The sequence below is a fragment of the Salmo trutta genome, chromosome 13, assembly GCF_901001165.1.
Source record: "Salmo trutta chromosome 13, fSalTru1.1, whole genome shotgun sequence".
Taxonomy (NCBI): domain Eukaryota; kingdom Metazoa; phylum Chordata; class Actinopteri; order Salmoniformes; family Salmonidae; genus Salmo; species Salmo trutta.
In genome coordinates, this window is record NC_042969.1 from 10,370,349 (window position 1) to 10,435,246 (window position 64,898).

General features: G+C 42.1%; 4 protein-coding genes across 5 annotated transcripts; 2 read left to right on the forward strand and 2 right to left on the reverse strand.

Annotated features, from left to right (window-relative positions):
• Positions 1–27,905: 27,905 nt before the first annotated feature.
• On the reverse strand, positions 27,906–31,650 carry LOC115205157 (leptin receptor overlapping transcript-like 1). Its single transcript, XM_029770854.1, has 4 exons — positions 31,240–31,650; positions 30,333–30,408; positions 30,030–30,216; positions 27,906–29,693 (listed from the first exon to the last, which is right to left on the reverse strand). The coding sequence occupies exons 1-4, from the start codon at positions 31,253–31,255 to the stop codon at positions 29,577–29,579; spliced, it is 396 nt and encodes a 131-aa protein (XP_029626714.1). The 5' UTR covers positions 31,256–31,650; the 3' UTR covers positions 27,906–29,576.
• Positions 31,651–31,687: 37 nt separating this feature from the next.
• On the forward strand, positions 31,688–42,109 carry LOC115205156 (signal recognition particle subunit SRP72). Of its 2 annotated transcripts, none has more exons than XR_003880555.1 (19): positions 31,688–31,825; positions 32,542–32,662; positions 33,015–33,138; positions 35,084–35,227; positions 35,348–35,459; positions 35,571–35,602; positions 35,730–35,854; positions 35,962–36,019; positions 36,172–36,303; positions 36,438–36,566; positions 37,091–37,163; positions 37,395–37,459; positions 37,567–37,662; positions 38,324–38,427; positions 38,532–38,609; positions 38,812–38,949; positions 39,057–39,117; positions 39,234–39,393; positions 41,301–41,462. XR_003880555.1 is itself a non-coding variant. In XM_029770852.1 (19 exons), the coding sequence occupies exons 1-19, from the start codon at positions 31,714–31,716 to the stop codon at positions 41,491–41,493; spliced, it is 2,040 nt and encodes a 679-aa protein (XP_029626712.1). In that variant the 5' UTR covers positions 31,688–31,713; the 3' UTR covers positions 41,494–42,109. The 2 variants fall into 2 exon arrangements, 1 of the variants encoding a protein (XP_029626712.1); XM_029770852.1 differs by having other exon boundaries at positions 39,057–39,100; positions 41,301–42,109.
• Positions 42,110–44,595: 2,486 nt separating this feature from the next.
• On the forward strand, positions 44,596–50,545 carry LOC115205158 (ADP-ribosylation factor-like protein 9). Its single transcript, XM_029770855.1, has 4 exons — positions 44,596–45,085; positions 48,534–48,702; positions 48,909–49,084; positions 49,410–50,545. The coding sequence occupies exons 1-4, from the start codon at positions 44,888–44,890 to the stop codon at positions 49,587–49,589; spliced, it is 723 nt and encodes a 240-aa protein (XP_029626715.1). The 5' UTR covers positions 44,596–44,887; the 3' UTR covers positions 49,590–50,545.
• Positions 50,546–57,107: 6,562 nt separating this feature from the next.
• LOC115205159 (homeodomain-only protein) lies at positions 57,108–60,528 on the reverse strand. The gene is made up of 2 exons (XM_029770856.1): positions 60,041–60,528; positions 57,108–57,415 (listed from the first exon to the last, which is right to left on the reverse strand). The coding sequence occupies exons 1-2, from the start codon at positions 60,188–60,190 to the stop codon at positions 57,338–57,340; spliced, it is 228 nt and encodes a 75-aa protein (XP_029626716.1). The 5' UTR covers positions 60,191–60,528; the 3' UTR covers positions 57,108–57,337.
• Between the last annotated feature and the right edge of the window lie 4,370 nt (positions 60,529–64,898).

Genomic DNA, 64,898 nt, shown 5'->3' on the forward strand with positions numbered 1-64,898 from the left:
TAAGAGGTAGAATCTGTGTGCACAGACTGCAGAGAGAAAAATGAAACCTGTATAGATGCTTAGAGAGCCAGTCCAAATCAAACAGACACTATGCCAATATTTTGGCCTCGGCCAACATCCATCATCCTGCCAGGACTTTATTATGAACATGTTTTGGACATCTGATGATTCCAGAGAGGTGCAAGGAAGTTGGGTTTTTGGGATGTAATTGCAGTCAGGGCCAGACCAGACGGTGAGAGAGGATATTAAAAGGGGTTGTCCTTTAAGGGTGGAGGGTTGGTTGGACTATGTCGTGTTTGCAGACAAGGGATTTTGCCCTCAGTCCAACTGATCCACAGCCAGTTCTGAGGAAAGGGATTTTCTGTTCCAACCTAGGTCGTTAGCTGGTACGCTCACAGGGTTGGGGAGTAACTGATCGCATGTAATCGGTTACATGTAATCTGATTGCAAAAAACTGTAACTGTAGTCAGTACGTTACCAGCTAATATATTGTAATCAGATTACAGATACTTTTGAAGAACTAGATTACTTCTTGGATTACTTTTAAATTGTTGTTTAAATTCATTAAATTCAGCATTTAAAATAGGCCCAAGTTTAAGTTTGTTCGACCTGAGCGAGTCTGACCACAAGTCAGAGACCATTATCATGACACACCAAATGCATTTGATGGATCCTTTTTGTCTTCTTCTAATGCCTCTTAAGGGGAAAGTAATTCAAAAGTAACAAAAAGTAATTTGATTAAGTTAGTGAGTTTGGGTAATCCAAAAGTTACGTTACTGATTACAATTTTGGACAGGTAACTAACGGATTACATTTAGAAAGTAACCTGCCCAACCCTGTACGCTATTAACGTGTAAGTGCCTTATTCGTGAACTAAGGGAAACGGGAAGTTCACACAATGGAAGTTATGGCAAATACTGTATCTCACAGTCCAATATTTTAATTCAATCTGGTCTTTACTATCAATAGACGCAACAATATCCAAATATTATTCCAAAGGATCAATCTGGAGAGCAATACTTGAAGCCAGAGAGATGAACTCGGGACTTACTGGATGATCATCATATGTGGATTCATTTTCTCTCTAGTCCCTGGGCTCCGCCCCAGACCAACTTGTTGCAGTGCCAAAAGCCTCTCCGCTTGTGGAAATCAGGCCTAGAGGCAGAGTCATTAACAGCTGCACACATCACAAACGCACAGTACAGTCAATCTCAACAGAGCTGTGGATTCCATGTGTGAATGAGGTAATTACACCAATGCCTACCCTATGATAATGCTATGGCTCATTTAGCTCTTCCTACAAACAATTCCCAGTCAAAATGTATAGTCGGAGAGGAATTTTCCCCAAAGAATCAGGGAAGTTTGTGCTTCTCTGGGCAGTGAGCGGAGGGGGAGGAAAAACATCGGATAACACCAGCTGCAACGGATCAGATTTCCCCTCCTCACTGCTATAAGAAACCCCTTATTCTTTTTGTTTTATTGCCTCAGAAGAGTTTGCCTATACGAACGGCTTGCGGGATTCCTTGCTTGCCTCCATTCAAACGGGACATGAACCAGGGAAACCGAAAGAAGATCCCTGGCAATGTTTGCCATCACTCTACAGAGAATAACCTAACTCTCAAGCCTTTTGGACAAGACTAAAAGGGTGTTTTAAATGCCAAATACCAATTGTTCTGGCAGTCAAAGGACCTCACAGGATGACTTGTGATAACCTTCTGGTAGCATCATGCTAAGTGCACTACACTGCCTTGTAACCAGAATGGATGGATACAGTCTCAGCCCCGCAGTCATTAAACTCATTCCCCAGCCCTCACATCTTTGCCATATGGGATGCATTGAGCTATGACAGCAGCTCCGCTCTCATCCTGAACCAGGAACAGAGAAATCAGCCTCTTTCCAGGTTTTTTTTGCCCACACAACAGGAGCAGAGGTCCTGATTTGGCAGCAAGGATCATTTTGAGGCCAGAATGTGTAAAAATGTGTCTCTTTCATAATCCTAGTGTATATCATCATTGTGTTTATTATTGTTACCGCTATTATCAATCATTTTCTATCTCTATTCAGACAGGATGCAGGTATATACACATGTACTGTAGTTTGAAAATGACCCCCAATTGCAGCTGCAGTTTAGTTCTCTCTCACTCCGGACCTCGAGTTGGTTCAAGTCCCTGGGATAGATTCTTTATTGTACTGATGGAAGAGCACCTGCGTTGCATCCTCATAGCAAACAATGGCAAGATTGAGTGGCCGTCAATAGGCCCCACGGTAATAACCCCAGCTCCCTGACTGCAGCTGCACTGCTTCACCATAAGTACATGTTCAAAGTTATTGAGCTATTTGTTATATCTAAGAGCAGCTTCCCACCAAAAACTCCCCATGCTATACTATGCTATCTCGTGCTTTGAGAAAGCCAAGATTTCTCCCCAATAACTTTCCAATCCAAGTGTAGTACATCAGTGTTGATAGCAAGCAGCGGAGTAATGACATCACCAATCACTATTAGGAAGCCTCCTCAGAGCATTTATTTCCTTGCATACTCTAACACGTCGCTGTGGTTCAACTCCTCCTCTAAACATTTCACATAAATTCATGACTCACACTTTTTCCATGGACTACCGCTGCTCTCCCACACACATTACAGGGGCCTTTTGCCATAGTCTGTACACTATGGCATTAATGATGTCGTAAATGAGGACTGTATTTGCCTGGGTTACGACATGTCATGGAATAGGGCCACACTTAACATAATATAGGCCTTATACCAGTGTAATAACCAGTGTAATTGTCATGAGGTGGAAAAGTGACAGGTTCGTTTGGATCTGGATCGAGCAGGCAGAGTGAAGAAGCAGACAACAAAAGCCATTTTCAAAGATTTAATAAATACATATAAGGCATGGTTTCCAACAGTTTCAAAATGTACTTTTGCTCATGTCAGTTACTGGCCATTCTCTGGCTGAAGAAAACATTAGAAAAATAATACAATTGAAAATGAATACACAAACAAACCAAAAAGACAAACCAAGAGGGGCACAGGAAGAGGTGCAGCCCAGGAGGCCATTTTCTTCAAACAGTCCAAAGATTTTTATAACTAAACCAAGATAAACCACAGCTTGTCATTTCCAATAGGAACAAATTAATCATAGTGGGCAGAGCCAAGCACGTGCTAGTGATATCCTATTGGTGCATTCTAGTATACGTTTACATATTTCCGTTAGGGAACGCTTACTCTGTGAAGTGCGCGTATGCAATAACTCAATTCGCCTTTGCACTCCTTCTAAACTGCTCGATTTTTTAAAACTTTTACAAAGGGTAAAGTCTACAAAACGTAGTCCACTCTGTTCATAACAGATTATAGTTTTGGGAACAAAAAACTGTATTGAGATCAAATGTTTAATCGATGAGAAAATGTGCAGAATGTCGGCAAAAATCCGTCACATATCATCTTCTCCCACTGCCCGGCAGTAGGCTTCCTCTCACTACCATATCTGGTAGTGAGTGAAAACTCCAACCGGATGCTTCACATTTATACATCCAGTGAAATATCTGTCTCATGGTTCTATCTGTGTCACAACCATCAGTAGCCACCAAACACTTGCCACATGTTCTCTGCAAAACAGGGCTCCACCGTGCCTCTGGACTGAATCCCTTCCTGTGGGCGGCTGCCTGGAACACAACCACAAAGGGGTTTAAATACAAGTAGGGAACATAAAATGAACCAATCAGATTGCTTCCTGCATTAACAAAGTAATTAGTCACACCTGTAAGGCTGTGACATAATTACCCTGTAACAAACTAGTAATAAGTAAATACACAGTCATTCAAGTCCACCATATTTGAGGACTTATGACTTAAATTGGTCTAAAAAAAATTGTATTTAGTACAGATGTACTATGTAAAAACGTATGTAGGTAGTGCTTTTCGTCTCAAACGGAAGACCATAATAGGCAAGAGTCCATGGATCATGGCAATTTAAAATGAACACATTACCGTAAAAGTAAATGTAATTGAGAACTAAATAGGCTAAATGACACTGTATGTTTCATGTTGTCACCCTCTGAAATGACCTCCAAGGTTAACCCCTAGAGCAAAAGGCTCTACAAAAACGACAAATGTGAAACTATAGATCACGATCCACAATAAGAGCGGGGTTAACCTTGGAGGTCTGGGGAGCAGTCCGGTTCAAAGAACATGGGTCTTGAGCTATTTGTTTTGGGAGGCTGTGCTGAACAGGACCTACTGAGTTTCCAAAGCTATATGTCAGCCATGGCTCTTTTCCTGCCCTGGTTCAAAGGTCACTGTTGTCTGTTGCCCTAGACACAACATAGGGAAATGATCTTGCCTTCCAGCTAATGTGAATATTTGCACACACAACATTTTGCACACACAACAGATTTTTAAAGGGAGCGTTTATGCTTAATAATAGGTGCAAGGGGTAATGATGGTTGTTGGTGGTCAAAATAAAACATTAACAGAACAAGACAATGGTGTTTTTATTCAACCACCAAAGCCAATTTTGACAAGAAAACAGAGGACTTATGCCTTTTTATTGCACTACTGTTTATGTTATCTTAGGTGGCCTCTACCATACAGAATCCCAAACCATCCATTAAACAAATACACATCATAAACTATGCATGGTAGGCATATCCGAAACGCTTTTCCAAGCCCAAATCCTCTGGCAACTGTTTTTCTCTGAATGGTCTACCTACAAAATTACATGTTGGATGAGAGAGTGCCTATTCTTCCTTCTTCTTCCAGTTCTCATGCCTCCCACGTGTCATCCAAAATGAGAGGTTTTGATTAGACTTTTTTTCCCGTTTTGAAGTACTGATAAACGTCTGAAAGCCGGTCTTGAAGATGGACATTGAATTTGATGTTTCGTAGTCCAGAGCAGTGCCACATGTATGAAACAGGAGAGACCATTCACGAATTACTTCGCTTAATGTGTCCATTCCTCAATGACCAAGTGTCTGAGTTTGAACTCGAAGAGGCCTGATTCTAATATGCTGTACACTGTTTGACAAAAGGCTTCAAGGTGTGACATCAATCTATCTTGGATATTCTGTAGCACAGATGTGTCTGATCGAACAACGATCAGACACATCTGTGCTTTTTTGAACAGCATGGACTGGGACGAGCCTATTGGCTTTGGGTATTGTGTTATATAGGATTTGATACTTTTATTGCTCACACTTCAGGCCAATATTGCATTGAGAGTATAGACATCTTTTCTCTACAATAATTGTTTCCATATTCTTGGTTCTGGTTAATATTGAGCTGTGTTGTTTATTGTCTTAGAAGCTCAAGAAAATGTTTCCTGGTAAGAAAACAGCAGCTGTTGGTCCAAATCCAGATTCTGCTGCCATAAATAATTTAGGACTATAAGGGCGAGTGCAGGTTTATGTCAGATAAACACAGGTTGTGTGGGGACAATGTATGCACATTATTACGGCCATGTTGTTCTTTCCCCTTCAACTGCCATGGCTAAGCCAGCATTAGCACAGCCAATGGTGTTTGCCCTCACATTAGGACTGCAACTCTGCAGTCTTCCCAAAGTAAGAGTCCGCCAAGAATCCTACGACCAAATTGTAGTTTCCAGCATCAGTCCGTTCCAATGGACAAATAAAGCCATTTGCCTCCAAGGAGGAGGGCGGAAAATGTATGCGGCAGTCCATTTCAAAGGTTTCTGTTTCTATTTTTCAAAAAATCGTACTGAAAGCTGGGGTATTGGTTGTCTTTCTTTCTTCAGAACTTATGGCCCGATATATCCGTTGGGTCGTTCCAGATCTTCCAACCTCCAGTTTATACTATAATAACACTGAAATTCATATGTTCTCAGAGTTCCTAGTGTTATACAAAAGTAGGACTTTTCCCTTGGATTCACATGTTGTCTCCGATGGAAAAGTTTAAGAGGGGAAAGGCCCACCCAGGATTTGCAAACGCACCTCTCACTTTTACCTGGCGCCCAAAAACACAGCCGTCGTGCTGATTACAGGTTTACAGCAGATCTCAATTAGTGTTATTATTGGGTATAAGGCAGTTTTTCTCATTACAGCCTTCTGTGTGATAATTTCATTATTTCCACACTCAGGTCTTTGTCCAGGGAGACTTTTATTAACAGGCTTTTTGATTACATCACTGAGAGGATTTTTAATTGCACACTCCAGAATGTCCAGAGGTGTTTTGCCGGCCAAGTGTGTATGTAATTATGATGGAGTATTGTGAGTTGTCAGAGCATGTGTGTGTGTGTGTGTGTGTGTGTGTGTGCATGCATGCATATTTGCTAGATAACCGATTTTCCTGTCATGTCAAACACATTCTCGGCAGGACAATTGACAGCTGATGGGGGGGAAGTGAGGTTGGGTTCTTGTGAGTGAGGGGTCCACTGCCTCCCAAATGGAGGACAGACAGACGCTGGAAGGACAGACAGTGGAGCGCTGTGAGAGCTCTGGATCCACCTGAAACTTGCACCTTCACAGAGGTCACAGCTTACAGTGGGAACGCAGCCACCTTAGTCCATTCCAATACATGCGACTTCAAAGCCTCCTCTGTCTATGTTCTCCATTCTTCTCCAGCTCTCAATATGTTACATTCTGGCCCTCACTCAAATCGTGATTGTTTCCATAGTCAAGAATTAGATTTTGAGGAGTGTGATTGTTTTTGGGGAAAACACTTGTTTCTTTGGTAACTATTTCGATGTGCACCATGACAATAAAATAAAGGAGTTACTGTTTTCACTAAATGGATAAGAGTGCTCAGATTTGGAACGGCGTGACTCCATACATGTTTCTATGCAACCTGGATACTGTCACTTTATTGCAGTCTATTAGAAATGAATAATATTTTATCCATGTAAACCAAGTTAACAATTCTACTACTTAGTTAAAGTTGTACTATGCAGAAATCGCTCTGCCATTTCCTGGTTGCTAAAATTCTAATACTTCGTCTAATTTCAGTTTATGTGACAAAACAAGCTGGTATAGTGTAGAGAATCAATGTATCATCTAAACCGCTGTGAAATATATTTTCCATAACCAAAAATATTGTATTTTCAGCCGTTTGAGGCTGGTGTACAAAACCGAAAGTAAAAGACGCAAAAACGAAAGTTAAGAACTGGAAGCATAGAAATAGAGCACATAGAATATATATACAGCTTCTTAGACTGGCTTTCAATGAGAATTACATATCTATAACTCACATTTCGATATGAATTTGATTGGTTCGCCCAAAAACATACATATTGCCACTTTAACAGCATAAAGGCTACAGTTAACCACAGATTGACACACATTAGCTACACAGCAGAGACATCGTTAACGTTATTTTTTTCATTTTTAGTCATTTAGCTTTAGCAGACACTCTTATCCAGAGCGACTTAAGGGGTCTACACAGTCTACACAAACTGAGCAGACGGAGGTCCGTTTGCGTCGCTCTCTACATTTGTGCCGCTGAAGTTTTAGAATAAGACACAAACATAAGTAAGCATTTCGCTATTAGTCTACACCTGTTGTTTACAAAGCATTTTTTATTTTATTTATTTAACTAGGCAAGTCAGTTAAGAACAAATTCTTATTTACAATGAAGGCCTACCCCGGCCAAACTCTAACCCGGACGACGCAGGGCCAATTGTGCGCCACCCTATGTGAACCAGGGTCTGTAGTGATGCCTCAAGCACCGAGATGCAGTGCCTTAGACTGCTGCGCCACTCGTGAGCCCTGTGACAAATAAAATCTGCTTTGATTTGAAACAGACCTCCGTTTTTTCCGATTGCTCCTTTACAGGAGCAATTATAGTTGGGTTAACTGCACATCGGCAGATTTTTCACGTAGTCGGTTCGGGGATTCGAACCAGCGACCTTTTGGTTACTGACCCAAAACTCTTACGCGCTAGGCTACCTGCAACCCTAATCACCTCCAGTTTGTTACACCAGGGCCATTCCACCTGAAAAAGCACAAGAAAGAGGTGTTCGACATCCACTACAGTGGGGGAAAAAAGTATTTGATCCCCTGCTGATTTTGTACGTTTGCCCACTGACAAAGAAAGGATCAGTCTATAATTTTAATGGTACGTTTATTTGAACAGTGAGAGACAGAATAACAACAAAAATATCCAGAAAAACGCATGTCAAAAATGTTATAAATTGATTTGCATTTTAATGAGGGAAATAAGTATTGACCCCCTCTCAATCAAAAGGATTTCTGGCTCCCAGGTGTCTTTTATACAGGTAACGAGCTGAGATTAGGAGCACACTCTTAAAGGGAGTGCTCCTAACCGCAGCTTGTTACCTGTAAAAAAGACACCTGTCCACAGAAGCAATCAATCAATCAGATTCCAAACTCTCCACCATGGCCAAGACCAAAGAGCTCTCCAAGGATGTCAGGGACAAGATTGTAGACCTACACAAGGCTGGAATGGGCTACAAGACCATCGCCAAGCAGCTTGGTGAGAAGGTGACAACATTTGGTGCGATTATTCGCAAATGGAAGAAACACAAAAGAACTGTCAATATCCCTCGGCCTGGGGCTCCATGCAAGATCTCACCTCGTGGAGTTGCAATGATCATGAGAACGGTGAGGAATCAGCCCAGAACTACACGGGAGGATCTTGTCAATGATCTCAAGGCAGCTGGGACCATAGTCACCAAGAAAACAATTGGTAACACACTACGCCGTGAAGGACTGAAATCCTGCAGCGCCCGTAAGATCCCCCTGCTCAAGAATACATATACATGCCCGTCTGAAGTTTGCCAATGAACATCTGAATGACTCAGAGGACAACTGGTGAAAGTGTTGTGGTCAGATGAGACCAAAATGGAGCTTTTTGACATCAACTCAACTCGCTGTGTTTGGAGGAGGAGGAATGCTGCCTATGACCCCAAGAACACCATCTCCACCGTCAAACATGGAGGTGGAAACATTATGCTTTGGGGGTGGTTTTTTTTTCAGGACAACTGCACCGCATCAAAGGACGGGGCCATGTACTGTCAAATCTTGTGTGAGAACCTCCTTCCCTCAGCCAGGGCATTGAAAATGGGTCGTGGATGGGTATTCCAGCATGACAATGACCCAAAACACACGGCCAAGGCAACAAAGGAGTGGCTCAAGAAGAAGCACATTAAGGTCCTGGAGTGGCCTAGCCAGTCTCCAGACCTTAATCCCATAGAAAATAGAGGGAGCTGAAGGTTCGAGTTGCCAAACGTCAGCCTCGAAACCTTAATGACTTGGAGAAGATCTGCAAAGAGGAGTGGGACAAAATCCCTCCTGAGATGTGTGCAAACCTGATGGCCAACTACAAGAAATGTCTGACCTCTGTGATTGCCAACAAGGGTTTTGCCACCAAGTACTAAGTCATGTTTTGCAGAGGGGTCAAATACTTATTTCCCTCATTAAAAGGCAAATAATTTTATAACCTTTTTGACATGCGTTTTTCTGGATTTTTTTGTTGTTATTCTGTCTCTCACTGTTCAAATAAACCTACTATTAAAATTATAGACTGATAATTTCTTTGTAAGTGGGCAAACGTACAAAATCAGCAGGGGATCAAATACTTTTTTCCCCCACTGTATCTCAGATCTGTTAGTAACAGATACGATTAGCATTGCAGAAACATTATTTAGTTTAAATATAATTTGGTCTCTGAGATATTTAGCTAATTGATTGCACTCAAATTTGTAACGTTCATTTATAGGATTCAGATAATATTTAATAACTATAGTACCCAACATCCAACTTGGACCAAACTTACCAATTGTCAAAATCCACCCACAGACCCCCCCCCCCAAAAATCCCATGCCAATCCCACCCTAACAACCAGTATACAGTATAAATTATCTTGGTTTGACAAGTAGTATGAAGCTGTGGCTTGAGAGTATTGCTGCTCCATACTATGTAATGTATACCCCTGTGAATCTGGTGATGTTTTTTCCCCTGTTAAGAGAAGTTAGTAAACTGATTTGCTTTTATGGAGGACTAGCTTGAATTGTGAGGATGACCACACAATTTATTTTCTTCATTAGCCAAATCTATTGGTTTTCTACCCAAAGTTGCAAAGAAAATGCTGTGATCTATTTAATAAGCACAATAGACCAGCAAAATCGAAAAGAGTGTGACGGTATAGCAGGAACAGCGGCATCTAGTGGACAAAACCTGGTAATTTCACACTCCTTTCTGGTAAATAATGCAAACGACTTCAATTAATAATTTCTCTGAACATGGGGAAAAAACCTAACCAGATTCACAGGGAATACATTACATAGTATGGAGAAGCAATACTCCAAACCACAGCTTCATTCTACGAAAACATAGAAAACTGCTACTGTATGATGGTTGTTGGGGTGGGATTGGAATGGGGTGTGGGAGGTCCGTGGATGGCTTTGGACAATTTCTTTGGACCCCATGTCTTACTCATTGGTAGGAAAACATTTGGTCCAAATTGGATGTTGGGTACTATATTTATTGAAATAATCTGAATCCTGTAAATTAAAATGGCCAATTTAGGTGTAATAAATGACCTTCATTTCTCAGAGATAAGATTTTATGTATACAAAATAATGTTCCGGGAATGCCAATCGTACTTATTTCTAACTACAGAACAACTTCAGAACAATCTGAGATGACGGGTGTCATGGCTTGCTGAAATGTCATGGAACGACTCACTAGTCTTCTCGTGGAAAGCGCATGGATGGTCTTGTTCTGACAGATTTCCTAGCGTTGACCCTCCCCAGCAGCATGCCCAATTTCTCTGTCTGTGTATAGAAGCAGAAGGTTTGAAGTCATCATGGTTGGACCTTGGAATAATATATGTTGATCTACCCCAGAGTCCAGAGCCAACTACATCCCTCTGTTCAAAATCCAGTGGACTCTTCCCCCTTTTAACTGCCAGAAAGTCTCCGCAATGTCTGTTACTCAGGGGGTGGCAAACGTCAACCACTACCCCTTGACTCCAATCCATAAAGTTTAATTGATAATGAAAATACCTGAACAGAAAATGCCCTTTTATAAATAAAATTGTAAGCCTAAACAGGGAGGATTTAAAAATCAGGGTATGCCACAAAGAAAACACACAAGCCTTTGGAGGAATGGATATTCTTTATACACAGTTCTATAATGGTTGTTTCTCTTTGGGAAGCTTGTGGGCTTTGTCGAGTTGGGCCTTAGCTCTGTGACAGAACCATATAGGATTTACAGTAGCAAGGTAGTCCCTTTCTAGTGTCCATGTATTCAATGTGTTTTCAGTGTCTGACACATTTCTATATTGTATATCAGTGTTTCTGAAACCCCACCCCCATCCCTCCACAAACTGGCACCAGTTGCCTATCCATCAGTTACTTCGCTGACACCAATTAAATTATTTCTCAAATGCTATTTTTAGGAATCTAGGCCCTCAAAGTAGGTACATTAGCTAGCCAACTCCCTAATACAAAACACTGTTTAGAAGCAAGTGGGGAAGGGTTTATGTTTTTTTATGTTCTTCAGCTACTAACGACCTGGTAAGTGTCAACAATTAGGTGTCAACACGTCGAAGACAAAAGCGGACGGAAAAGATGATGGAAAGATCCAGCCAGAGTTAAGATGGTAGCTTAAAGAAAGTAACATCTGCATTTGCCTTGACTCATTTTTTTTTCTTCTTACTTATCTTTCTTCTTTTGTACCTCTCTTGCCATTTGTATGGAGCATCTTTTCCATCCCAGACAGCTGGGCTGGGTTACAGACTGCTTGACCACAGGCCGGCAGACAGACCGGGAGATGCAGATGGTTCAATTCTCATGTCACCCGTCTGCGTGGCAGAGACACAGGGGCAACAGGAAAATAATTAATGCCTACCGCCCCCACTTCTCTGCCCCTGTAATGCCTTGGATATTTTTCACATTGCTACTATGGTCACTGTGCCAAGCACCATATTTTGCGCCCCTAATTTGCTATATTCAAAACATACTCCTTGAAAACCGTGTGAAGGCATGGGAGTGAGGTTTTCTTAATCCCGTTTTCTGGAGACCAAAAAAAGCAATGTGCTCCCTTGCCTTCCCTTGAAGGCCTTTCTGGGAGAGGATGGGCTGTGTCGTGTTAGTATGCAGGGACTCAGGGAGGCTCAAGTTTTCCGATTGTTTTGCAAATGTTTTAGAGTTTGTTGTCATACCTAATTTTGGGCAAAAGGGGAGGCTGCATTCCTGTGGTGGAGGAGATGGTCATCGGAATAGTCGAGGCCCATTCTTCTGCTGGGGAGTAGACTACTGTGTGTGTTGAGCAGAGCAGCAGAGCAGACAGACAAGGTATCCATAGAGAGAAAACCCTGCTGACGGGGGTAGACAGGTGGGAAACATTGTAATAACATTGGAGATGGGGGTTTGAGGTGTGTGTGTGTGTCCATTTGTGTGTGCGCACGTGCGGGAGCGTGCACACGTCCATGTTTGTGTGTGTGTGTCCGCGTGTGCATGTGGGCGTGCACACTTCCCTGTTTGTGTGTTCTGGCATACCCTTCTTTCATCTGAGCTCCCTGCTGCTGAAGAATCTCACTCAAAGTACTGAGTTCATTTTCTCTTCAACGTCATTAAGAGGTTATCAGGCAGCTGGTTGTGCACAAGGAAGAGAAGGTTCTCTATTCTGTCACAGCATATTTATATATAGGAAATAACTCGTATGTTTTACTTCAGTAAACTGAAGTGAAAAGTGTTTTTAAGTGCCTTTATCTATAGGTTTGAATCTGCTTTACCAAATATGTCAAGATGTCCAAATAGAATATGCGCCTGTTGAATTTTTATGAGGGAGAAGGGAAAAAAGAGAGGGGGGTTATCTTGAATTCAACTGATATTCTGATTCCGTGGATGGTGTGGAGTGGAGCTCTATAATTGAAGACACATTTGAGAGATGTCTCAACAGCTGCCAAAGAGCTCCACAGACAGGAACACTGGTGCAAGAGGGACCTCTACTGGCTTGGGCGTTTTATTATTTTTTTGTACAGCCCCTCATGTTGTTTTTGATAGCTAGATTGAGTTTATGCCAGATACAATGAACCCCTTTAAAGGTTTACGACCTGGCTGACCCTATTCTCATTATGACAACTATTGTCATGGCTCTCTTCTACATTTAGTAACACATAAGTGAGTGCCCTATGGCAGACAGAGGCTTACAAAGTCCCCTGTATTTACATATTTGTACTATGTACTTGAGCTTGTGTCCTCAAAAGTGAGTACATCTCAGCAATTTTTTGCCATTTTTATCATAAAGGTGAGTTCCAGACCTTTCTAGAACTATGCAGCATTAGAGACTGTACGTTATTTATAATGAGGGATACCTGGAGAATATTGGACCTCTCTGAAATAATAGTAAAATATATATTTTTACCCGACCCTCCCTGAATGCTTTAAAAAAAAGTGACCCTCCCCTATACCCCAAATAATAATTATAACATAAAGTGGATAGCAGAGAACATGCCTACTGTTTACTACCCTCACTCCTAGGACAGACCAGAGCTTTAGATATGCAGTTTTAGAAACTGTTCTTTGTTTTGTAAGCATTATATGGAAAAGTAGCCAGAAGGTTGTGGATTCGCAGTCCACCGCGGACAAGGGTCAAAAATATCAAATCAAATCAAATTTATTTATATAGCCCTTCGTACATCAGCTGAAATCTCAAAGTGCTGTACAGAAACCCAGCCTAAAATCCCAAACAGCAAGTAATGCATGTGAAAGAAGCACGGTGGCTGGGAAAAACTCCTGAGAAAGGCCAAAAACCTAGGAAGAAACCTAGAGAGGAACCAGGCTATGAGGGGTGGCCAGTCCTCTTCTGGCTGTGCCGGGTGGATATTATAACAGAACATGGTCAAGATGTTAAAATGTTCGTAAATGACCAGCATGGTCAAATAATAATAATCATAGTAATTGTCGAGGGTGCAACAAGCACGTCCGGTGAACAGGTCAGGGTTCCGTAGCCGCAGGCAGAACAGTTGAAACTGGAGCAGCAGCATGGCCAGGTGGACTGGGGACAGCAAGGAGTCATCATGCCAGGTAGTCCTGAGGCATGGTCCTAGGGCTCAGGTCCTCCGAGAGAAAGAAAGAAAGAGAGAAAGAGAGAATTAGAGAGAGCATATTTACATTCACACAGGACACCGGATAAGACAAGAGAATACTCCGGATGTAACAGACTGACCCTAGCCCCCCGACACATAAACTACTGCAGCATAAATACTGGAGGCTGAGACAGGAGGGAGGGGAAAAAAATATCTCCATTATAATAAAAGCACTGCATGAATCGATCATCTTATTTGCGGTCCGGGAAAAAAAAACTCCTTTTATAAACACATTTCATGCAATTCTACATGACTGGAGTGAAGCAGAATCTTTTTTAATACCGCAACAGAGCATGACAACAAATGAGCACATGCTGCAGTACCAGAGGCGTTTGATTTCTATACAGGTCATTGTTAAAAAAAAGAGGACAGTCTAAGTTTGGACAAGTGCTAAAGTTGTCTATCAAGTGTAACAACTGAGCGGAACAGAACCAGTTACAACTGAAGTATCTGATCATCAATGAATTTGAAAAAAGCCATTTGTTTTTGACACAGCAGCCCCATATAATTAGGTAGGTCTATATGCACTTAACTTTTTTTCATTTGGGAAACTAGCATTTTCTAACTTATTCTATTTTATTCCATGATATTGTTGTTACAAAACATGTGTTGACTGTGATTAGGGCATGGGAATATACAGTAAGAGCATCTGCTAGACTAAATTAACAAACTAGGCATGCATAGCCCACCGCATGATCCTCAAATCAAAGACTTGCCAAACTCGTGTTTCTAAAAGTGAATTCAAATGCACTGTAGAATGACTTTATAGCCTAACAAGGCATTTTTCTTGAATTATTATTTAATTGTAAGTAAAAAACATTTTTTTACATAAAAGGTTATACAGCCTAAATGTGAAATTTACAGGCATGTTGTTGAAGTGCTGTTGTTGATGTGTTTTTGAAATGCTGGGCACTCCTGCCAGCCTGTAACAGTGTCACAAATGCTTCATTTCTTAAATGGCAGGCTATAGCCTTGAAATAATAATAATAACAATATAGCCTAAATAATTCATTTTCATTCCTTCTGAGTTGCTCCTGACTGATTTAGAGTTAGCATGTAGTTTAATAGCCTGTTTAAAAGTTGATGGTCAATTGAAAGTGACTGAGTCACACATTACTTCCCAAGCAAAGTCATTTTTTTTAATAGGTTGAAGTGCAGCCTCTAAATGTCATAAAGACAAATTCCATTTGCGCCGGAGGCATGTCTTTCCCTGGTATTTTACAGCTTGTTTTTAGCATAAAGCATTGATTACTAAAGCATTGTTATAGATCGCTTGTTATAGATCGCATTATATAATCAGGTCCATACATTTTTTCACTGACACTGAAATATTTAAGGAGTCCATGGTGTCTGAAGGAATTGGCTGACAAAATCTATGGATAGTAAACTATAATTGAATCTGTCAAACAGGTAGACCTACCTTTTCTTTCTTGAATAGGAAGAAATAGGTTCCAACACAAAGCCCTCTTGTTGTAAGTAGCCTAAAGTCAAATAAAAATGAAGACTGTTTAAATTAATCAGGCCTTCTTGAATTATCCTACTTTCAGCACCCATGCTCTGTCCATCTTCGCAGCTGCCGCTTCATAGTAATGTAAGTTATGTATATTCATTGAATATGGCTTATTGTGAGGTCAATAGCAGTAGAAAGCTTACCTCCGGTTCTCCTCCTCATCTTTGCGCTCTCTCTCAAACTGATCAGGACATCAGTAGGCCTAGTCCGCGCACACAGATATTGAATTCTTTGGACAAATAAACAAATATTTTCAGAAGAAGCCTTTGACTCCCCTGTGAAGTGTTACCGTACACAGCACAGCCATTGGTTATGCAGCACAAAAGGGTTTACATCAGCAAGAGCAGGGCAGGCCGGGGCTCATGATTGGGCTAGCCCATCCATTGCAGTGTGTAATGCAGTGTAGTTTTATATCCATCCCAGCAGCGCAAAAAGTCAGGAATGAAATTTTCTTAGAAATATAACTTTGACATGCCCTTATAAGGCTAGGCCTATAGTATAGGCCAGGGCTATTCAACTCGTACCCTATGAGGTCCGGAGCCTGCTGGTTTTCTGTTCTTCCATGATTATTAATTGCACCCACCTAGTGTCCCAGGTCTAAAATCAGTCCCTGATTAGAGGGAAGCAATGAAAAAACGAGGTCCAGAGTTGAGTTTGAGAGAAAATGCTATGGGTCATTTGATTGAGACCACACTAGGGGCACCTCATATTGCGCGCCTATTAGAGAATCAGGGATGAGCGGCAGCATCGGGCACGCAGAGATATAATAAGCAACTAATTCTCAAACACTGAGCAATATGACATTTAAATTGATTACAAATTACATGACCCACCCCTGGACTAAATTTGAAAAAATACTCGCTGAAATTGAAAAAGCATAACCCTCCCCCATTCCTCTGGGTAACAATTGTGTAAATTTTGACCGCTCCCTTACTAGTTATTGTGTATGGCCATCACATGAGAAATAATTACGTCTACTTAGCGGGAAATCTACATTTTGCCATAACGTTCAAGAGGTTTTAAGTAACTAAACATGCCAACATTTGCAATCTTGTTTACTACAGCACACCTTATGTCAACATTACATTTGTTGTGTGTAACAAAGCAGTGTTAAAAAAAAGGTTCTGCAATGCTTATGAAGCGTTGATACCCAGTATCCTGATACCCTGTATCCTCCTGCTTGTATCAACGCTCTACAAGTTGGTGGACTATCATCGTGATTTAAGGGGCCCTGAGAAGAGCTTTGCAGCTGGCCCATCTAGCGGAAATCGCTCAATTCTGCCTCTTGGGCAAGATTCATGAGAATAAAACGTCAACTGGCCTGAGAAGAGGCCTTACTATGCACCGTGATAGATTTCCCCAAAGAGTGGAGGGGGCGGTAGGGGCAGGAGCTCGTTTTTAATGGACAAGAAGAGGGAGAGGGAGGGGGAAAATGGAAAGGACAAGAACGATAAGACATCCCTCCCTTTAGTGATGGCTGACAGAAACTCCAGATTTTTTTCCCAGGATACTTAGCAGGCTCTTCCCTCATTCCTTCTTTTATTGTTGAAAAAAATTCCAGTTGGGTATCAGGAGTGGGAGGCTCGGGAAGATGAAAAGAGAAGAAACACCGCTGAGCAGAAATTATGCTTCAGAACCTGCCTGGCACTAAGGTATTTAGACCCTGTGAGAAAATAGATTACAGATGGCTCCTAAAGTTGCAGGGCAAAATATCTCCTGTCTGTTGCACCTTGTATCCCTTATGGGTGCCAGCCAGATGGAATGATACCTTGCTGTTTTCACATTCAAACACAAATTCAACTCATAGCAAGTAATTGTAGTAGACAGGGTTCCAAAAGTGACTCAGAGGTATATGTTACTCAACACCTGGAAGGACATATGGAGGGATGGGTACAACTCTATTGCACACAATTCCATAGTAAATCCAAAAGGATTATAACAAGCCAAAATGAGAGGACTAGAAATTCAAAAGTAAGGGAATCATACATTCCTGAGGGTCATATACATTCATGGTGACCTACGATTACACAACGGTTTTAACTTTAAACCTCTGAGATTTTTGTTGGGATCTCAAAGTCATTAAAAAAACATCACATTCTCTTGTGATTTACCGACCATTTGCAAGAATATTGGCGATTTTTACACCTTAATTAACAATGAAACATGTAAGACGTCAAATCAAGCACTACTTCTTGCCAGGGTAAATAGCCAATTTTGCTAAAACTAGGCCTACGGTCCTCTGCATAACACGTAAAAAGCCCATCTGTCTTCTAGACGCACTAAGAGTTGGAGGTGCGCTGACATACGTCTTATACAGGAGTAAACTGAGTCTTTTCTCCCCACCAGCTGAAGGTTGTAATGATCCAGCCTACGTCACTTCACCGTGTGCACCCTGTGGCCTGGCTGCCTGACTAGCTAGCCCGTGGCGGGCGTCCCGTCACCCCCCGGTCACCCTGCCAGCTGTAAAATAAGCTGCTGCCACTCACCAACAGTGGGGGTTAACGGTGTGTCAACAATTCTCCACGTCGAGCCATGAGTCCCCACCAACCCCTTCTCTCTTTGCACCCCGAGCTCTGAAGGAGCCCCTATCCTCTTTGTTTGGAGAGCGCTCATTGAAGCTGGACAAAAGGGAGCTTCTGAGGTTGAGGGGCTGTGGGTGCTTACTAGCACACTGGATATCAACGCCACTAGTATCCTCACTTGACAGAGCCACTCACTTGTTTTTACGGAGCAACTGTTCCGTGGGTGATGTCATTGTGAGTTTAAGAGTTTAAGACTAAGAATAACATCTTGTTTTCGGTAGTGTTGGTGCCACAGGGATGTTCGTGTGGACGCATAGTGCTATGTGGGTGTCACAGTTTGGCCTGGCAGCCCCACTCCAAATCCCAACACCTAACCCCTTGTGTGTGTTTACTCACTCCAGGGTTAAACATTTACATATCCCTCTAAACACGGTGTCAAACAACCACATCATTCCACTCTGTTTCGCATTAACATACAGGCGACGAGTTTGTCTTTTCCTCCGAGAGAGACAGAAAAAGCCCCCCCAAAAATCCACAATAATGAATCTGGTCTAACCGAAACGTGAGACCTTTCAGTAAACAACTTTCACCTCGTTTAGGGTGAAACCTCATCCGTGAGATCGTGAGGAACCAGACAGGTCTCAACGTTCTGGCGATATTTTCTCTTTAATGAGCAAGAAACCTCTGCCAGGAGCCATATGTCTGTCGCTTGTTAGAACCAGAGGTCAGGAACGAGTTGAGAAGTGAAGTGTTTTCTGAAGAGACACATAGAGGCATTCCTTAACATGAACCCTGTGTCCTCCGTAAAGTGGCCTATTTACAAACAATCGAACAACTCCCAGCCACTTCTATTTATAACTGCTAGGTATGGACTTCATACTTAGACAAGCAGCCGAATAGACAAACGCGCATTTCAGACACAGCAAAATACAAGTCTCTGGGTCTCACTTTTTTTTTATTGGATTTATCCTGGTGTAAATGTACATGTGTTTTCCCTGGCTGCGACTAAGGTTAAACATAAAAATGCTATTCTTGTAATACTTATAATGATGCCATTAATAAACCCTATAAAGAGTGCTCTTAGAGGTTGGGTTCTGCATGGTCGGGTTTATAACTTTTTATTGTGTGCAAATTCAACGCGTTTCCAGCTGCCACACATAGTTAATCCTTGGCTACACCTTTGCCTTCCAGAACACCTTAAGGTCATGTGACTTTACACCTGGCGGTGACACGGCAGCTTTTGAATCCTCTTGTGGGTGACATGGAAATGAACTAGACCATGTCTTCGAAACAAACCCCTGGCGAATTGTGAATGAGAGGAGTGAACGTGCATTAGCACGTGTTGTTTTCTGCTCATCAGCTAGAGTCATCATCAGGATTGGCAGAGTGACAAGACAATCTCAGGTGTTTTTATACGTTTTTCCTTGTTGATTACTATGTTCCACCAGTGTGTCTGGAAATAGACAATGACAGGAAAGTGTGGCCAAATAGGAAAGCACTGTGCAAAAGACAATAGACTGTGACACAGCTGCTTATCACTCTCCAGTATAGTCATGGTCATGGAGTGCTTTCAAGACAGGTAGCCCAGCGGTTAAGAGCGTTTGGACAGTAACCAGAAGGTTTTTGGTTCGAATCCCAGAGACAACTAGGAGAAAAATCAGTCAATGTGCCCTTGAACAAGGCACTTAACCCCAATTGCTCCTGTAAGTTGCTCTGGATAAGAACACCTGCTAAATGACTAAAATGTAAATGTCAAATGTAAGACAGGTAAACAAACAAAAACAACAGAACGGTGAGGTTATATGGTTCTTTGCAACAGTTGGGTAGCAAGCAACAAACAGCCAAAACTGAGGAGGGCCTACGCTGGGTTGAAGAGAAAGAAAATATTTCATGGTTTTCTAACCTCAGGGAGGTTTTTGGTATCCGTCGACAGCGTGCCCCCTCTGAGAACGCAAAATAAACTATAGGTGAGCCCAGCCAAAGGCAATGAACATAAACCACACACACACACACCTACACAATTTACAGTGAGAAGAAAAAGCATTCTGGAAAATTCTACATCTGCTTTCTCTGCAAACTTTCATATAAGTAATGGTATGATATTTTTTATCTCCCTCAAATTTAAGAGTCACAACATGAGTCCGGTCTCCCGTGTGTGAATCGACCATATAAATCATGTCAAATGGTAATAGATTTTAGCATGGTCTCGCTTCCTATATCTCCAGCGGCTCGGCTAACTTCCTTTTCTCTCAGGCTCACTAGGGACTACACTAGAGGCGAAAGAAACGTACACCTATTTAGGCGAGGTGCTGGCTAACGGAGTAGAACATTTGAAAAACTAAAGGAGAGCCGCACACTCTAGGAGCTCAGATGCAATAATTTAATAACCTAATGTCCAACGTTTCGACAGACAAGCTGTCTTCATCAGGGTATAATGACAAACACTGCGGAGTGATTTGTTTATATGGTGTCAAAGGACACACACAGGTGTCTGTAATCATGGCCGGGTGCGGCCTGATATCATTGGTTCATGCTCAGATATAAAAATAACATACCAAAAACATGAATGGATAGCATATGATCATAGATAAAATTTGGCTACATAGGCCTACAAACATTTATAATAGCAAACTCACAATAATCACAAGAATGGCTTCAGATCAAAGTCTGCATTGAGACCGATAAGAGCAACGGTCTTTAAATGAAAGATCTAGGCAACCTCTCATTTTAACAACAAATTGTCGAGGTCATCCCCACTCCTAGGGAGGGTGACATGTTCGATGCCGATATTACGAACGGATGAAATAGAGTGGTTTGCTTCCAAAAAAATGGGCCGCAACTGGATAAGTCAAGTTTTGGGCTAGTCAGAAGGGAACAAAGCAAGGAGACCACTAGCAAACACCTACTCCAGTCATTAGTCATCACTTTCCACTGGTTTAGAAGAGCACCCCGTTGCCTGGAGCACAGACTGCCTGAGAAAACCAGAGAGATCCATGCCCAAGAAATATCCAAATTGACTTAACATAAGATTCCCTAGATCCTAGGCAGTCATATTACTCATGCCATGTCCATTTAGACCAGTGCTGCACAACTCCTGTATGTAGTCAGGGTATATTAGTAGTACCTTCTCATTCATTCTAAACCTTGCAAGCGAACTAGCAGTCAAACTCATCTATTAGTAACACACAGCAAAAGGCAACTCTCTACAGCCCCTGAAAACTAGAAATGTGCAACCCGTGGCCCATGCTTTGGACAAAGGCAGTGTAGGCTATGCTTACTTGGTGGGGTGTGAACTGGCTGGGGAAGTCCTCATACAGCCCTCTCCATTTGTCTACCTGGGTTTGCAGGTCAGCCATCTCATCTGATTCCCATTGGGGAATTCTGCAGAATTGGAAAGTGAAGGAAACAAGTTCACATCGACATGTGTGACTGAGAACATCCTGTCTATAACCGCTGTTCCCATTGGCTATGTCTAAGATAACTGTTATGGGCCCTGTTTTGCTGTGTATCACATAACTGAACTGACTGTCAATGGTATGACCGAGGAAGAAAAACTGATCAAAGATAAGTTGTTAAAGGAGGCCCAAGCTCATTGAGGACAAATTGCTGTTACCTGTCACAGTGCTGGCTGTCAGTGTCCACTAGGGGGCAGCACAGGATCTGGGTGTGGCTCTCTGAGCCCTGTGAGCTCCACCTCAACTCTTCTACCTCCTTCTCCAACCGGTTCACCTGCTGAAACAGAGCTGTCTTCTCCTTTGACAGGCAGTCTTGGAGTCTGGAGGTTTTACTCAGATATCAAATCTGGGGTTATGTACTTACTGTGTCCGTCCATCTGTCTGTCTGTGCTACATAACCAATGACAACAGAGTGATGGGTAGAGCATAGCTACCGCTTGACGCAGCACATCCAGTAGCGCTGCTGTTCACGGCCACTCAAACTACTCAGCCGCCTCCTGGAGCTTCCTCAGGCTGCCCTCGATTTCCCGCTGCAGTTCCTGCACCTTCCTCTGGTTGGCGCTGCACAATTTGTCATTGTCGCACTGCAGTTCCTGACATTTCCTCTAATGGGTGCTGCGCAACTCCTCCATCTCCTGAGTGCTGGCGCCGTAGCGGCACTTGAAGCGCTTTCAGCTCCCATATCTTACTATCGGACAAAAACACATTAAGAGTGTTAAAAGTGAAGTTATTAATAACCTCTATGGGATCAGTGTCCCCCCCCCGCGGACGGTTGAGCTAACATAGGCTAAAGTGATTAGCATGTGGTTCTAAGTGTTAAAAGTGAATTTATTACGGTGCTACTTGCATTTAGAGATGTTTCTAATATGTGGTGTTCAAAAAATCTATTTTGCGGCATCCTTCCTGAATGTTGCATGAACAGCCAATATATCCAACCAACATGTTACCCCCCCTGCTGACGTCATTTTCTTGCACTATCAATCATGAAAACATTCTTTTTAGAAAGACTATGATTCCCCAGTTTATCTTTCACGGGCAAACAATGAATTTCAGCTCAAGGAAGGGTTTTGAGCTGAGCTCATGTGAAACTCCCCTCTCTCCATCATCCCCATAGTGCCAGAGTACCGCTGGAATCACGATGTGATAACGTATTCTGACCGTCAGCCAACTTTCCAAACTGGGGATTCGAAGTCAGCGAATTACGGCACAGCATGCTTAAGGGCGTGTGTGTTTTCGCTGACTTAGAATCACAAATTCAAACTCAATGTTTTTCTTTGACGTGTGACAATATGACTAGCTGGAGATATGTTCGACATGTTTTTAAAACAGTGGGGTACGGCTTCACTTTGTGTTTGCAGGAGATGGTAATCAAAAGTTAGGAGTTTCATACATTTTTATGTGTCTTTGCTTAGACTGGCTTTACTACATTATGTCCATTTGTACAGCTGGCTTAATACTGCTGCCATTTAAAAAAAAAGTATGTCTTATGTGTTAAACATTCAGGGGGGTTGGGTACACACACACAGCCATTTTACTTGCCATTTCCCACAGTGCAGATCAGTGTAGGCCTACCTGTACAGCTGCGCTTGAAGGCCCCTTCGTAAGTGCAGCCCTCTGCAGGGCCTCAGTGTGCAGCTCCTCCACCAGGCCTTGCAGCTGCACCTCCAAGCTATGCCAGTGCCATAGCTCCGAGTGGTCCTGTTCCAGCTGTAGGCCCAGCAGCGCAGCGTCTCTGGAGCTCTCCTACACCACAAGATGCACCCGTTGCTGCAAGAACACAACCAGCTCCTTGGTGAGGGCCGCATAAACCACGCACCCAGAAACACAAGAACACAAAATATATGTATTCAACACATGCTATGGTAAAGTCTCTTTCAGAAATGGGAGGAATGTTCATGACATTTCCCTCTACTGCACCATTAGTATTCCCATCATCCACTAGACAGATTCTGGAGATGTTACTAGAGTATTTTACATAAACACCTATAGATAAAGGTGGCTAGCGAGCCCATACTTAATAGTTGAAAAGAATTAAGATTTGACAGGAATGTGTCAAGGCATTTTGTATAGCTTCAATTGCATCGGAATGTATTGTTTTTTGCATTGAGATTCTACGTTTTGCCAATTGAAGGTAGATTCTTAGAAAGATATACAAAAGTAAATGATTCCTAATCCATGCAATTAAGATCACTTTATTCATCAATTGTACACAATGTCGAACCTGTTCATGATAAATCCTGTAGAGCAGATGGTCATGTTTGAACATTAGCTATGTTGATCTGCTCCTGTTGGCAGAGCTGAGCGGACAGGCATTCCCCCTTCAGCACTGCCGTACCAAAAGAAGACGACCCTGTGAATGGAAATCTTGCCTCCCCCTTAACCACCATCCCTCCACATCAGAGGACAACTTTCTCTTATGTATTCAAATGATTCTCTCAGTCACTGTACAGTAGGTTTGGAATTTGAACACTGTAAAATGTGATAGTGCTTAACTAGAACATATATATATATATATAAATATATATATATAACCTTTATTTAACTAGGCAAGTCAGTTAAGAACAAATTCTTATTTACAATGACGGCCTACCCCCCCAGAAAAACCCTACCATAACCCAGAAACAGCTGGGCCAATTGTGTGCCGCCCTATGGGACTCCCGATCACAGCCGGTTGTGACACAGCCTGGGAACGAACCAGGGTCTGTAGTGACGCCAACAGCACTGCAATGCCGTGCCTTAGACCGCTGCACCACTCAGGACTGTGAAAGCATGACATGTACCCTGAGTATAACCAACTCTCGCGTTTTGCCATTTTACTTGTGGAATGACACAGGGAATATTTTTTTCAATAAATGTTTTGCACAGTATCTCAATCACAGCCTGATACTTATAAATGATTAGCCAAAATGGATCATCTAAAGTAGTTGACCTGTTAGTCCTAGTTACCCTTAGTTACCCAATACCTACCTTATTCACTTGGTTGTCAGGTATTGGGTATGAAAGCAGTCTCTCTTATTCCCTTTCCTCCCTTACTGTGGTTCACTCACCCTAATTCTTCCAATTGTGATCATATGAGTGTTAGCAATAACTGTACCTACATGCCTATTTCTATGTCAGTTTGACATTCAGAGTGGTCTAGACCAGGGGTGTCAAACATACGGCCACGGGCCAAGGGGGTCCAATCCGGCCTGTGGTTGTTTTTTTAAAACCAAAACGAAACTGTGTAGAAATGATAATGGACCTACATTCATACAGTTTCTTGACTGTTTCCAGATCGCTAAAGATCACCAAAATGAAAGCTGGACAGTCATGGAGTATCGGAAATTCAAAAAACGATGGATAGAGAAAAACTGTTTGCAGATTTTGACGTTGAGGAAATATAACACATTTTGAGTGCGGCCCATATACAGTACCAGTCAAAAGTTTGAACACACCTACTCAATCAAGGGATTTTCTTTATTTTTACTATTTTCTACGTTGTAGAATAATAGTGAAGACATCAAAACTATGAAATAACAGCTACAATAGTCATTTACAACATTAACAATGACTACACTGTATTTCTGATCAATTTGATGTTATTTTAATGGACAAAATATTTGCTTTTCTTTCAAAAACAAGGACATTTCTAAATGACCCCAAACTTTTACATATATATATATATATAAACTCAGCAAAAAAAGAAACATCTGTTTTTCAGGACACTGTCTTTCAAAGATCATTTGTAAAAATCCAAATAACTTCACAGATCTTCATTGTAAAGGGTTTAAACACTGTTTCCCATGCTTGTTCAATGAAACAATTAATGAACATGCACCTGTGGAACAGTCGTTAAGACACTAACAGCTTACAGATGGTAGGCAATTAAGGTCACAGTTATGAAAACTTAGGACACTAAAGAGGCCTTTCTACTGACTCTGAAAAACACCAAAAGAAAGATGCCCAAGGTCCCTGCTCATCTGCGTGAACGTACCTTAGGCATGGTGCAAGGAGGCATGAGGACTGCAGATGTGGCCAGGGCAATAAATTGCAATGTCCGTACTGTGAGACGCCTAAGACAGCGCTACAGGAGACAGGATGGACAGCTGATCATCCTCGCAGTGGCAGACCATGTGTAACAACACCTGCACAGGATCGGTACATCCGAACATCACACCTGCGGGACAGATACAGGATGGCAACAACAACTGCCCAAGGCACACCAGGAATGCACAATCCCTCCATCAGTGCTCAGACTGTCCAAAATAGGCTGAAAGGTTGGACTGAGGGCTTGTAGGCCTGTTGTAAGGCAGGTCCTCACCAGACATCACCGGCAACAGCGTACCTTAGGCATGGTGCAAGGAGGCATGAGGACAAAAACCCACGGGTCGCTGGACCAGACAGAACTGGCAAAAAGTGCTCTTCACTGACGAGTCGCGGTTTTGTCTCACCAGGGGTGATGGTCGGATTCGCGTTTATCGTCGAAGGAATGAGCGTTACACCGAGGCCTGTACTCTGGAGCGGGATCGATTTGGAGGTGGAGGATCCGTCATGGTCTGGGGTGGTGTGTCACAGCATCATCGGACTAAGCTTGTTGTCATTGCAGGCAATCTCAACGCTGTGCGTTACAGGGAAGACATCCTCCTCCCTCATGTGGTACCCTTCCTGCAGGCTCATCCTGACATGACCCTCCAGCATGACAATGCCACCAGCCATACTGCTCGTTCTGTGCGTGATTTCCTGCAAGACAGGAATGTCAGTGTTCTGCCATGGCCAGCGAAGAGCCCAGATCTCAATCCCATTTTGCACATCTGGGACCTGTTGGATCAGAGGGTGAGGGCTAGGGCCATTCCCCCCAGAAATGTCCGGGAACTTGCAGGTGCCTTGGTGGAAGAGTGGGGTGCAGTCCACTGCAGTACTTAATGCAGCTGGTGGCCACAAGAGATACTGATTGTTACTTTTGATTCTGACCCCCCCCCCCCCTTTGTTCAGGGACACATTATTCCATTTCTGTTAGTCACGTCTGTGGAACTTGTTCAGTTTATGTCCCAGTTGTTGAATCTTATGTTCATACAAATATTTACACATGTTAAGTTTGCTTTAAATAAACGCAGTTGACAGTGAGAGGATGTTTCTTTTTTGCTGAGTTTATATATGAATCAGCTTATGTATTGCTTTGTTTCATGTGTCAGTTCCTTGCCAGGTGGGGGAGACAAAGCACAGCTATTCCTTATTTGTTAGTACTTGATTGCCTGCTTCCATGTGAGGTTAATAAACATGTCAATCACTACCTTACATCACACACACACACACGTGTGGAACATATAAAATAAACTGTTTAGAATCAATGGTCGGATCCTTGTGAGATCTGAAGGTTCAGTGTTCAAGGAAGAACCATTAAATAACTGAGGCTCTTCAAAAGTCTCATACCGAATGCAACTTGGACGTGTTGATATTGGAGATTGATGAACAATTAATTCAATGACAAGATGTTCAAAAATGGTATTTATTTAGAAAAGAAAACCACCATGCTGACTTCTGCCTCCGAACACAAAACTCGTAGATAGAAAATGGCAATTGGACATCTACACAGTGTCTGCTAAAACGAATAAATAAAATATTTCAGGTCTGTGAAACAACACATCTTTCATAAAAGAGATCAGTGACAAACCCATCCCATGATTAGAATGACCTGATTCAGCAGTTCGTTTGAATTATATTGGAATTTTTTGGACATTTCTCAAACTTTCACTATGCAGTACTCGGTCTAGAACAATCATTTTGTGGTTTAAAACAGTATGGAATACCTTAGATGTCCAAAAACTGTAGATATACCATCAGTGCATTGCTGTAGGCATAAACATACAGTATCAGTCAAAGGTTTGGAGACACCTACTCATTCAAGGGTTTTTCTTTATTTTGTACTATTTTCTACACTGTAGAAATAATAGTGAAGACATCAAAACTATGAAATAACATATATGGAATCATGTAGTAACAAAAAAAGTGTTAAAAAAAACAAATATATTTTATATTTGAGATTCTTCAAAGTAGCCACCCTTTGCCTTGATGACAGGTTTGCACACTGCCAAGAGTGTGCAAAGCTGTCATCAAGGCAAAGGGTGGCTACCTTGAAGAATCTCAAATATATTTATTTGTTTAACACTTTTTTGGTTACTACATGATTCCATATGTGTTATTTCATAGTTTTGATGTCTTCACTATTATTCTACAATGTAGAAAATAGTAAAAATAAAGAAAAACCCTTGAATGAGTAGGTGTCTCCAAACTTGACTTGTACTGTATATTTGATGTAATAAAAGTTCCAGTTTCAATTTGACTTACATAAAAGGATAACAAAAACCCCAAATGCCATTTGCTGTGACATTACCTTTGTTAATTAAGGTAATAAATATTATTTTGAAGTTCAGCTAAACACAAAGGTGCAAAAGAGTTTTCATTATGATACAATTAATACAATCACTATCTTCACTGAGGTTGTGGTCTCTGGAAGACTGGAAATAAGAATGTGACAAACTTACTGACAAACTGAGTGACACAAAGAGATAACCGATTCATAAGTGCTTCCGGTTATTTCTGGAATATTTGTCTCTTCCAGAGACCACTTTTCACAAAGATAACTGTTCCTCCCGCAAAATAAAAAGACAAGAAAGAGATCATAAACACTCAATCCTTCCGCCCAGATGAACAAACCAGTGCACATGGGGTGACAGCTGCTTAATACCTTGGTTAGCTATGACTAATTCAGTTAAATGTAACAAACTCCAAAGCTGCAGCACACTGTTCACTGAGACCTTTAACTAATGACAAACTACACTGAGAGAATTTATCAGCACACCCAATGCAGCATACAAAAACCACATTAAAAACTCGTTTTGGCCTATACGGCGAGCTCATTTCCTTCAACAAGAGGACGCGTGTACATTTTAGTGCAGCTGTACAAAATATAGGCCAAAATAGGATGTGACTTGGTAAACACTGGGGTTCATCCACATTTACCTTTGAAACATAATTACAGTGCAGCCTTTGTTTCCAGCTCCAGGTAAAGAAACCAATAGAATACCTGGTAAATCCAGGCCTAGCAGTATTACCCATGGTTATAAGTAGCCTAGACCTTAAATTGGCCATGTTTCCACCGGCTAGCCCTAATCCTGGGCTGTCTAACGAAGGATTTTGATGATTTCTAAACCTTGCACCAACAAATCGATGCGGACTTTGTTTTAGAGAGAAAAGACGACACTGGGTTACAATGATTTGTAGACATTTTTCAAAAAGGGACAGAATATGCTACACTAGGCTAAACAACAAAGCACAAGAGGCCAGTATCAAATTAACTTATTTGAATAGCTAAGTCATTAGAATTGATCACTGAAATGGGCGACAGTGCATTGTATTATATCAATATACGCTGTATGTACGTTAGTATTGAACGGTTTCAATCTGAGAGACTAAAGCTCACAGCTTCAATATGCTCTTCAAAAACAACACATTCTCCATACAAAATATCCTGTGCTGTCAGCCCTTGGAGGGAGCAACTTTCCTCAAGACTGACCAGCACGCTATTGTACACAGTCAATCCCAAAGGAGTAACAACATTTGTCAGTTAGATATCTTTTTCACAGGAAAAGCTTCCACCTTTCAGACAATCACAATCCCTCACATAGGTCAATCTGAGTCCAGGTTTACATTAAGTTTGACATTTTTGCATTTTCACAGATAAGATGGACAATTATGATTTCAACATTAGAAAGATTTTGACTCTCAAAAGATAAGTCTGTACAGTACATGAATGGAGAAGACTCAAACATGGAGCAAATAAAAAGTACAAATGAAAAAGTCACCACAACCACCTGAAGTCAGTCTGACGTTTCGCATGACAGTTAAATCAAATTATTGCACTGGTTTAATGTGTCTATGGATGGGCGGTCATAAATATACAACAAACAACAATAATAGTAATCATAATGACAATAATAACAATTCTAGTAATATAAACAGTTCAGACTTAGTCCCACACCCCCAATTTTACCACTGCTGCCAACTAAAGTCGTCGTTTGATCCGACGACCAAGAAGAATCCCAGAATGGTTGCGAAGATCACTACATTGCCTGTTAACACAAGCGCACATGCTCCCCAGGCAATCTGTAAACAAACATGAATAACTCAGTCCGCACATGTTACAAAATTCTGCATTGCACACTTTCAATCTGTAGTTTGGACTGAGCAAAACAGAGTCCTTTTTAAACTGTTGTTTAGTAATGGAGTTCAGTAATGGAGCATTTATTGTTATTACACAAATGGTAGCCTATAAGATTTAAAAGGAATGGTCCTTATTCCATTTGTATAACAAGAAAAATGCATGCAAATAGAAAGCAATTACTTTAACAGCAAAGCTGTTAACTGCAGAGGTATAAGTGCAAAGTGTTGCCAAACACCACTTAGCCTACACATGCAAAAATCCCCAAAATGTGTACTTACAACATCAGCTCTGGCGAAAATGATTGGCAGGCCGAAAGCTGAAACCACTATGCCTGTTGTGAGAAATAAAGCCAGCTCTTTGCAGGCGTTGCTTGCCGAATCTGTGTCGTCAACAATTCTCCGGGAGATGCTGTAAGGGATTGGGGCGAGGATGTAGAAGAAGAGGAGGAACAAGGGCCAGTATTTACTGTGAAGAGAGAAGTTCCCATCAGTTATGACTGAAAAAAATACAAAATCTGGGCAGCATCATATTACAAAGGCCTGCATCATGACAGTCAGGTTGAATATGATGGAGATACTTACTCATACACTGGAAGGGCACATCCTAGCATCAGGAACATGAGTCCAATGGCCCCACCAAAGGACAGGCTGATCAGAGCTAGAAATGAGTGGTAAAGAAACTAAGCAGCTGTGTGTGTGTGTGTGTGTAAGACTAAATCCTTTGGTCATAATTGATCATCTGACCGTTGGCCTAATGCTTGGGTGAGGGGATGCTGATTATTTTCAGCTACCATTTATTATGTGAATTGGTGGCTAGGTGCTATTATTATCGTTTGATTTGTAAACTCCTGCATGTCATGTTATTTAGCTAGTAGCTAGCTAGCTGGTGAGGATTGAGACAATGCTATAGCTAGCTAGTTGGTGAGGAGAGACAATGCAATTGCTATCGAAGTATAGCTAATCTTATCTTGAAGTCATCGTTGTATAGCTAGCTAGCTTGATAGCATCCTTAGTTTGTTGGCGCTATCTTCATTACCTGGCTTGACATAACAACCAATCAATAACAACACAGGAGGTTTGGCAGGAAGGCAAATATCTTTTCATTTCATTGATTCAGAATGGCAATCATTAGCTAGCTAGCTTAGTTGACCATTCGAAACTACGGTACCAGAACTAGCCTGGTGCCAAGCTAGCTAACATTAGCTATACTGCTTCTCTCGTTGATATGTAGCTAGCTAGCTAAGCGGCAAAATATTTATTTAGAAAGTTAGCTAGCTACACTACTATTTATCGGCCTGTCAAAGCTAGTAGACGTTAGCTAGCAAATAATGGCGTTAGCTTAGCCGGCTAACTAGCTAGTACTCAGTTGTTAGCTTAATAGCTAGCAGCACATCCATCCTTTCAGCGTTTATATATATTTGTGTGATTTATTACTTTTGTTGCAATCCAGTTAATATATTATCTTAAAGTATGATAGTAACTTCCTCACCTTTAATTCCGGCCATTTCTGTAGAACATAAACTTGTCACACAGTCCACGACAACAATACACCCTTGCTACTGGATCAAACAGTCCGTGCATACGATTTCAAAGAGCTGTCTGTAGCTAGCATCGCGCGCATGTGCGAAACCCGTCACTCAAAACAAGAAATTTGTCTTTGAGTAAATAGACAATAATCAATTTATCGCAGACAAAATCATCTGACTTATGCATTTGTATGCTTAAACCCCACCCTGTATCAGTTTCTATACATTAGCTCATTATCCTTGTGTTGATGAGAGGGTTTATTCTTAATACTCTGTTAATATCAATGCCATTTTTAATAAGCTAGTATATTATGCTGTATTATGATGTTTGTCTTTGTAAATGCATGGGGATTCCTCACTTGTTTTGTTTTCTTTAGGCACAGTTGTGATTCTATCAACCCGGAAGAAGCACATTTTGCTTCCGGCTGTAGTTTCGCATGCTGCGAAACATGTCGAGTGGAGGAGGCACCGTTGCTTCGCTGTGGACTGAAGTGAATCGCTGTGGACAGAATGGAGACTTCACTCGGGCCCTCAAAGCTGTCAACAAAAGTAGGATTTTGCTCTTGTTCACATGTTTGTAACTGTCAAGCTATTATCTATTGTTTAATGTCTGACTAGTTTGCTAGCCACTTGGCTAACATAACTAGCTACAGCTGTTAGCACTTAGCTAAAGCGCTACCTATGAGAAATAAGCAACTATATGTTACTCAAGCTAATCACTAACTAGTTTCTGTTTGAGTAATTTTACCAACTGACGAGTCGGAGTCTAGCGTAGATGTTGTTGAGGACAGTAATATCACATTTTGACCAACATGAATTATTCAACACTGTGACGTGTCCCAATTTAGCTAACTACTAGCTTTGCCACACTATTGCAACTACCGTGCTAGACGCTTAGTTATCACCTTTTTTAATTTTTTATTTAACCTTTATTTAACTAGGCAAGTCAGTTAAAACGGCCTACCGGGGAACAGTGGCTTAACTGCGTTGTTCAGGGGCAGAACGACAGATTTTTACCTTGTCAGCTCGGGCTGTCCCAACGCTCTAACTAACGTTAGTCAACCTGCCGCCCTATCATACCTTAGGTAGCAGCCTTGTATCTACCAGGATACTGTGATTAATATATTTGAGCAAAAATATTTTTCCATGTGCACTACAAATTGAGATTTTATTAAGTTATAGCTAACTAGTTTGATGGCGTTGACCTGAAGAAAAAGTATACCTTTTTATGTAAATTGTAATCCCGAAGTGCATTTGTTCCACAGTTTTGCATGAAGTCAAGGAAGACGTGACAGCCCTTCACTGTAAAATAGTTTGCCTGGTGCAGAATTGCAGCTTCAAAGAGGCACTGAATGTCATGAACACTTATTCAAAAGTACTTGGCAGGTATGTTGAATATGACAAATGACTGGATCATATTGTTACCTTTGTTAGCCTTCCCTGTAGCTCAGTTGGTAGAGCATGGTGTTTGCAACGCCAGGGTTGTGGGTTCGATTCCCACGGGGGGCCAGCACAGGAAAAAAAAAAAAATAATGTATGAAATGTATGCATTCACTACTGTAAGTCGCTCTGGATAAGAGCGTCTGCTAAATGACTAAAATGTAAATGTAAATGTAAAAATGTTACATTTTGATAATCTCGTAGCAATGCAAAATCTATAAATACTTGACTTGGTCAGAGAAATTCCTGGTTGTACCCTTTTCCAATGTTGAACACTTATTTTTTGGTTCTTCCTCAGTGAGCTTATTGTGTTTGAAAAAGCCTACTGTGAGTACCGATTGAACAGAGTTGAAAGTGCCCTGAAGACCATTGAAAGTGTTTCAGAACAAACAGACAAGCTCAAGGAACTCTATGGCCAAGTGGTAAGACTTTTTGAAAATAAGACATTACATGAGTTGTTGTTGTTAACGCTGCTTGGCTGTCTACCCCTCAGTGGATAATCCTGCCAGCCACTGTAAACTGGCCCAATGTACTGGCCTCAGGTCATCACTAGTTACCTCAGCCACAAAGTAATAATTATCAAATCAAATGTTTTGTCACATGTGCCAAATACAACAGGTGTAGACCTCACTGTGAAATGCTCCCTAACCAACAATGCAGTTCAAGAAATAGTTAAGAAAATATTTACTAAAATAAAGTAAAAATAAAAAGTGCCACAGTAGAATTACATAACAATAACAAGGCTATATACAGGGGGCCCGGTACCGCGTAAATGTGCAGGGGTACAGGTTAGTCGAGGTAATTTGTACATGTATTTAGAGGTAAAGTGACAATTCATAGATGATAAACAGAGAGTAGCAGCAGTGTAAAAACAAAGGGGATGGTCCGGGTGGCCATTTGATTAACTGTTCAGACGTCTTATGGCTTGGGGGTTGAAGCTGTTAAGGAGCCTTTTGGACCTAGACTTAGCGCTTCGGTACAGCTTGCTGTGTGGTAGCAGAGAGAACAGTCTATGACTGGTGTGACTGGAGTGTTTGACAATTTCTGGGGCCTTCCTCTGACACCGCCTGGTATAGAGGTCCTGGATGGCAGGAAGCTTGGCCCCAGGGATGTATTGGGCTGTACGCACTACCCTCTGTAGCGCTTTATGGTCAGACACCGAGCAGTTGCCATACCAGGCGATGATGCAACTGGTCATAATGATCTTGATGGTGCAGCTGTAGAACATTTTGAGGATCTGGGGACCCATACCAAATAGTTTGTCTCCTGATGGGGAGAAGGTGTTGTCATGCCCTCTTCACAACTGTCTTGGTGTGTTTGGACCTTGAAAGTGTGTTGGTGATGTGGACACCAAAGAACTTGAAACTCTCCACCCGTTCCACTTGAACCTCATTTATGTAAATGGGGGCCTGTTTGGCCCTCCTTTTTCTCTAGTTCGCAGGCATCTCCTTTGTCTTGCTCACGTTGAGGGAGAGGTTGTTGTCCTGGCACCACACTGACAGGTCTTTGACCTCTTCCCTATAGGCTGTCTCATAGTTGTCGGTGATCGGGCCTACCACAGTTGTCATCAAAACTTAATGATGGTGTTGGAGTTGTGCTTTGCCACGCAGTTGTGGGTCAACAGGGAGTACAGGAGGGGACTAAGCACACACCCCTGAGGGAACCGGTGTTGAGGCTCAGCGTGGCAGATGTGTTGTTGCCTACCCTTACCACCTGGGGGAGGCCTGTCAGGAAGTCCAGGATCCAGTTGCAGAGGGAGGTGCTTAGTGTTGAGCTTTGTGGGCACTATGGTGTTGAACGCTGAGCTGTAGTCACTGAACAGCATTCTCACATAGGTGTTCCTTTTGTCCAGGTGGGAAAGGGCAGTATGGATTGAGATTGCATCATCTGTGGATCTGTTGGGGTGGCATGCGAGTTGGAGTGGGTCTAGGGTTTCATGGCTACCGATGTGAGTGCTACGGGGCGTTAGTCATTTAGGCAGGTTACCTTCACATTCTTGGGCACAGGAACTATGGTGGTCTGCTTGAAACGTGGGTATTACAGACTCGGTCAGAGCGAGGTTGAAAATGTCAGTGAAGACACTTGCCAGTTGGTCTACGCATGCTCTGAGTACACGCCCTGGTTTTGAGTTTGTTTTCCAGTGATTGCACGTTGGCCAATACAACCAATGGTAGTGGTGATTTACCAACTCACCTACGAATCCTAACAAGGCATCCCAACCTTCTCCCTCAGTCCGCCTTTTGTTCACGCGAATGACGGGTATTTGAACCTGTTCTCTGGAAAGCAGTATATTCTTAGCTTCAGACTTATTAAATCAATTGTGGTAACTGGTGACAACCCTGGCCTCCCCTTTTGTTCTCACCTTAGCTGTACCGTATGGAGCGCTATGATGAGTGCAAGGCTGTCTACACAGACCTGATCAGGAACTCCCAGGATGAATACGAAGAGGAGAGGAAGACCAACCTATCAGCCGTTGTGGCTGCTATGAGCACATGGGAGAAGGCTTCTCCGGTGGGTCTTCTACACACAATTAGAACAGACTTCTATTTATAATGGTCCCCTGAGACACTTGGTTATTGAAGCCCTGGCATCCTTAATCTTCCCAAATGTCATTCCACCCTGTTTTTGCAGGATGACCTTGGCCTGTCTGAGACTACATACGAGCTGAGCTACAACGCTGCCTGTACTCTAATTGGTCGAGGCCAGCTCACGGAGGCTCTGAACAAACTACAGGAAGCAGAAGGTCAGGGCCACAGACATATTGCAATTCATCCTGCTACATAATGTAGCACTTAAGGTTTTTGTCCAGCCCTTTCGTGGTTAATGTTGACCATTTTTGTTAATTTTTTTCCAGAGCTTTGTCGGGTTTTCTTCTCAGAGGATTCGGTGAGTGCTCTCTGCCTGTGAAATACATATGTTCACAATGTCATGGCTGAGCGTACAGACAGAAATGTCACCAACTGTTATTTTTTTTCAAGTTCTGATTCGTAATTGGCTTGTCTGGTTCATGCAGGATATAACTGAGGAGGACGTCGAGTCGGAGCTGGCTGTCATCCACTCCCAGATGGCCTACATTATGCAGTTACAGGGTCGGACAGAGGAGGCGCTGCAGCTCTATAACCAAGTCATCAAGCTCAAGTGAGTGTTCATCCAAAGTGGAATCAATTGTAACTGATGTGCAAATGTAGACACAGGAAGAGAATAGCGGAAGAGTTGTCTCATTAATTTTTTTTGTTGAATCCAAGGCCGTCAGATGTGGGACTTCTAGCTGTGACTGCTAACAACATCATTACAATAAACAAGGTGGGTACATGCATGAACATTCCCTGTACTGCTAGGAACGACTAAACATTGAAACAGGCATAGCTGTTATTGACCGTGTTCTCTTATTGTTTGAACCCATGGTTTTGATCCTGGGCCAGAGCGGTTGCTCATATCCCTTTTTTCTCCTGCAGGACCAAAACGTGTTTGACTCTAAGAAGAAGGTGAAACTGACAAATGCCGATGGCGTTGAGTACAAGCTGGCCAAGAAGCAGCTGCAGGCCATTGAATTCAACAAAGCCCTGTTGGCTATGTACACTAACCAGGTATCGGATTTGAGTACCTTAACTCTTCAGTTGTATTTTGACACGTAGTTATACACACTCATGGCACAGTCTGAATAGGTTAGACTGGATATCCAAACAGTCATTGATAACTTGCGTTACATTATACCCCACAGGCGGACCAGTGCAGAAAGCTGTCGTCAGGCCTCCAGTCCCAGAACCCAGGCCACCCGCGGCCAGTTTTGATCCAGGTGGCTCAGCTGTGCAGAGAGAAACAACACTCGAAGGCCATAGAGCTGCTTCAGGTACTCACTGTGGGCCAATCCTAACTTGAGATACGTGTAGTTTAGTCGTTAAATAATATAAATAGGACATTGAAAGCTCTTCCTTTGCCTCCCGAGTGGCGCAGCGATCTAAGGCACTGCATCGCAGTGCTAGAGGCGTCACTACAGATCCGGGTTTGATCCTGGGCTGTGTCGCAGCTGGCCGTGAACGGGAGACCCATGAGGCGGCGCACAATTGGCCCAGCGTCGTCAGGGGAGGGTTTGGCCATGTTGGACGGTGTTTCCTCCGACACATTGGTGCAACTGGCTTCCAGGTTAAGCGAGCAGTGTGTCAAGAAGCAGTACAGCTTTGCAGGGTCATGTTTCGGAGGACGCATGGCTCTCGACCATCGCCTCACCCGAGTCTGTACAGGAGTTGCAGTGATGGGACAAGACTGTAACTAACACTTTGGGTATCACAAAATTGGGGGTAAAAAGTGCACACACAAAAAAGAAATCTCTTCCTTATCCTGCAAGTATAATGCTAACTGTGATTGTTTTTAAAGCGTTTCTCAGACCAGCACCCAGACAGTGCATCTGGTATCAAATTGACGATGGCACAACTCTATTTGACTCAAGGTAAACTTCTCTTTCCAAATCCCAGTTTTTTTTGTCACTGGGTAATAACCCCAAAAATAGGCCTATTGAAGATAAATTGGATTAGATTAGTGCTAAACATTGCCTTTACTGATGCCTGGTACTGTTATCTTTTCATTTGTTTTGGCAGCATTTAGTTCTGTTGTGTTTGCGCCTATGACAGACTACAAGTTAACCTCATAATAAATAAATGTATCGCTGTCTTCTCCAAAGGTCACGTTACAAAAGCATGTGACATCTTGAGGTCGATCGAAGATTTCAAGCACAAACAGGGGATGGTTAGTTTTTATACTCTTCTATTGTTCTTAATCTAATCATAGATGTAACATTTTCTGAACAAACATTACAAGGATCAAAAGACTAAGAAATTGACATTGTTTCACAGATCTCAGCTCTGGTATCAATGTACAGCCACGAAGAGGACATCGACAGCGCAATTGATGTCTTCAGCCAAGCTATTCAGTACTACCAATCTGAACAGGTATTATACCCCTTTGACATGGAATGTGACGTCTTGAAAGCACCTCGGCTATGGCATGTTTGTTTGTCTGAAAGGGTACACTATGGCTTTTTAAATGCCGCCACGAAACCACCTCTGCAGATGGTTTTGAAGTGCCACTGAACGGACATTTAACTTGTCTGTAAAGGAATTCCACTTCTGAAGCGGGACTAACGTCCATCACTAGGCTACCAGAACTGTCAATCAAATGATCTCGTGCTGCCTGTGCCCACCCTGCTGCCTGCACGCAGACCACTCGCTCCTAAGAAAAGTACTTTGACGTTCGTTAAATACAGTGACTTAACAATACATTTAGTAGAAAGAAAACACATCTGTGTACCCTAACATAAAAAAAACATTAATCAGCAAGGTTTATTGTTGTCAGGGGAACAATACTGAACATCCTATGCAGGAGCAGAATTCTGTTTGGAAAAGTTAGATGCTTCTGATGCGGCCCTTTTTTTTTAAATGTCTGAAAGGTTATCAATTGACGCTATCGACCTATTACTAGCGGCTTCCTATGTATGAAAGGGGTATCAGTAGACGAGTACCTTTTTTAGATTCATCACGAAGTCGATGTAACTTTGACAATATGCTGCCATAGTAGCACTTCATTGTCAACTGTTGTCTTCTGCCATCCCAGCCTGGTTCCTCTGTTCACCTGGCGCTCGTACGAGAGGCCGCTGATTTCAAGCTGAAGTACGGCCGGAAAAAGGAAGCCATCAGTGACCTGGAACAACTGTGGAAGTGAGCGGCGTTCTGTTTCTGTTGTGCGGTGGTGACGCTGGTGAATGTTTTGCTTGCTCTACGTTTGGTATTCAATGTAATAACTAGTCCCCCTCGCTCCACAGGCAAAACACCAATGACATCCACACTTTGGCACAACTTATTTCGGCTTATTCTTTGGTGGATCAAGATAAAGCCAAGTCGTATCCTTTCTTTGCTCTCAGTATTTTAAACTACACATAAGTATGAGGCTGAGTATTTGAATGACTATCGCTGATTGGTGCCGTTTTAAATTCACAGTCGATGCTTTTTTTATTTTTATTTTTATAACCATTGTTATCATAAAGTACATAGAACTGCCTAGTAAATGGAAAGGCATGTTATATCCTTAGCCCGTTGTCCCAGCCTCAGCAAGCACCTCCCCTCCCCTGAAAGCATGTCGTTCAACGTGGACGTAGATGAGCTGGAGAACTCTCACGGAGCCAACTATGTCAGAAAGAAGGCTGCTAAAGTAACGGGGGAGAACCTACCCAAAGAACAAGGGTGGGGAGACGTGAAGCTTTTTAAAACACTTAAGCTGCATACTACCTGTTCTATACATTCTGTGTACATAGGTTTTCTCTCACTATCAATTTTATCTCACTCCACAGCCAGGGGGATGTTAAAAAGAAGAAGAAGAAGAAGAAAAAGAAGGGTATTGCAAGTTGTGTTGTATGTGAATATCTGGCATGCTGTGTGACCCAAAGAATTGTCTTATCTGATTTTAAATGAAGTCAGCATCTCTGAATGGGATGGGGAATCACTATTTTTCTCCTGCCTCTGTTTAGGCAAACTGCCCAAGAACTACGACCCAACGGCGAACCCTGACCCGGAGAGATGGCTTCCCATGAGAGAGCGCACCTACTACCGCGGCAGGAAGAAGGGCAAGAAGAAGGAACAAGTGGGTAAAGGCACGCAGGGGGCCACGTCAGGAGCCGCGTCCGACCTGTGAGTAACGCATCCGTGTCTCTTATTGTTGGTCACTCTTAATGTATATGAATCTAATAGTTTAATTCAGGAAAAATCAACGCAACCCTGTCTGATTCCCGATTTTGTTCATGTGGCACCTTTTTATATACAGTCGTGGCCAAAAGTTTTGAGAATGACACAAATATTAATTTCCATAAAGTTTGCTGCTTCAGTGTCTTTAGATATTTTTGTCAGATGTTACAATGGAATACTGAAGTATAATTACAAGCATTTCATAAGTGTCAAAGGCTTTTATTGACAATTACATGAAATTGATGCAAAGAGTCAATATTTGCGGTGTTGACCCTTCTTTTTCAAGACCTCTGCAATCCGCCCTGTCATGCTGTCAATTAACTTCTGGGCCACATCCTGACTAATGGCAGCCCATTCTTGCATAATCAATGCTTGGAGTTTGTCAGAATGTGTGGGTTTTTGTTTGTCCACCTGCCTCTTGAGGATTGACCACAAGTTCTCAATGGGATTAAGGTCTGGGGAGTTTCCTGGCCATGGACCCAAAATATCTATGTTTTGTTCCCCGAGCCACTTAGTTATCACTTTTGAAAATGGCAAGGAGCTCCATCAGGCTGGAAAAGGCATTGTTCGTCACCAAACTGTTCCTGGATGGTTGGGAGAAGTTGCTCTCGGAGGATGTGTTGGTACCATTCTTTATTCATGGCTGTGTTCTTAGGCAAAATTGTGAGTGAGCCCACTCGCTTGGCTGAGAAGCAACCCCACACATGAATGGTCTCAGGATGCTTTACTTGTTGGCATGACACAGGACTGATGGTAGCGCTCACCTTGTCTTCTCCGGACAAGCTTTTTTCCGGATGCCCCAAACAATCGAAAAGGGGATTCATCAGAGGAAATTACTTTACCCCAGTCCTCAGCAATCCAATCCCTGTACCTTTTGCAGTGTATCAGTCTGTCCCTGATGTTTTTTCTGGAGAGAAGTGGCTTTTTTGCTGCCCTTCTTGACACCAGGCCATCCTCCAAAAGTCTTTGCCTCACTGTGCGTGTAGATGCACTCACACCTGCCTGCTGTCATTCCTGAGCAAGCTCTGTACTGGTGGTGCCCCGATCCCACAGCTGAATCAACTTTAGGATTGGTCCTGGTGCTTGCTGGACTTTCTTGGGCGCCCTGAAGCCTTCTTCACAACATTTGAACCGCTCTCCTTGAAGTTCTTGATGATCCGATAAATGGTTGATTTAGGTGCAATCTTACTGGCAGCAATATCCTTGTCTGTGAAGCCCTATTTGTGCAAAGCAATGATGACGGCACGTGTTTCCTTGCAGGTAACCATGGTTGACAGAGGAAGAATAATGATTCCAAGCACCACCCTCCTTTTGAAGCTTCCAGTCTATTATTCAAACTCAATCAGCATGACAGAGTGATCTCCAGCCTTGTCCTCGTCAACACTCACACCTGTGTTAACGAGAGAATCACTGACATGTCAGCTGGTCCTTTTTTGGCAGGGCTGAAATGCAGTGGAAATGCAGTTCATTTGCATGGCAAAGAGGGACTTTGCAATTCATCTGGTCACTCTTCATAACATTCTGGAGTATATGCAAATTGCCATCATACAAACTGAGGCAGCAGACTATGTGAAAATTAATATTTGTGTCATCCTCAACTTTTGGCCACGACTGTATAGTTAACCCGCCCTCATGTTGGAAACAAACATCATTATTATGTTGTCATCCAGAGTCATTATGTTCCTAGCTATAGCATACAATATTTTACTTACAGCAGGTTTTTAAAGGACCAAAGCTGCTTCAAGTTTTCATTTTTTCCATGGGAAAAATGTAATACCGGTATTGTCACAGCTCTACTTTTTACCTGTACTGCTGCATTTGGCCGGTAACACATTATTCTTCTGTGTTTCCAGGGATGCCAGTAAGACTGCCAGCAGCCCCCCCACCTCCCCCCGGCCAGGGTCAGCCCAAGCCTCTGCCTCCACCTCGGCCCCCGCTGCCAGCAACGTGGTCCCTCCACGACAGCAGAAGCCCGCTACCGCAGGGCCAGGGGCCCGCAAGAAGGCACCTCAGAAGAAGAAGAAAGGAGGCAAGGGTGGCTGGTAGACTGGAAGAACGCTGCAGATATGGAGCAACACATTGGCAACCACCACCACACAGCCCAGAACTCACAGAATCATGTGCTTTGTCATTTAAGTTGATTAGCTTGTTTTTTTTTTTTTTAACCACAAACATTGTCCAATTTGTAGTTGTTGAATAGGTTGTGATGAATTGAGTAATGGGCCTCAATTCCCTGCCTGGTTCCTTCGCGGTTTGATTTTTTGTTTTTTATGCAGAAACAATTGTCGGCGAACTAATGGAAATGGCCAGAGACCTTATTTGTTTGTTGTAGGCAAGTGGGTTCTCTAGTTATAATTTGTATGTTCTGTGCATAGGAAATTCACTGTTTTTTCTGTTCTCTGAGCCTGAGTTTTTGGAAACTGACGTAAACTAATTTCCTTGACTTGCCCACTCAAAAAGAGGCACACTTTGTATGCAAAAGTTAGTATATATTTCTTTCCTGCAATGGTTTCGGCTAAAGTAAAAATACATTTTTTTTTTATTATTGGGTAGCAGTACGTCATTTGCGTATTGTTTTAGGAAAAATGATGAAAGCAAATGATTTTGGCCAAAATGTGTGTCCCATTGTTATGTCTTAATAAATAGGCTCCCTTAACTGAAACTGATCTTTGTTAATTTGTCTTTGGAAAGTCTTATCAATTTTTTATTTTACCTTTTTTTTAACTAGCCAAGTCAGTTAAGAACTAATTCTTATGCGACAGATTTTTACCTTGTCAGCTCGGGGATTCGATCTTGCAACCTTTCGGTTACTAGTACAACGCTCTAACCACTAGGCTACCTGCCAACCCATCAATGATGTGTATATACAGTGCTAATGGAAAGTATTCAGACCCCATGACTTTCAACATTTTATTACGTTACAGCTTTATTCTAAAATGTATTAAATATTTGTTTCCTCAATCTACACACAATAACCCATAATGACACAGCAAAAACAGTATTTTATGCAAATGTTATTACATACCTTATTTACATAAGTATTCAGACCCTTTGCTATGAGACTTGAAATTTAGCTCAGGTGCATCCTGTTTCCATTGATCATTCTTGAGATGTTTCTACAACTTGATTGGAGTCCGCCTGTGGTACATTCAATTGATTGGACATGATTTGGAAAGGCACACCTGGCTGTACAAGGTCCCACAGTTGACAGTGCATGTCAGAGCAAAATCAAAACCATTCGGTCAAAGGATTTGTCCGTAGAGCTCCGAGACAGGATTGTGTCGAGGCACAGATCTGGGGAACTGTACCAAAACATTTCTGCAGCATTGAAGGTCTCCAAGAACACAGTGGCCTCCATCATTCTTAAATGGAAGAAGTTTGGAACTACCAAGACTCTTCCTAGTGCTGTCTGCCTGGCAAAACTTCACAATCGGGGGAGAAGGGCCTTGGTCAGGGAGGTGACCAAGAACCTGATGGTCACTCTGACAGCTCCAGAGGAGAACCTTCCAGAAGGACAACTATCTCTGCAGCACTCCACCAATCAGGCCTTTATGGTAGAGTAGCCAGACGGAAGCCACTCCTCAGTAAAAGGCACATGACAACCTGCTTGGAGTTTGCCAAAAGGCACCTAAAGAACTCAGACCATGAGAAACATTCTCTGATCGGATGAAACCAAGATTGAACTTTTTGACCTGAATGCCAAGCGTCACGTCTGGAGGAAACCTCGCAGCATCTCTACGGTGAAGAATGGTGGCAGCATCATGCTGTGGGGATGTTTTTCAGCGGCAGGGACTGGGAGACTAGTCAGGATCGAGGGAAAGATGAACAGAGCAAAGTACAGAGAGATCCTTGATGAAAACCTGTTCAGGACAGCAGACTAGGGCGAAGGTTCACCTTCCAACAGGACAACGCAGGAGGAGTGGCTTCAGGCCAAGTCTCTGAATGTCCTTGAGTGGCCCAGCCAGAGCCTGGACTTGAACCTGATTGAACATCTCTGGATAAACCTGAAAATGGCTGTGCAGCGACGCTCCACATCCAACCTGACAGGGCTTGAGAGGATCTGCAGAGAAGAATGGGAGAAACTCCCCAAATACAGGTGTGCCAAGCTTGTAGTGTCATACCCAAGAAGACTCGAGGCTGTAATCACTTGCAAAGGTGCTTCAACAAAGTACTGAGTAAAGGGTCTGAATACTTATGTAAATGTGTTATTTCTGTTTTTTACAAAAATGTCTAAGCAAAAACAGGTTATGTCATTATGGGGTATTGTGTGTAGATTCATAATAGAAAAAAACATTGAATCAATTTTAGAATAAGGCTGTAACATAATGTGGAAAAAGTCAAGGGGTCTGAATTCTTTCCGAATGCACTGTATCCTGGATTTCTATCGTATGTATTGGCCAATGAGAGGCTTTGAAGCCACCGGTCAGACATATTGGCACTCAGAAGAAGCAGTCCTTCATAGGAATAAATGGAATTCTACAGTATTTCAATTCAATGTTTCAAGGACAAAAATACATGTATTGTTGTAGTGGGGACAGTAACATTAATACTTAAAAAAAAAATTGACAGCATTTAAAAAATATTTTTATGTTTAGCTCACAATGTAATAAGTATGCATTAAAGGTGTCTGTACTAGAATAAACATGTCAAAAACAAATCTAGAGATTAATAAATGCATTTCTAAAGCTTCTAACATATTTTTTTTACCAATAGAGTGCTAAGATGGAAGCAGGGTGGCTTCAACACAACCCCCGTTAGTCATCTAGTGTATACATGTCATTCGTTTTTACCCAGTTTTTTGGTCATTGAACATCTCATCAGCATTGTTCATCAGCATTGTACCCTCTTCGAAATCCAGCGCTGCCTGGTGGACTTACTATGGTAATGCAAACAAGAAAGAATGATTTAGCTGCATCATTCATGTTGCTGATTTTCTATCTGTTATTTTTCAGTCCTACTTTTGAAATTGTGATGCTACTACTGCGTTTAGACGAGCAGCTCAATTCGGTTATTTTTTTTTCACTAATTGGACCAATCAGACCAAGGTACCTGTGCAAAGTCTCTACATGTCAATCAAACTGATGGGCCGAAACAACTCTCATGAGAAGATTAAGTCTTCTCGGCAGTTCGAGTGTAATGTAGCAGTGACTGGCTGCATTGTACAACGTTCATGTCTTGCGTTTGATGATTTTTATTTGGAAAATGTATTATATTGTATCTATATATATTCATCTATTCTAGCTCCTGCAAACATTATTTTCTGTATGCGCCTTAACGTTACTTCCTGTGTGCTCTAAGCACCCGGATATCCCCTATCGCATTGAGAGCTTAATCTACTTGTTGAAACTGAGGGATGCAAACTTATTGATACGTAACGATTATCACGATGTATAAAGACATGTGAAACAGTTCTTCAAGATTTCGTAACATTGTTTCGAACATGCCTGTTGTCAGAGAAGCTGCGGTCGTGGGTCTTGCTCTTGCAGTAACCGGAGGAGTTGCGTATGTCATCTGGACTTATGTGTCTTCGGGGGAAAAGCCAAAACAAGAACCAGTGAAAATAGAAAAGGAGACTAGGAAAGAAACTGCACAAAAAGCACCAGAACCCGCACAGCAAACACCAACAATCGTAACAGAGGTACTTATTGTTCTTACAAAATGTATATTTTGAGGCACGCCTACTTGACGGATGTTTGTGGTTGCTATTGGAAATGACCTCACCGCCACAGAAAAGTACTTGTGTACATATTAAACAAGTTAGACTTTTCAAACTAGAGACTTGCAAATATTCTGTGTAGTTTATAATAAATAGGGTCCATAGACAGGCAATATATCGGTTGTATACAAGGGCGCCACTTTGGTTTTAGAAGTGGGGGGGGGCAGGGGCATAACCTGGTGGAACGTTTTTTTGGCATCTAATGCTAATTTCCTGCGTTTTTACATAATCCAATATGCCGTCTCTATTTGAACAAAAAGTAAGCAGAAATGGCCACAGTCATCAAGCTAGGTAAGATATAATTAAATATGTTTAAGTGATTAATAACACTGAACTAGGTCAATATTTTCTATCTTATTTCCAAACCTTTTCCTTGGGAATTGAAAAAATGAATGGTGGGAACTGGGAAGGAAATTGTGTTGGGAGAAAGTTCAGTTATTGACTTGACTGGTGTGGGTCGGGCGTGCTGGCTGGTCGGTCTGGCTGAAATTTGATACTGAGGATCTCTTAATAAAAACAATCAAAAGTCTGTATTTTTTTCAAGTTGTTCATTTGTTAGGCCCTGCTGAGACCCCTGTCACCATCTGATCTGTGTTCTCAACTGACTTGCCTAGTTAAATAAAGGTAAAATAAATAAAAGATGAAGCATGACAAAGAATTACCTTAGTGTACATTTATACATTATATTATCCAAGAATAGAATTAATGGTTCAATAATGGAAATGGCCATTATTCCCAGATCCTAGACTGTAGCTTTAAGCTTAAACTGCTGTCCTGTAGCTATGCCCATCAATTCAAGATGGAACTTTGTATCATTCACTGATATTGTTAATATACTGCAAAATTCACCTGAGCTCCGTAGACTGGTCTTCCCTGGCTGTGTGATCCTGCTGTGACCCCTGTCACCATCTGATCCTACTAAGACATGATGAGCAGTGTTGTGTACTGACTGTGCACTCAAGGTCTGCCATCCCACGGGATGCCTGCGGGACCTGCGGGTCCCGACAGAGATCATTGCGGCACGGTCGGCATTTTTCCTGCTGTGGGCGGTCAGACAGATGACTTTTGGATGAAAGCATTTTTGAATCCACAGATTATTTGGAAACGGTCCTCTTTCTGCATTGTATGCGATAGCCTACCTATTGTATTAAAAGCACATTTTTCGCATTATTCACACACTCAGAATTTCCTGCTTCAAGGTCTGCCATCCTTAAGTGGCCTACCTCTCCTAGTTGATAATGAGAGTTCAATTACGCTTAGTATGTGTGGTCTCGTTAAAATAGAGTAGGCTGCATACCTATGCGGAGAATTACGTGGCAGTTAATTTAAATATGAAATTAACTTAAATATGATTAGACTGTAGTTTACTAAATTGTCTGTAAATAAATAGGCTTGATAATGGAGTGAAGGAGGGCGCTCAACCAATGTGAGTCGAAGTGCAATCAAAAAATGTAATCATCATTGAAAAAGAAAAGGCACATAAGTTAGGCTACTATGGTGAGCGAGCGTTGCACCTTTTCATTTTCAATATTGATTTATTAACCATTTTATTTGTCTCTGCCTGCAAATTGCCCTCCTAAAAGCTAGGCTGTATCCTATAAGCCGATGAAAAAATGTAGTAAGTGTCGCTGTCATCATTCTTGCTGCTTCCAGTTCAGTAGACATACCTGTGAGATCAGGTGTGGTCTCAATTAAATAGAGTAGGCTATAGCCTATACATGGGCGGAGAAGCACGGGCAGTTATCTTTCCAAGGAAATGTACTTCCTAAATAGCTTACTACGTTGCCTAGAAATAGGCCTAAATATTGATCACATATTTCTGTCTGAAAATCTTCCCACTCCTAAAAGGTAACTATAAAAATAACTCAAGAGAATGTGGAAGTCTTTCCTACTCTGCTCTCTTCAAACTACATCTAGCATATTGACTGATTTGGCCCAGTAATACAGATAGCTTAATATAAGAGCCATGTGAGAATCTCTAGTAATTTAACAATTTCTTAACAAATTTTTGCATTTGATATTGCCTATAGGGTGCAAAATTAATGGGACCATGGCTGGCATGTGAGCTGCGTCACATACGCCTAAAATAACATTGCGGGACTGCAGTTTGGTTTGGGACCAGTTCTTGGGGTAGCGGGTGGGAGTCAGCCAGAAAGCCAACAGCTGACGCGGATTCCAGTATGAAAAGCTGCGAATGGGGCCGGGAGCGGAATGAAGAAATCGGTCCTGCGCAGACCTCTACTGTGCAACATGACAGTGAAGCCTTTAACGTTAGAGCTGTTTATTACTGTGTCAGTGTGAAAAGTAAGGAATTAGCTAGGGAAACTGACAGATCAATAACGTTACATTGCCATACTGACTAATAAAAACGTACATTGCACTGAAAAAATGCCAGAATATCAATCTTAAACCGTTTGGCTGATGGTTCCATCATTTGATTCAGGTCTAGTGTGATTGAGGCAAAAATAATAGCTAACTTTAGCCAACTTTTGGCCAGCTCTCTCTAACTGTACATCAACTTCTGTTGAAACGGGACCAAACAAAGGACCAAACAAAGACTACAAAACATTTCTATACAAACAACTGCTGTTAGTAATAATAGCCACCTCATATAGCTATCTATCTGACAGATAGCTAGAGGTTAGAGCTGACCTGGCTGTGCTAGCTAATAGCTAACATTACTAATTAATTCACCTCAGTTGAGAGGGGATGAAACATTAGCTAGCGTTACATGTCAGTTACAATACTAGCTCAGCACTGCAAAAAAACACTCGTTTTTTCTGTTAAAAGTTAAACCTCAGTTACCTTGCCAGCTACATCAGTCAACTAAAGAGTATCCCGTTTCTGCTCTGCTTGCCTTTACAACTCGGCGAATGAGCGCAACACATACACACTGAACCATGCTCAACTCTCCCATGCTGTTCCAGACAGCAGGATAGTTAATGGCGTTTTGTATAAGCTAACCTGTAACACCCAGTAAAGGTAACATAATGATCACACATCTGGTGTACAAACTGTAGCTAGGTCCAAGTCTTATCTTGACATTATAATCTTGCCACACTGTTTTATCATACACTAGTCTATTCTTACTCAGGCAGTGGTTAGCTCCTTCTGACCACATGCTGTTGTAATGTGATAGTTCAGTTAAGCCCCCTTCAGTCTCTTTGACTTCTATGTGATAAACTAAGGCTGAAGTAAAGATCATTGTGGGCTTAAATCGATGGTTTAAGCTTTATAAATGTTCACATAACACATGATTCCGGATCAGCACTTACGGAAAAGTATTAATATACAATGTTTAAATATATTATTATCTGGGTTGTGTTAACTTGTGTATTTGATGTGCTTTTATTACTATGTGCCATCTTAGACAAAGGCCACAGGAAAGCAAGTCCTGGTGCTTGGCCTCGAAGGGGCAGGGAAGACCAGCTTGCTTCACTGCTTTGCCTCGGGGAGTCTGGAGCAGGATGTGGCCCCAACACAGGGGTTCAATGCCGTCTCCATCAATAGAGAGGACCTGCAGATTGAGTTCCTAGAAAGTAAATGCAACTTGCACGTGACAATATTGAGTGCAGTTACTGATAATTATCTGGATGACCATGATATGAAGAACCAACATCGAGTTCATCACTCGATATGCATTCATAGTATTTTCTTGTCTTTAATAAATGTAAAAAAAAAAATGACTTACTGCTCTGATACCTTATGGTGAAGAAATTAACTAAACCCATGCCATCTATTGCAGTTGGTGGCACAGAGAATCTGCAGCCCTATTGGAAGAGGTACATGTGCAAGGCTATGGTGCTCGTGTTTGTGGTGGACTCTTCCAACGCCGCCCAGTTCCCTTTGGCTAAGAAGCATCTCCACGAGCTGCTCGAAACTGACCTCTACCTTCCCTTAGTGGTACTAGCCAACAAGCAGGTGAGACTGACATACTGATTTGTGGCTTGCATCTCAATTGTCTTTCCTTGATTCCTCACATCTTCTCGCCTCGCATCCTTCTCAAAACGCGTTGAAGGAGAATGTCAGAGGGGAGTAACCTTGGATCTTTTTCAAGCATTTTAAGAATGAGATGAGGAAGGACGTGAGGAACCCAGGACAGATATGTGAGAACGAGCCAGGAGTTGCATTTCAATAGTCTTGTGGCGTTTCCTTTCCTCGTCGCCTCTTTTTCATCCTTGTGAGATACTGCACCTGCTCCAGTGTCTCACCTTTGGTTTGTTCCCGTTATTCCCCTTATCTTCAGGATAACCAGGGGGCCTGCAGTATCACAACACTCCATGAAGCCCTGTCCCTGGAGGAGGTGGGGGACCAGCGCAAGCTCTTCCTCATCGGCACCCATGTAAGGAAGGGGGACACCGAGGTGAATTCTGCTGTGCAGGACGCACGGGACCTGATCATTCAAATGGTGCAGGATGGTAGATAGACTCACTCTAGTTATCAGCTATGAATGACCCACTGGCTGAGAGGTGATCGGTTACTTTAGTTTCACCCCTGTCCTGGCTTGCCTTCATTTGTTTTGATAGCACTAGCTACAATCTCTACTGACAGACTGCATGATAGTGAAAGGCCTCATTCACATCCAAAGAAGCCATAAGCTGACAAGGTTCTTATGGTCAAACTCATTCACTGGCAATTGTATTAGCACAAATGAACAAAAGCACAGAGTTTATCATTTACTTGCCTCTGTAGTTTTTCACTTTCAGACACAATAATTCAAGGATGGTGTCAACATCCTTACCTATAGCGATTGAATTGATAATGCTTTGTTGTTATCAAAGATTATTATCTTAGAGCTATCTACAACTTGCAGAGCATAATGCAGGTTCATTTTAGACAAATGGCTGTTAGGTAGTATGTTGAAGACTCGATTGTGGTACATAGGATTATTTTTGTTTGTTTTGCATAGGAACGGGATGTATTGACTATATTGTCTTAAAGGGACCTTGCTACATAGTTATATTTTCTTAAAACCAATGTGATTTTTATTTAAACAAAGCAATCATCCCAAAAATTATTTTGAAGAACTGAACAATTCCAAAGTATCGTTTTTCACTTGTCTGGGCATTTGGCTAACAATGTTTTGCCTTGGAGTAGGTTGAAGGGTTTACATGCACTAAGGAATACATCTACATGTGAGCACAAAATGTGCTAGTCATTTTCATGTTCATCACTTGTAAAACTACCGGTATAATCTTGAGTAATAAGCAGGTAGGAAGTGCACTACTGAATTTCAAAAACCAATGTAACAATTATTTGTATGGCATGACTATAACAGACCTCCAAACTGTTTCTGTCATTTAAGCATCAAATACCTCATTTTTTCCCACTCTTTCTGTTTTGTCACACCTGGTGATGTAAATAAAAACCTGGTTATAAATACCTGTGTGGCTCAAATTGTTGTCTATAGGCTTATGCTGACATTTAGTTCTCACTCCACAAATATAAATGTCTACATGTTTATTTTTGGAGTTAAAATACAGCTCACCATAAATATGTATGTCATTGTTGACCTCATATCACCTTTCATTTGACATCCTGTATCAACTCTTAAGAAAGAAGATAGACGCACTCCCAAGCGGGGCTTGTACACTCTGGTTTCAACCCACCACACTCAAGTAGTCCAGTCCTGCCATGTGATAAGTTGCTAGGGACTCCCAATGCCATAGCAACAACACAGACCATTGTGACCCAGCAGGTGAATTCAACCGGGTACATTTATAAAGACTTTCCATCAGGCAGATATGGTATCTGGGAAAAAAGGTATGTATGGGGGGGACCATGTTGTCCGAATGCTTATGTTGAACACAATTTTAATGTTATCCTTAAATGTTAGTATTTAAACAAAATGGAATTTCCATTTTTATCATATTGCGTATTATTCTCTGAACAATCCTCTCTTTTGTAGGACTTGAATCCAGATCATGTCCATCAAACAGGTGCACATCTTTTCTTTATGAATTCCTTGTTTTCAGATCAAACTGATGTGCACAAAAGCAAGGTACTACAACTACTGCCCTGTTGTTGGTAGTCTTTGTATTGTCAAGATACATTTTAACAGGTAATAATGAAATGAAACATTCTTGTAGGATTCTGGAACTTGCACAACACAAAGAATACAAAACAGTGTGGGTCACAACTCCTTGGTGAGTAGGCTACTTTTTGAGTATTGGTATTTGCAAATAATTGTATGCTCATTACATTTTTTTATGTTTCTATGATAAGTAAACATTCAAGTACTTTTTTGTTTATACGTTAGCATTCATAGTGGAGATGTTTATTTGACCGATTTCCCCTATACAGTCTATGGATTTCCCCCCTGAAAGTTGATTTCCTCATTGATCTAGTCCAAAGCTTACCTGGGGCAATCAGGAGTCAATATGGCCTCTGTCTTACTCAGCGCTGGGTGCAGTTCCAACAGAGCGAATCCAATACCTAGCTAAGCACAAAAGAGACTTCTCAGCATGGGAGGACCGCCTGAGGTAATGTATACTAATTACACCCAGGCTGGACATTATTGATGACTCTCTCAAAAAAGTATGAGCCAACAGTTTGAATAAAAAAAAGCACTGTAAGTAGTTATACTCGATACACTACCATTATATTGTGCAGTGTCACCACAAAACGGTGAAAATGTTTGCTAAGTCTTATATTGGTCTGCTCTATAAGCATGCGTAATATACAGTACATTTGGCTCTGAGCTCAAGCGCAGGAATGGTCCTCCAGAGTGAAAAGGGATGTAAAGGCTACTTGCCAATTTCCTGCATCCTCATTGGAGGTGACTGCTACCGAGATGTCAATTCGAAATCGAGAAATGTTTGTTAGTCAGGTTCAGACAGACCTGTATTAGATAACCTACTTTTTCTTTTGTATTATCATTCAGCTGCTAAGCTAAACGCGCAAGCAACATTAGACAAATCATTCAATCAAAATTATTCTCAGGAAGCCCTGCCTTGTAAGCTATTTGTTGAATTGAAGCTATTTGTTGAATTGAAGAAGGCAGCATTTGCCAGTAAGTGAGAATGAATGGCCGATTTGGCCACAGGCAAGCTGCCATCATTGTTTCTGTGCTCAATGAATTTATGTTTTAATGTGCTGCAGTTTGTTTTTTGTGGTTTTGACAAAGAAACAATGCCCAAGTGTTCCAAGTAGTTGTAGTTGCACCACATAACCTCACCAACCTACTAGAAATTGGAGACAGATATTTGGCATTCTTCAAATGTTCAGTTTATGACTAAACCATTAAGTCTAATGAGATTACGGAAAAAGTGAATTTAGCTGCCTGGGTGCTGCCTGCAGGCAACAGAGGTGGTATGTCACCCTCACAATGTGTCATGATCTATATCTCGCATAAATGTGAAATGAAATTGTTCAGTTTCAACACAGTCCGATCTGTCTATTCACCCCTCTAAAACGTTGCATCATTAGTGATGCATTTAATCCTTTCAATTGTCCATTGAGACAGGAGGTCAAGTTTTTTACCCTCTGGCATGATGAGACTTCTTTTAGCCCAAAGAAATGGACGGTAATTGCTTGTACTTTCCTGCAGGAAAGACGAGGAGGTGATCTCCTCCAGGAAGACATTGCGTTCTTCCTCCAAGACGGCCCAGTACGAGCGCGTTGTCCGCCTGTCAACACCTAAGACCAGGTCCCGAAGCTCCCAAGAACTGGGGTAAAATCCACAAGAAAACGTGACTATAACAAAATGTGCCCAGTCCACATTGTTAAATAAATACTAGAGTATACGCAAGCATGCCACTTGGCCCAGATCCTCCTTGGCCTAAGAAGCCGATATTTTGACATGTGTTATTTCAGTTGCGAGCTGTGGCTCTGGGAGAGAGAGGAGACGATGATGAGATAATAGGGGCTATTGTCCAAAGCTTAGGCCCCTGGGACATTCAGAGACGGCCACGGAAGTCTTTTAATAAATCTTAAAGCGCAGCAGCGCACATTTGGCCTCAAGCCTTCTAGAAAGGACTCTCAGGCCTGCACACTGGAGTGAATATAAAAAATAATATGCCTGTTTGTTTTCATGCCTCTGTGGAACACACTCCCATGGGAATGGTCTGAAAAGATGAGAGGTTTTAGTTCAGGGCAGAGGGCTATGTTGTTGTGTTTGTGTTTGTTTTATGGTGATCTTGCATATAGAAATATAAATATTAGAATCTCTGTGGTTCCACAGGCCTCCTCACACGTCGTGTTGTGAGTACAGCTGCCCTATCTGGCACATAGAACCCAGAGTGAGAACTGCTGAGATCACTCCACGGCTACTACAGCTAGCCAATCCCAAAGCGAACCACCTCAACTTCAAAAGCGACAGGGAGGTAAGTGCCTAGAAATAAAAGTAAGTTAATCATTCAGTTCAATGTAATTGAAAGTGTTGCCAAAGGTGTATATCAAAGGTTTACAGTTGCTGTACCTTTGGATAACATTTGGAAAACTTATTCAGAACTGGGGGAGGGGGTTGCCTTCAAGGCTTGAGGTCGTTTTCACAACTGCATGTTTGATTGGGAAACCACACATAAGTCAGTGATTCATCTTTTACTTCTTTTTTGTTGTTGAAGAAAGTGGAGACATACATTTCCTATGCTGCCAAAACGGCTCAGACCACTCATAGGCTGGACCAGCTCTCGCTACCCAAGTTGAGGGACAGTAAAATGTTCTTTGAGCGAGGACATCCAGAGGACTCCATTTGGCCAGTGAGCTCATCGCCTTTACTGTCACCCACACAACACGCTGGAAAACAGTTACATTCCTAGACCTAGAATGATGCTCTGCACCAATGTGTAACATTGTCTCAATGTTGTTGTGGTGTGAGATGTTTTTATTTTCTATCGTCTGAAGAAAGATGTGATGCGAGAAAGAGTATGCTTTCATGGAAGTTTTCTAGATCCTTGGAGAGAACTCACTGAAACATTCATTCTCAACAGGTGTCAAGGGGTGCCCGTCAGGCCACAGCAACTTTACGACTTCAAACTCTATCAGCTCCTAAGGGACTTAATAAGGACTACATCCCTCTGAGAGACCTGCCACCTTTATGAGCTTGCTTCTCCGTCAAGGTCCATGTCGGTGCACAATGTACTAGGAAAATGGCCGCTGACAAAAGCAAAATAAATGGGTACAGAGTAGTACTCGAGGGGTCTCTAATAAGACAACGTCTTGTGCTTTTTAAAATCTGTTTGGCGCCAGGGCCGAGATGGGAAAACCGGACATTTTTGTCCCTCACTGGTTTTGCAATCATGTGCATTGAGATGTGTGCCTGGAGCTCTTTTTGACGAAATCGAAGCAATACATTACATTGTCTTTAGCAAACAGCCAAACCAAACTGTTGCTTTGCTCCAGTAGGCTCTCTTTCCAGAAGAATGTGTTTTCGTCTTTTGAAAGGAGAGCAAAGGTATGATAAAAGGATCCACATGTGTTTCTACATTTCAATCATTCAGGCTTCTCTGTTTATATCAAAACCACCTGTTGTAAAGATTCCTCGCGTGTTTTCCTTGAGATAGTGAAATCTCATAGATTGATTCAAAACCGCATTCTCGCCCCAGGAGCTTTAAATGTCAGCCTCCCAGTCTATATGACCACTGTTTAATTTACAAAAGGCACCATGCCCTCTGTTTGAAATACACCATAATCCCGGTTACACTACAGGCACGTGAGCATTACCTAAAAGTGGACACAATGGCTTTCAATGGAGCCATGTGGATTTAGAGCGGCGCGGGAGGGTTGGTGGAGCCACCATGAGTGTAGTGCCCGAGCGGAGAGGCGAACCAGACCTCGGAGGCTAGACTTCAAATCAGATCCAAGCGTCCAACTGGGACCTAATCTTGGATAAGCCAGCAATGATCGTGACCTTGGACTGCAGGATAAAGAGGGATAGAGTGGAAGGTGGAGGAGGCCGAGGAGGAAGGAGGAGTGTAATGACCGTTGGTGCCTCCCACTGGTTGACTCACTTCCCATGGAGCGCCTGTTCCGAAAGAGAAGCTCTGATCTATGCTGCTGGTTATCTGTCTGTGTGTGGCAGCCAGCTCTGACACATTCATCAAGCTCCAGCTGGCACTGATAGGCTCTGAGTGGGGTGGCTGTCTCACTGTCTGGATCCCGCCAGTTAGATGAGATGTTGACGCTTGCAGAGTATTAGTGAGACTGATCTGGTTTTGGCAGAGAACTGCAACGCTATATTAAACTACACTTTTTATAAAGGGTTTCGAAACGGTCCGTAAGTAGTTTTTAGACAGTTCATTATGGATGTAGTAATTGGTAATAAACTGTGTGTGTAAATATATCCCCTCTTTAAACACCTGAATGAAGATCACATTTTTAACTACTGAGTGAAACTAGCTACTTTCACATTTAGCCACTTAAACCCTTTGAAGAGCGGTCTGCACACATCTATTTCCTATCAACTCTTCACTGCCTCAATAGTTAAGTATGCAAACAAATGTCATGGTCCATTTTGTGTCTTATCGGCCTTGTTAGATCTTCTCATATTATCCTTGACTATTCAAGGCTGCACTCAAATACCCTTTGATCAAATCAAATCAAAACTATGTGGTAGGCCTACATCTTCAACCCCCACACACACACACACTTCCTCCTAATGCAGGGATAACAACAAACCAAGACATCCTCACTTGCCCCTTTTGGTTGAACTTTAAATAAAGTGAAAATCAACAAGAAAATGTAATCCTTGTGAGAACTGTTGTCGCTCAGACATTGAAGCACATGTGAATCGTATTAGTCTAGCAGCTTCTTGAGTCCTGGAAAGTGCGGTTTGGACAGAGTGCAGTTTGGACACTTCTGGAGTCAGTTCCTGGGGCCAGCTGGACCACTGAATCTTCCAGGCTCTGACGCTCACCAGTCTTGGGGTGACAGATTCCACACAGGCCTGCTAAGTCCTCTTAGCAACAGACAATGCAGGGCCCATTCAAATTCCATACACACCACATTGGCCTCTTATAGAACGCTAACGGCCTTTCATTCCACTGAATTGTAGTTCGGAAATTACATAACAAACGGTATGACGTTATTTTCCTGATATATTTTCCAGCTATCAGTACATATCGAAAAAGGTGGGGTATAATCTTTTCTCTGATCTTCAAATATCCATTTCTTTATCGGTTTGTTTACTTATTTTAGTTGTTTTGCAGCTGCAACACAAATCATAAGATGGCACGCAATGATTTAAGAGTGTCGTGCACGAAGGGACAATGTGCGTTCAGCTGGAGCTTGATGAATGTTCTGCATTTGGTGTGTTCGCTCTCAACAAACTCACTTGTTTTTCCTCTTTGGGTGTGACTCTTTTTTTTTTACACAGTCAGCTGAACAGGCGAAACAAAACAGACCGGGACAGGAAGAAAAGTATTTACCACTGTGTGTGTGCAGTATGTGCAGCCAGGCCACACAGCTATCTGTTATAACACACTGTAGAACAGAGAGGGGAGTTTTATTAGGACCAGAAGTACCTGAGTTAGTATACATTTTTGTTGGGCCTGTTATGTCGGCAGTTCCCACAATCATTACCCTAAGTTTGTTGGCAGGATATCACTCCCTTCTCTCTTTCCTTCACCTGTTATTTCCCCTAGACAGATATTTAGAAGCTGGGACATCTGAACCGACGAGTAGGTGGCATCACCTGCTGGTGGTTGCTCTTAACCCCAGCTTACTTGTCTAAAGCCTTTCCCTCCAAATTTGCCATCGTCCCTGTTTACAGGGCCAGCTGATTCTGTTGAATCTGTCGTAAAATGAGTGCTGCCTCACATCTTTTATAGTCCTATGGAAGCCCAATGTTATCCCGCTCCCTGCTGAGAGACACACAAAACAAAGCCTCACAACAATGTCCCCCCCCCCCCGCCAACTCTTCCCGTCATTGTACCCTACTTCCTCATTGCATTCAGCAGCCCCCTTATACAGATGACATGAAGCATGAAAGCAGGCTACCATAACGTCAATTATAATATAATATATGTTTATTTATTATTATATGTAAACATGGCGGTTATATTGGCAAAAAAAACAATTACTCACATTACACTTTACATTCAGTAAATGAAAATAGCTTAGATACAAAAGAGAGAGAATGCTTCAAGGAAGGGGGGGATTGGTCAGTAAGGGCGTGGTGGGCGGGTCGGAGGAGCAACGGGACGAGGGGGGGAGGTTTCCTACGCCATTCCAATCTCAGTCTTTCACTGATCCCAGTTGAGCTGGAAGGCCCTCGGCCTGTCTCCACTGTGCGTTGCGTAGCCTAAACCATTTCTGAAACAAACAAAAAGAGCCCAAGGGACGTGTCAGAGACAGATGACGGCACAGACACGGCATTGTTGCTATTGTTCAACCAGGTATTAGTTCCAAATACAATTATTATTGGTCAATTTGTTTAAAACCTGAACTGATCTGGGTGAGGTAATGGCGGGTTACAAACTCAGTTAAGTCATTGTGACATGAATATTCCTGAGAAGTGACATTCTTCCCCTAGGTGTTTTTCCTAATGCAGGGCGATGAGGTTCCTAAAGCAACACCCGGGGCTGCTTACATCTAAATGTTCAACTGAAACAAACAAACTCTGATTTTTAGGAGGGAATTTCTGAAGCAGTATGTTTCCAGCTAGGCAATTGGGAGAGTAGTCAATTACACTCAGACAACGTTGTGGACAATTAGTTATGTCTGGAAACAGGGTTTGTGCTGTGTCATCGACTGTTAAATGCGGTCTCAACTGTGATTTCCCCACTCTATCTGAATGATGCCATCATTGTTGTGGATTCTCTTGACAACTTGGAATTCTAAACAATGACAGAAGGTCATGGATGGTCAAGTCATTAAGCAAAATCGTGGATGATGAAAATTGTTATTGTGGGCCAATATTATTTTTTTTATTTTTTTTTAGCAATTCCCCAGTTGAGAATAATTGGTACATTTCCAAATGAAAACCTACCTATGATTCTCATTTGAAATGTCCATGCCCTAAAGTGATCAGAATAGCCTATATCAAACCTGTCACGGGTGCTCATTCACAGATGACTATAAGTATTCATTGACACTGTATAGCTAAATTGTGCTTCATTTTTGTTCTCCCAGATGGATTACACCGAGAAATCACTGCAATAAACTCCACCTGACCCCATTGCCTCCGTGTGCTTTAGAAAGCACAGAAGGTCTAATAATGAGGTACTGTATGAAACACCTTGTAAAGAGGTAGAAACATGTTGGAAATGCTCTTTATGCACGAGAGGGAGTGGTAACAGGGTGTGCCCTTTCCCTTAGGTGTACTGTAAGACCTATCAAACATCCAGTGCTTTTTCAATCTGTATGAGACAACAGTAGGTGGATAAAAACATCCGCTGTCAATGAAGTCAAAGGGCCAAGTACTCAACCTCACCCAAAACCACATTTGCCTAGTCAAGTTGGCTGGGTTTCTTCCAACTTTGTGCACTCACAATGGAAAAACTCAGTCACCAGCTGAGAGAGCAGGCCAAACCCGTTTGCGGAGGAGAGAGAGGGACAACCTTTTGAGAGTCATGTGTCATACTGGCTCCCATGATCTGTACATGTAGTTGTTGATGATCCTCCATTTGATCATGCAAATAATGTGCAGGACAAAATCTGCTCAAGGCAATGGGTTGGTTACGTTCGCTGTCACACACACCACTGTATCTGAAACGTGCGTATAAAATGATCCCAGCTCACGTCTTCCTCCAAAACAACAGCAAATGAACGTATGTGAAGCCTAAAACGGATCGTGAACCCTGAAACTGAACATTGTTTCTCCGTCGACTATGCTAAAAGGACAATAAACAACAGAGTGCATTACAACAAGCATCCTAAATTCGGAATTATAAGAACTAGCCTCTGCGTCAGTGGAATGCTATTAGATAGAGATGTCTGCATAACTTCACCATGTTCTCAACACCTTGGAGTATCACTGACCCAGCCTTCAAGCAAAGGATAGGCCTTACCCTGAAACGCTGCATATGTTTATGTCATACTATATGGATACTCAATGGCTTGATTATTGCATAATCAAGAGTCTTGTCCAACAACAAATGTTGACTCAATTAAACGTATGTTGTGACTGAATCCAAAACTGATCCAACTTGCGACGTTGTTATGTAAGGACCACTGGTGTTCAGATGTATTATTAGAATGTTTGGAATTTCCGTGATAAGTAAATACTCTCTTTAAAACGGTCCTCCTCGCGTTATTTTGGGGACAGTGACATGGCATGCGAACCAAAGAGCCGTCACTGGACGCGCGCGCTGTCAGCACTGTCCGAATCACGCTATTCTCTTTTGACATCGTTGCCACTGAACACAAAATATAGTTAGGCTACACATTTGGGTAGCCTAATAGATGTCGATAATATCTCATCAAAACAACGATCATTCTTCTGCCCACTCTCATCTGCGCGCCATTACGCATATTCAGTGAAATACCAATTGCCTCTCTTTAAAAATTGCTACATAGTATTTGTTCAATGGTGCGTGGAAAAAAAGGAGAAAAAAGGCAGACTGGGGTAGCCTGCGCCAGCGCAGAAATGTATCAATACTAAGTTATATGTACAACAACATTGTAGCCAATAGCCTATAGGTTCCCAAAGATGTGTAACTCTCTAAATTATGTTTATTTTCAAGATAAACAAGGTATTCATTTGATTGTTGACATTATATTACACATTGAAAAGACAGACACATTACACATGAACCTAATTTGAGTTTCGACAATAAATGCGTGTGGATCATTTTAGGCCGTTTCTAGCCAATTCACCCCATCCCCAGCAAAGTTTATTTCCTCGCAACATTGTTTTCATCATACAAAACGAATCTCTTCATAGAGCGTAACATTTTCATTGTTGAAACAACACCGAGAACATCATTGAACACTCACCGCTGTCTCTTCCTCGGTTAGTCCGCTTTCAGCTGCGATCAACATGAGCGTCGACTCGTCGGGATGCTTGCTGACTCTGGTGAAATTCTCCTCCAGAATTTTGATCTGGTCCTCCGCTAACTGCATACTTTCCATTCCATTTGAAGCCATGCTCCCTCTCCAAAAGAGCTCTCAGCCACAGGAGTCGTTTTTATATGATATAGGCTCAAAATTACAGCACTTCGTGGTATAAGCGCCAATGCAAAATGACGTCCGTTTGCCAGTAAATACCAGTGGCAACTAGGAAATAATGCTGGAGATAAGGACCAACAGCAGTCGCTTAGCAATTACAGCCCCTGACTGTAAAAACTAACAACAAAAACGCATGTCACACTGACTGAATGTCGACCGTGTGAAAGCTCTACTACTGTCAACAGTGGCTCTCTCAGAGCGTTTAACAGAACACACCCCTTCTATATGAAATTCAATTAAAGTTTTACGCAACAGAGTATGAACTAGTTTTAAAGTGACATACTCATATATGAATACACATACAGAAGTTAAGATATTTACACAAAGCTTCCTTTAGCTTATTTCTCTAAACTCAACTGCCGATAAGCCTGGTCTCTCCTCATTATATGCAAGGAATACATGACGCTGTGCGCTGGAGCTGCTGCCCCAGCTGCACCTGTAACCTATCTAAAGGGCCTGCTTAATGCATGGGCTTACCGGGGCTGAAGCCCCTGTGCCCAGGCCTGTGGGGGGCCCAAGAGACAAAAAATACATAAACAAAAAAGAACACAGTGGCCTCCATCAATCTTAAACAGAAGAAGTTTGGAACTACCAAGACCCTTCCTAGAGCTGGCCGCACAGACTCACTTCGCAATCGGGGGAGAAGGGCCTTGGTCAGCGAGGTGACGAGGAACCCGATGGTCACTTTAACAGAGCTCTAGAGTTCCTCTGTAAGGATGGGAGAACCTTTCAGAAGGACAACCATTTCTGCAGCACTCCACCAATCAAGCCTTTATGGGTGAGTGGCCAGATGGAAGCCACTCCTCAGTAAAAGGCACTTGACAGCCCGCTTGGAGTTTGCCAAAAGGCACCTAAAGACTCTCAGACCATGAGAAACAAGATTCTCTGATCGGATGAAACCAAGATTGAACTCTTTGGCCTGAATGCCAAGCATCACGTCTGGAGGAAACCTGGCACCATCCCTACGGTGAAGTATGGTGGTGGCAGCATCATGCTGTGGGGATGTTTTTCAGCGGCAGGGACTGGGAGACTAGTCAGGATCGAGGGAAAGATGAACGGAGTAAAGTACAGAGAGATCCTTGATGAAAACCTGCTCCAGAGCACTCAGGACCTCAGACTGGGGCGAAGGTTCACCTTCCAACAGAACAACCCAGGAGTGGCTTCGGGACAAGTCTCTGAATGTCCTTGAGTGGCCCAGCCAGAGCCCGGACTTGAACCCAATCAAACATCTCTGGAGAGACCTGCAAATAGCCGTGCAATAATGCTCCACATCCAACCTGACAGAGCTTGAGAGGATTTGCAGTGAAGGATGGGAGAAACTCCCCAAATACAGGTGTGCCAAGCTTGTAGCGTCATACCCAAGAGGAATTTATGCTGAAATCGCTGCCAAAGTGCTTCAACAAAGTCCTGAGTAAAGGGTCTGAATACTTATGTAAATGTGATATTTCCGGGTTTTTTTGTCATAAGTTAGCAAACATTTCTATAAACCTGTTTTTGCTTTGTCATTATGGGGTATTGTGTGTAGATTGATCAATTTTAGAATAAGGCTGTAACGTAACAAAATGTGGAAAAAGTCAAGGGGTCGGAATACTTTCCAAAGGCACTGTATAGCCTAAGTTAACTATGTGCGTACTATCTTAGGACACCATAAACCAGGAGGACCATGTAACAAACCTTTAAATCATTACAATGGAGGCTTCATTTATTTACTCTTTCCTGAGTTTCCCTTTGTAGTGGTGACTTGGCAATAATTGCAATTACAACAGAAATTGTCTTGTGGTGTTGTTGATTTTCTCAGAGGAAAACAGTCAGTACTGCCACACAAATGTTCACCGGTTTCAAAAGCAGGTTCCTTTTAATGCTATTTTTAGATTCAGATTTGGCCAATCATTTTAAGTTACTCTCACTGAACAGCTGGAAAAGAGGGACACAAACCCATTGATACGGCCCAGCCCTGCCTGTATATAGGTGCTAAATAGATGATTTATGCTGCCCATATCTTTAGTGTTTGCAGTACTCTGCACCTGTTAGGTCATATTATATAGTGTAACTAAAATGCCTTGAAAAGTTATTACCGATAAAACCATGAGCAGCATTATTGATTGGCGAACAAAAAGATTTGCCTTGCTACCGACAGATATAAATGTTCTAATGACATCGACCTGTCAATTTAGGACTATTATATCACAAGGCGTATATCCATATTTGTTTCAAGTAATGAAAGAGAGAGCTGCATTTGATTTGTATTACTCACTAGCCTGTTTGACAGGTTGTACAAGCCACAATCACTGATAAGTGAACAATTCAAATAGAAATAACCACCATGCATTTTGATAGGCAACAATATTGAACTGAGCTTTGTTGAATTCGGGGACACCAATGTACCCAGCCCAACAAGCAGTTTGTCCACATCAGCAGGCCTACTGTAGATATGCAAAGATATGGTAATTGCTTTTGAGTTCAAAATGGATATGAGGCCTGTCTAAATATATCAGGGGTTAGGACCTCCCTGCCAGTAGAATGAGTTGTGTGCGTGTGACTAATAAGCATATCCTCTCCTGACTTACACAACAATGCCCTCTATTTTCTCAAATTCAATTACATTCAACTAAATGAAATGACATATCATAACGAAAATGATCAACTGAGACCAAAATAATCAAATCAAATGAATTAAAACAAATGTAAGTGGAATAGATGACATGAGCTTGGTCCTGTGGTTGCGCTTAGTAGAAATACAGAGGTTGAGTAACTCATAATCACACGTTACCGTCTTCTACTGGGACCAGAGTCATGTCTCACGGCTTGAAGCGAGACTATTGCTACATGCAAGTCAGAGGTAAGGTGTTGTTTTGAAACATAATTAGGGTGGCAAATTCCTAAGACAATCACCCATCACGGAGGACATAGACATGACTGAGACGGGATAACCCTTTAGTAGAGATGCGGGTATTTCCTAGTGAATGAGAGGGTGATGTCACGTGACACAACTATGTTACCATGTTTGGTAACTAACACGCTGTACGGTTTGACTCTGACATGATTCCGCATAATGGTAAGAAAAACAATGCTTGTGTGATAACATTCCATGACAATTACTACCAGCTGTTAGACTTACTGTTGATGAGTGAATGATTCAATTAGTTATTCTCATAGCAGTCCCGTGACATAGGACTGTCACGAGTCACTACAGAGATTTGTTGCGTCAGACACTATTCTACTGTTATGACAGCCCAATGTTGACAGGTCTCTTGAGTCATCTACATATTTTTTTACTGCATACCAACACTTACACTAGATTGGTTTTGAGATGTATTGTTGTCTCTAAATAAATTGGACAAAAATAAGAAAAGCAAAACAGGATGTTCAACTATCCACACTGTCCCTACAGCACATCCTTACGACCACCCTTCTACAACAGGAGGATGAATAAGGAAAGATACCCAAATAATAATAAAGGAAGTCTAAAACAAACACCAAACTCTATTTCCAGAAAAGGAAATATGTTCGTACAGTATGCAAAAAACAACAACAATAAATCTGTAGATGGACTGACATGTAGTAGGCCATACCACTACTAAATCTCTAAGGCCTCCGGGAGGTTGAGAAAACAGACCCCTGCTCATCTCCCCCTGGCTTTAACCCCCTGAGCCAAACATCTTGTTTCCATTAAAGAGCATCTGTAATGGCCTCAGAGTCACTCTGGAAGGAGCTCCTGCACAAGTCAGATATTTAAGGAGGCCGGGCCATATCACATGGGCCTTACATGACAGTATTGTAGTCCGGTTCTCCCCTCCGACTTCCCTCGTGCATCCCCCCTTCAGAAAAAGAAACATCTGGAAATTAGGAATCAAATTCACCTGGACCTGGTGAAGGAAATGAGGCTGCTGAATTATGGAGGAGTGTTGGGCTGGGGACAGAGCGAGAAGCATTGGAGCGTGCTCGTTTGGTCTGCTCTCGGTGGTGGCACACTCAGCTCCTTCATGGAGGAAGCACTAAAGAAGGCTGCAATAAATCGTCAAGCTGGGAAGCCAGACTTTGTAGAAATGGCAGGAAGTGACTTCCTGTGGTCTTAGTAAGCTGGCCAATGAAGAAGATGTGTATAAGGGTGGAGTGGCTCTGTTTTAAACAGTGCGAAGGAAGGATGTCTTACGCAATTGGGCAGCTTTATTCATTGTGATGTCAAGATGGGGACAATATAGGCTACCGCTCTAGGCCCCAGGGTAGGGACCGAGTTGAGTCTTACTATTACTTATTCTGCTGGCCAAGCACAACAATAGCTACTGTCACACAGATGGAGGCAAGGGCGTCACGCACCCCAAAAATCTGAGGGGGCACAAAGTACGTGGGGGGCTAGTTGGAGAATTTTGCAATTTTCCCCTGAAACACCAGTAAGTTTTCTCCTGCAATCTAGAGCCATAATCATTATGTTTAATTGTAGGTGAAAAATATCTTTTTTTCTGCATATCTAAGCATACCTCGAGTAGTCTGTACCCACCAGACTGCTTCTCTGCATCTCTGCTTACATCTGGGTAAAAGATGTAAGCAGAGAGCTGTTGTAAAATATGTTTTACTGCTGCTCTTTAATTACTTGTTACTTTTATCTCTTATTCTTGTCCATATTTTT

Coding starts and splice junctions, on each gene's coding strand:
- LOC115205157 (XM_029770854.1), bottom strand. Junction 30,217..30,332: donor TGTGCCCTTCCAGTGTATGA/GTAAGTATCTCC, acceptor CTCTCTTCACAG/TAAATACTGGCCCTTGTTCC. Junction 29,694..30,029: donor TTTTCGCCAGAGCTGATGTT/GTAAGTACACAT, acceptor GTTTGTTTACAG/ATTGCCTGGGGAGCATGTGC.
- LOC115205156 (XM_029770852.1), top strand. CDS start 31,714: ATGCTGCGAAACATGTCGAGTGGAGGAGGCACCGTTGCTTCGCTGTGG. Junction 35,855..35,961: donor AACCAAGTCATCAAGCTCAA/GTGAGTGTTCAT, acceptor GTTGAATCCAAG/GCCGTCAGATGTGGGACTTC. Junction 36,020..36,171: donor ACATCATTACAATAAACAAG/GTGGGTACATGC, acceptor TTTCTCCTGCAG/GACCAAAACGTGTTTGACTC.
- LOC115205158 (XM_029770855.1), top strand. CDS start 44,888: ATGCCTGTTGTCAGAGAAGCTGCGGTCGTGGGTCTTGCTCTTGCAGTA. Junction 45,086..48,533: donor CACCAACAATCGTAACAGAG/GTACTTATTGTT, acceptor GTGCCATCTTAG/ACAAAGGCCACAGGAAAGCA. Junction 48,703..48,908: donor GCAGATTGAGTTCCTAGAAA/GTAAATGCAACT, acceptor CATCTATTGCAG/TTGGTGGCACAGAGAATCTG.
- LOC115205159 (XM_029770856.1), bottom strand. CDS start 60,190: ATGGCTTCAAATGGAATGGAAAGTATGCAGTTAGCGGAGGACCAGATC. Junction 57,416..60,040: donor TAACCGAGGAAGAGACAGCG/GTGAGTGTTCAA, acceptor TGTTTGTTTCAG/AAATGGTTTAGGCTACGCAA.